This window comes from Miscanthus floridulus, chromosome 14, assembly GCF_019320115.1.
Source record: "Miscanthus floridulus cultivar M001 chromosome 14, ASM1932011v1, whole genome shotgun sequence".
In the NCBI taxonomy this organism is placed as follows: domain Eukaryota; kingdom Viridiplantae; phylum Streptophyta; class Magnoliopsida; order Poales; family Poaceae; genus Miscanthus; species Miscanthus floridulus.
This window is the reverse complement of record NC_089593.1, coordinates 93,776,839-93,843,929: the sequence shown is the minus strand read 5'-3', so window position 1 is coordinate 93,843,929 and position 67,091 is coordinate 93,776,839. Positions and strand designations below refer to the sequence as shown.

General features: G+C 43.2%; 2 protein-coding genes and 1 pseudogene across 2 annotated transcripts; all 3 read right to left on the bottom strand.

The window, feature by feature from the left end:
• Positions 1-20,576: 20,576 nt before the first annotated feature.
• LOC136504784 (uncharacterized) lies at positions 20,577-22,670 on the bottom strand. The gene is made up of 4 exons (XM_066499786.1): positions 22,309-22,670; positions 22,027-22,203; positions 21,109-21,347; positions 20,577-21,023 (listed from the first exon to the last, which is right to left on the bottom strand). Exons 1-4 carry the CDS (start codon positions 22,600-22,602, stop codon positions 20,762-20,764), a joined length of 972 nt encoding a protein of 323 aa, XP_066355883.1. The 5' UTR covers positions 22,603-22,670; the 3' UTR covers positions 20,577-20,761.
• Positions 22,671-32,277: 9,607 nt separating this feature from the next.
• LOC136504033 (uncharacterized) lies at positions 32,278-33,017 on the bottom strand (annotated as a pseudogene).
• Positions 33,018-52,461: 19,444 nt separating this feature from the next.
• Positions 52,462-56,951, bottom strand: LOC136504468 (ubiquitin-conjugating enzyme 15). The gene is made up of 6 exons (XM_066499403.1): positions 56,839-56,951; positions 56,619-56,722; positions 56,240-56,342; positions 55,999-56,062; positions 52,867-52,955; positions 52,462-52,775 (listed from the first exon to the last, which is right to left on the bottom strand). The coding sequence occupies exons 1-6, from the start codon at positions 56,866-56,868 to the stop codon at positions 52,680-52,682; spliced, it is 486 nt and encodes a 161-aa protein (XP_066355500.1). The 5' UTR covers positions 56,869-56,951; the 3' UTR covers positions 52,462-52,679.
• Positions 56,952-67,091: the final 10,140 nt, after the last annotated feature.

The window sequence follows — 67,091 nt, the reverse complement described above, 5'->3', positions numbered from 1 at the left end:
GATCGGGGGCGCCCAACCCTACATGGTTGGTGGGCCCCCATCGCACTGCGCTATATAAAGAGGTGGGGGGCCGGTGGCTCGAGGTACGAGGTTCACCGTGAGCCGCAAGCCCCACCGACAAACCCTAGACCGATCTAAGAGGGCGCGCAGCCAGCAACGAGAAGCTCCGCTGACTTCGCCGTCGTCACTGCTACACCGTCCGTCTACACTGCATCGATGTCCGTGCAACCTCTACTCCACCCGTCGCTGCCCGTGTGCTGTCTCCATCACCGAAGTTGAGATGGCCAGCTCAACCGCTACTCCCCCCGAGGGCTCAGGTTCAACACCAGGGCCCCTCTCCTTCCTCCCACTCTCTGCTTGTTCTAGTTCATCATGTTCAACAGCACATCCGCCTAGATCTACCCTAGTCAATCCACAGAAACTAACAATGGTACCAGAGCCTTTCTAGCGGTAGATCTGGATCGGGGAAAGAAAGAAATCGAACCCTAAATCAGATCAGGTACAGGAAAGGTGGACACGGTTTCAACAAAAAAAGGAAACCCTAACCCTAGCAGTTAGTCAGCCTAGGGTGTAGATCTTGGTTTTACGAATCAAAAGCAATGAAAAATGAATGAAAAGAAAAGTAAATTCGAACTCGATTCGGATTCAATTGAAGCAAACACCTAACCCTAACTCTAGAGAGCTCGGGAAAAGGAAAGAAAGAACCGATTTCAAATCGGGGGAAAAAGAAAAACAGTGGCCATCCCAACCCTAACCCTAACACTAATCGGCAAATCGGGCCAAAATCCGAACAAATGAATCAAAGAAAGGGGAAGAAAGGGAAGCGGGGGGCCTTACCGTGCGTCTGCGCGTGACAACCGCAGTAACGCCGTGTCGCGCGGGGAAAAGAAAGGCCGACGAGGCTCCGCTCACCGGGATCCGGCCATAGGTCGACGCCGCGTTCCAGGGCCGCTCGACGGCGGGAGCGTCACCGTGCGGACGCGCCCTGCTCGGCGAGGGGGAGGCGGCGACGCGCTGCCTCGCTTTCGCCGTGGTCACTCGCTCTTGATGGACTGAGAGAGAAGGGTGAGAGCATGAGGCGAAGAGAGAGAGTGTGCGAATGGAAATGGAGGTTAGGGTTTCAGGGGATCGCCGCTGCTGCCGGTTTTATTCCTCCGAATGTGCGTGCCATCGGATCTCGTTGCTAGATCACGGCCAGAGGGCTCAGCCGCATTGCCCAGGCGGGCGTTGCTGCTCGACCCGAAATCCCGGCCCAGGCCAGGTTGCGGCATGGGCGCGGGGGAGAGCAGACCACGCGGCTGGGCCGCGGGCAGCTGGGCCGGGAGCACTGGCGCGCGCGCGTGAAGCAGGCCATGGGTCGCATTTCGCTGGGCCGCGCGCACTGTTGCTGGATCGGGCCAAAATGGCCAAACAAATAGTACAGTCACAGTTTTTTGATTTTCTTATTTTCCAGAAAATAATTTGATCAATTTGAATTGAATTTTTATGATAATTTGCTGTACAAAATTTATCCAACGATATTTTTTGTTCATTAAATAGTAAAGTTGCTTCTGGAAAATAGGAAAATGATTATTGAATGTTAATGTTTCTGCTGCGTATTTAAAGTAATTATGGACTTTTAATTAAATTTGAACCAACGGGAGAATTTGATTTTAAGAGCCAAGAGATAAATATGAGTTGATTATGATATTGTTATTTTCTGACCAACGTTGTTAATAGCAATATTATAATTTTAATGATTATGCATTATTTCTATTTCTGCCCAACGGTGATGTAGATTTAATGTATAAAATAATTGTATGTTTTAATTTTGACCAACGTTAAACTAAGGCATGCAATTATTGTTGTTATTATTTGTGTTCTCACACTATTTAAATTGTGTTTTCAGGAGGATACAACTTGATGAGTTGTATCAAAGAGATCTCCACTCTAAAAGGTGATAACTATATTGAGTGGAAGAAAAATATAGACCTGGCTTTCATCCTCGCTGAGGTGGACTGGGTTGTCACCACACCGTGCCCTAGAGAACCTGTGGCACCGGTGAGGGAGACAGATGAGACTAATGCTGCATGGCAGAACAGAGAGCGGGATTTTGCTCCTGTAAAGATGTCCTATGACATTGAGCATAGGAAATGGGTCACTGCCAATAAGAAGTGTTTGGCAGTGATAAAGAACACGATTGAGCCTACTATTGTGGGCTCAATTCTAGACTGTGACACGGTCATAGAGTACCTAGAAAGAATAAAGAGTCAGTTCACTGGCTCTTCAAAGACATGCAACCCAGCTGATCAAGCAGCTGGTAATAGAAAGGTACTCTGGTGGCGGCAGTGGCATTAGAGAGCACATACTGAGAATGAGCAATCTGGCATCTAAGCTCAAACCAATGGATTTGGCACTCAAGGATGAGTTTCTTATTCATTTGATTTTTGCTTCTTTGCCCAAAGAATTTGACACCTTTGTTGTTAATTACAACATACAGCCTGAAAAATGGGATTGAAAAAAGCTTATAGCCATGTGTGTGCAGGAGGAGGAAAGAATAAAAGTTTCACAGGGTGGTACTGTCAACTACCTAAAAGATAAGAAAAAGAACTATAATAACAGCTCTTCCTCCAAGTCATCTGGAAAAGGTCCCATGCAACAGTCTCAGAACAAGCAATTCCCAGTGGATAAAGACCAGTGTCTCTACTGCAAGAAGACGGGACATTATAAAAAGAATTGTCCCGATTTCTTAAAGATGATTATGAAAAATAAAGGTGAGAACATCATTACATTTGTAAATGAATCCTTGTATGTAAAGTTTTTAAAATCTACTTGGTGGATTGATTCAGGTGCAACTATTCATGTTGCTAATTCATTACAGAGATTCTGTTCGATGAGAACTTTGCAAAGAAGTGAAAGTTTCATTAAAGTCGCAAATGGAGTACAAGCAGATGTTGAGTCCGTTGGCGATCTTCCGCTAGAGCTTGCTGATGGCTTCATACTTTTTCTTAGAGATGTTCTTTATGTACCTTCTTTGCAAAGAAACTTGATTAGTGTATCAAAGTTGGATAGTGATGGTTATGATTGCCATTTTGGAAATGGCAAATGTCAGATATTGTTTAATAATAAATGTGTTGGTCTTGCCTTCCGACAAGACGAGCTTTATTTGTTATCACTTCGTGAAAATGTGAATTCCGTATGTGATGTGAATGAGAATGTATCCTCATCGAACAATGCAAACAGAAAACGAAAGAGAGCTCACGATGCGTTGTCGAAATTATGGCACTGTCGTTTAGGCCATATTTCGAGGGGGAGAATAGAAAGACTAGTTAAGAATGATATTCTTCCTCCATTAGAGCTCTCAGATTTAGAACAATGTAGAGATTGCATAAAGGGAAAGTATGTAAAGAAAATTAAGAAAGATGCCAAACGAAGCGCAGGAATTCTAAAGATTATTCACACAGACATATGTGGTCCTTTTCCTGTGAAAAGTGTGGATGGTTATGATTCATTCATAACATTCACAGATGATTACTCTCGTTTTGGCTACATTTATCCAATTAAAGAAAGAACAGAAGCGTTGGATAAATTCAAAATATTTAAAGCAGAAGTTGAAAATCAGCATGATTTAAAGATTAAGATAGTCAGGTCTGACCGTGGGGGAGAGTACTACGGTCGGCATACCCCATATGGACAAGTTCCTGGACCTTTTGCAAGGTTCTTACAGGAGAATGGTATAGTCGCCTAGTATTCAACACCGGGCGAACCTCAGCAGAATGGAGTAGCTGAAAGGCATAATTGTACCCTGATGGCTATGGTGCGTAGTATGATAAGTTACTCCACTTTACCGATGAGTCTGTGGATGGAGGCGTTAAAAACTGCCATTCATATTCTCAATAGAGTACCAAGTAAGTCGGTGCCCAAAACACCGTATGAGTTGTGGACAGGAAGAGTACCCTCACTTAACCACTTGCGTGTGTGGGGGAGCCCTGCTGAGGCTAAAGTTTTTAACCCAAATATTGGGAAGCTAGATCCCAAAACAGTGAGTTGCCATTTCATTGGCTACCCAGAAAAGTCAAAAGGTTTTTGTTTCTACTGTCCTAACAGACATACAAAGTTTGTGGAAACGAGACACGCTGTCTTCCTAGAGGATGAAATGATTAGGGGGAGCATGGTAGCTCGAGAAATTGACCTTGAAGAGAAGCGGGTGTATGCACCCACTCCGATCATTCATGAGTCATTTTTCTCACTACCTGCTGTTACTGCATCGACAGTTCAAGACACTGTAGTGCCAGCACCTGTTGTTATCTCACCTGTGGCAACAATGAATGATGATGAGGAACCTGTTCCTCAGGATCCTATAGAAACTATTGCCACACATGAAGGGGAGCAACAACAGCCTCAAACAGAAAATGTGCCAATTGAGGAGGCCCCTAGAAGGTCTCAAAGAGTCAGAAAATCAGCTATTCCTGCTGATTATGAAGTATACAACACTGAAGAATTTCAAATGGAGGATGATCCCACCTCATTTAAAGAAGCCATGAAAAGTGATCATTCATCAAAGTGGCTTGAGGCCATGGAAGATGAGATGAGATCAATAAATGCAAATAAAGTTTGGAATTTGGAGATAATTCCTAAAGGAGCCAAAATAGTAGGCTGTAAATGGGTCTACAAAATAAAACTTGACTCTCAAGGGAATATAGAGAGATATAAAGCCCGACTTGTGGCAAAAGGCTTTACACAAAGCGAAGGGATTGATTACAATGAGACCTTTTCTCCAGTCTCATGTAAGGATTCCTTCAGAATCATAATGGCATTAGTGGCACATTACGATTTAGAATTACATCAGATGGATGTAAAGATGACATTTCTCAACGGAGACTTAGAAGAAAATGTTTACATGGCATAACCGAAAGGTTTTGTCATGGAAGGAAAAGAACATTTGGGATGCCGCCTAAAGAAATCCATTTATAGATTAAAACAAGCTTAAAGACAGTGGTACTTGAAGTTTGATCAGACAATAAAGAATTTTGGGTTTAAAGATAATGTTGAGGACAATTGTGTCTACGCAAAGTTTAAGAATGGGAAGTTTATCTTCCTTGTCCTATATGTGGATGATATCTTACTTGCTAGCAGTGATGTCAGTCTACTACTGGAAACAAAGAAGTTTTTGTCCTCAAAATTTGATATGAAAGATCTTGGTGAAGCTTCGTTCATTCTAGGGATCGAGATTCACCAAGATAGAAGTAAAGGGGTATTAGGACTGTCACAAAAGGCATACATAGAAAAAGTCTTAAAGAAATTTAGTATGCACAAATGTAGTCCCTCACCTGCTCCTATAGTCAAGGGCGACAGATATGGGGATTTTCAATGCCCCAGGAACCAATATGAGATCGATCAAATGAAAGTGGTTCCATATGCTTCAGCTGTCGGAAGCTTGCAATATGCTCAAGTGTGTACGCGCCCTGACTTGGCATTTGTTACCGGGTTACTTGGCAGATTCCAGAGCAATCCTGGAATAGAACACTGGAAATTGGTAAAGAAAGTCTTGTGTTATTTGCAAGGAACGAAAGACCTCATGATGACGTATAGAAGATCTGATTCACTCCATATAGTGGGATATTCAGATTCTGATTATACGGGAGATAATAGAAAATCCACGTCTGGATATGTGTTTACTCTCGCAGGGGGAGCTAATTTATAGAAAAGCTCAAAGCAAACCGTCACTATATCGTCCACAATGTATGCCGAGTTTGTAGCGTGTTATGAGGCAACGGGGCAGGTGAACTGGCTAAAGAAGTTCATACCCGATTTGAAGTTGGTTAACGACATCAATAGACCACTGAAGTTATACTGCGATAATAATCCAGTAGTACAGTATGCTCACAACAATAGATCAAGTGGTGCTGCCAAACACATTGACATAAAGTATTATGTTGTGAAGGATAAAGTCCGGGATCAAATGGTAAGTCTTGAGCATATAAGTACCGAAAAGATGCTCGCGGATCCGCTTACAAAAGGCTTACCACCCAACGTATTCAAAGAACATGTAGCCGGCATGAGTTTAAGAGAAAGCCTATGATTCCTGGACTATAAAGGGCCCAAAAGTTAAAGTAACTATTTCAGATCAAAGACGTGCATTGTAGCTGTTAAATCTATCGGCGATTGACCGTGACGATGAAGCATGCTCTATGCATCATCTGTGAAGAAATGAGTAAGGATAAAAGGATTGAAGTTTAAAGTTTAAAGATAAAAGTAATAGTGAGATCAAGGGGGAGAATGTTAGATTGATCTCTCAACCAATAAGCCCAACGGCCTATTGGGCCTTGGTCACGTGCCCTGATCGGGGGCGTTCAACCCTACATGGTTGGTGGGCCCCCGTCGCACTGCGCTATATAAAGAGGTGGGGGGCCGGCGGCTCGAGGTACGAGGTTCACCGTGAGCCGCAAGCCCCACCGACAAACCCTAGACCGATCTAAGAGGGCGCACAGCCAGCGACGGGAAGCTCCGCTGACTTCGCCATCGTCACTGCTACGCCGTCCGTCTGCACTGCATCGATGTCCGTGCAACCTCTACTCCACCCATCGCTGCCCGTGTGCTGCCTCCATCACCGAAGCTGAGATGGCCAGCTCAACCGCTACTCCCCCTGAGGGCTCAAGTTCAACACCAGCGCCCCTCTCCTTCCTCCCACTCTCTGCTTGTTCTAGTTCATCATGTTCAACAGCACATCCGCCTAGATCTACCCTAGTCGATCCATAGAAACTAACAGACGGACCATGCTGAAAGCATCTAGGCCCCTAGTTGGATTTCGGTGATTAATGTCAATACAAGATTACTATGACTAATGTGTGTTTTGCAGAGACAATTAAGTTAGGTCATGGTAATGGAGATCGATTGGGCAATCGAGGTTGTCATGCCCCTACGATGGAAATCGTTTTGGTTTTCAAAGGATGGACAACAAGGTTAAGGATAACTAGTTTTAAGTGTCAATTGGAGTTGGAGAGACACCTAGAGTAGTTTAGGACTTTGTTTTTCCTTTGGCCGTACTATGAAGGGGGTATGAACGGGTAGCTTGACCTAGTTAAGTCTAGTGAGTTAGGTGTGGTGCACACTTGTTAAAACTAGCTCTAGGTAGCTCCTATGAATGCCTAAGATCTTTTGGAGCAAACTTCATTCACATATGTTCGGAAGATGGAAGTGAATGGAGGGTCAAACACTAACCGGACGCTGGCTCCGGTGCGACCGGACGCTGGCCGCAGGGTCCGGTCAGTTCATTTGACCAAGGGGATCAAGTCTGGTGTGACCAGACGCTAGGAGGTCATGTGACCGGACGCTGAGGGCCAGCGTCCGGTCGACTCCAGTAAGGGTTCAGACTTGGGAAAGAGTGACCGGACGCGTCCGGTCAGTGTGACCGGACCCTGAGTATCTAGCGTCCGGTCGTTTACAGTAAGCATCCAAAAGCGACCGGACGCATCTGGTCAGTACTGACTGGACCCTGATAGCGTCCGGTCATCACTTGAAAACTGGTTCGTGGGTTGAACTGACCGGAGCGTCCGGTCATCACGACCGGAGCGTCCGGTCATCCCGTAGAGGCTCATAACGGTTCATTTTTTAGGCTGGCTTATAAATAGAAGCTCCACTCGTGAGTGGAGTATCTTTTGCTCATTCCAACAGCTGAGAAACACGTTAGTGAGTGCCAATAAGAGCAAGGTCCTAGTGAGGTGTTTGTGATTTGAGAATCCAAGAGAGTAGCCTCACTAGCAAATCAAGAGTAGCAAAGTGTGCATCCATCTTCTCATTAGGCTTCGCGTGGTCAAGTGAGAGTTCGTGCTTGTTACTCTTGGTGATCGCCATCACCTAGATGGCTTGGTGGTGATTGGGAGTTTGGTGTTCACCCAGCGGAGCTTGTGGGTGACCCAACTCAAGTTCTGAGCGGCTTTGGGTGATTCACCGCGACGGAGTGTCGAAGAATCAACCCGTAGAGAGCACTTGATCCTTGCGCGGATCAAGGGGGAGCTACACCCTTGTGTGGGTGCTCCAACGAGGACTAGTGGGGAGTGGCGACTCTCCGATACCTCGGCAAAACATCGCCGCGTTCCTTTCTCTCTCTATTTACTTTGAGCACTTACTTTGAGCATTTACTTTGAGCAATTCAATACTTGTTTTTACATCCATAAGATTGCTTGCTAGAGTAAGTTTGGAACTTAGGTTGCGAGGTTGTTGTGCATTAGTTTGATATAAACACTTTTCTAGGCACAAGGGGATTAATTGGGCTATCCGTAGGATTTGATTATTGCAAGAGAATTTAGAATTAGCCCAATTCACCCCCCCCTCTTGGGCATCTTGATCCTTTCAATTGGTATCAGAGCCTCAGTGCTCACGTTTTTAAGCTTAATCGCTTAGAGCAAGATGTCTCACAGGGGATGGTCCTCCTCCTATCTTTGAGGGAGATGATTTTCCATATTGGAAAATCCGCATGGAGGCTTACTTAGAAGCTCTAGATGTTGGAATTCTTAAAGCCGCCTCTCAAGGGTTCCCAGCACCTAGGAATGCCGCACAACTTCAAGGCGATGAAGTGAATTATGAAAAATGGAATGCAAAGGCTCGCAACACCATCTTTAGAGGCCTTTGCAAAGATGTGTTTAATCGTGTAAGGAACCACAAAGACGCCCATGCACTATGGTCGGACGTTTGTGCACTCCATGAGGGAACCAAGAGTGAGCGTGAGGAACGCTATCATCTTGTGATTAAAAAGCTAAATTCTTTTGAGATGTTTCCCAAAGAAAGTGCTAATGAGATGTATTCTCGATTAAATGTTCTTGTAGAGTAAGTCAATGGGCTTGGACTCACTCAAATGTCACCATCCGACGTTGTGAGAAAAATCTTGAGTGTCCTCCCCATTGACAAATATGGGCACATTGTGACCGTGCTACATCAAGGTGATCTTTCCTGCCGCTACACCGACACAAATCTTGGGAAAGATCAATGCTCATGAGATGTACATGCACATCACACCACAAGATGGCTCATCCTCTACAAAGAAGAAAGAGAAAGACTTAGCATTCAAAGCTAGCCAAGACAAGGGCAAAGCAAGACTTGAGTATGAGAGCTCAAGTGATGAAGATGATGAAGAAAGCCTTGCCCTCATGGTGAAAAAGACCACCAAGATGCTAAAAAGGCTAAACAAGAGTGGCATCAAGTTTGATGGCAAGAAGAAGAAGTTCTTCACTAGCTCAAGAAGAAAGCCAATCTCCGAGATGGATTGCTACAATTGTGGCGAACTTGGTCATCTAGCTCATCAATGCACAAAGCCCTAAGAAAGATAAGTTCAAGAACAAGGGCAAGAAAGATGATTCAAGTGATGAAGATGAAAAGAAGAAGAACAAGCCATACAAGAAGAGAGATGGCAAAAAGAGGGAGTTCTACAAGAAGAAGAAGAGTGGCAAGGTCTATATTGTCGGTGATTGGCTCATGGACATTGATTCATCAAGTGGATCATCCGATGATGATAGTGACGATGAAAAGGTGGCCGCCATTGCTATTGATCTTGCATCTTCACCACCATCATCGCCATCATCCTCTACACACCTATGCCTTATGGCCAAAGGTGAACGCAAGGTAACTAAGAGTGATGATAGTAGTGATGATGAACATGCTAGTGATGATGATAGTGATAGCGATGATGATGACTCACCTACATATGATGATCTTGTCAAAATACTAAGAAAATATACTAAGATCATTAGAAAAAGTAGAGCTACAAATGAAAAACTTGATGCTAAAAATGATTCACTCTTAGCTAAGTGTGATACATTAGAAAAGGCTAATGATGAGCTCAAGGAAACAAATGATTCTATATCATCCAAACTCAAGGAGCTCAAATCTTCTAAGAAAGAGCTTAAAGATAAAAATGATAAACTTGAGTGGGTACACAATGAGCTTATCACTAGTCACAATAAGCTAAAAGATGAATATGCAACTCTAAAGATCAATTATGATACCCTTATTATTGCACAAGAATTCTTACCAAATGAGCCACATGATGCTACTAACCATGTTGTTAAGATTGATATAGCTACCTCATGTGATGATTTAATTGATGAAAGCATTGAGCATGGATCTAGTAGCAAGGGCAAGCAAGTGGTTGAATGCAATGACTATAATGAGTATGTCAAGCTCAAGAGTAACAATGAGAAGCTCATGAAAGATCTTGAAGAGATGAAAAGTCACAACACCATTGTGCTAGAAGCTCTTGATCATGACAAAGAGGTGATCCTTGAGAATGAGAAGTTAAAAGAAGAAATCAAGAAACTCAAGGAGGAGAAGAACAATGATATTCTCAAGGAAGAGAACAAGAAGCTCAAGATGGAGAAAGAGCATCTCAAGGTGGGATTGAGCAAGTTTGCTAGAGGCAAGCATCTCCAAAGTGAGCTACTCATGAATACCGTCATGAAGATGGATAGAAGTGGCATTGGATATATGGCAAGTGTAGAGAAGAAGAAGGCTCAAGCTCAACACCAACAATCAAAGCCAAAGCCAAAGCCAAAGAGATGTTTTGAATGTGGACAAGAAGGCCATTTTGCTCATGAGTGTCAAACTCCACCACCACAACCCTTGCCCAAGCATGCTAGACCCTTTGCTTTCAATGCTCACTACATGCTTAGAAAAGATTCGAGTGGAAAGATGAAAGTCATGTTCTTAGATCCCCCCAATAAGAGTAGGCCTAAGAAAATTTAGGTGGCTAAGTCACTTATTGAGAAGGTGAAGGGCCCTCAATAAGCTTGGATCCCTAAAGCTTGAATCTCTTGTGTGTAGGTGAACTACAAGACCGGTGGAAGTCATTGGGTTATTGATAGTGGTTGCACTCAACATATGACCGGTGATCCTCGTATGTTCACCTCACTAGATGAAGAGGTAGATGGACAAGAGAAAATAACATTTGGAGATAATTCAAAGGGCAAGGTCAAAGGATTGGGCAAAGTGGCAATATCAAATGATCATTCCATCTCAAATGTGCTCTATGTTGCTTCATTGAGTTTCAACTTGCTATCCGTTGGACAATTGTGTGATCTTGGCTTCCAATGCTTGTTCACCGAGAAGGAGGTGGTTGTATCTAAGGTAGATGACAATCAAGTGATATTCAATGGATTTAGATACAACAATTTATATCTAGTTGACTTTACCTCCGAAGATGCAAACTTGAAGACTTGCCTATTCACCAAAACAACACTTGGGTGGCTATGGCATAGAAGGCTTGCTCATGTTGGGATGAGCTCACTCAAGAAGCTTATGAAGAATAATTTGGTGAGAGGATTGAAGGATGTGAAGTTTGAGAAGGACAAACTTTGTAGTGCATGTCAAGCCAGCAAGCAAGTTGCAAACACTCATCCAACCAAAGCTTTCATGTCAACCACAAGAGTGCTAGAACTCCTACACATGGATTTATTTGGACCAACAACATACAAGAGTTTGGGAGGAAATCTCTATTATCTTGTGATTGTGGATGACTATTCAAGATATACATGGGTGTTCTTCCTTCATGACAAATCCGAAGTTGCATCTTGTTTCAAGAAGTTTGCCAAGAGAGCTCAAAATGAATTTGAAGTGAAGCTCAAGAAGATAAGAAGTGACAATGGCAAAGAGTTTGACAACACAAACATAGAAGCTTATTGTGATGAAGTTGGAATCAAACATGAAGTCTCCGCAACCTATACTCCTCAACAAAATGGTGTAGTTGAGAGAAAGAACCGGACTTTGATCACTCTTGCAAGGACAATGCTAGATGAGTACAACACCCCCGAAGCTCTATGGGCGGAAGCAATCAACACCGCATGTTATGCATCCAACCGCCTATTTCTTCAAAAGTTCCTTGTCAAGACACCATATGAGTTGCTCAATGGGAAGAAGCCAGACGTCTCCTTCTTTAGGGTGTTTGGTTGCAAGTGCTACATCTACAAGAAGCGGCAACACCTAGGGAAGTTTCAAAGGCGTTGTGATATAGGTTTTCTTGTTGGTTACTCATTGAAGTCCAAAGCATATAGAGTATTTAATCATGCCACCGGCTTGGTTGAAGAAACATATGATGTGGAATTTGATGAATCTAACGGCTCCCAAGGAGCACATGAGAATCTTGATGATGTAGGTGATGAACCATTGAGGGAGGCTATGAAGAATATTTCGGTGGGAGACATCAAGCCAAAAGATGATGAAGATGATGTACAAGTCATTAACCAACCCTCTTCATCAAATGTACCACAAGATGGTGATAAAGTTGGGAGAGTAGAAAATGAAGATACCCATATCTCCCATGAGCAAATGGTGGTACAAGCACAAGATGTTGATGCTCTACAACCTCCTCCTCAAGTGGTCAATAGAAGAAATACACCTCTCCTACAAGATCATCCACAAGATCTCATCATAGGGAGTCCAACAAAGGGGGTGATGACTAGATCTCAAAAACTTACCTCATTTATTGCTCATCACTCTTTTGTCTCTTGCTATGAGCCTACCAAGGTAGAAGAAGCTCTAAAAGATCCAGATTGGATCAATGCCATGCATGAAGAGTTGAACAACTTCACTCGCAATGAAGTTTGGAATCTTGAAGAGCGACCAAAAGGTGCAAGAGTGATTGGAACAAAGTGGGTGTTCCGCAACAAGCAAGATGATCAAGGTGTTGTTGTGAGGAACAAGGCAAGACTAGTGGCAAAGGGGTTCTCTCAAGTTGAAGGTTTAGATTTTGGAGAAACCTTTGCACCGGTTGCAAGATTAGAAGCCATCCTCTATGTTGATCAACCTCCCGGGTTTGAAGACCCTAGATATCCTAATCATGTTTATAGGTTGTCCAAGGCACTATATGGGCTTAAGCAAGTCCCAAGAGCTTGGTATGAGCGCCTTTGGGATTTCCTTATTGAGAAGGGCTTCACCATTGGGAAGGTCGACACCACACTATTCACCAAGAAGCTTGATGGGCATATCTTCATTTGTCAAGTATATGTTGATGATATTATCTTTGGATCATCAAATGAAGACTCATGCAAAGAATTTGGTGAATTGATGTCTAAGGAGTTCGAGATGTCAATGATTGGTGAGCTTACATTCTTTCTTGGTTTTCAAGTCAAGCAAATGAAAGAAGGCATCTTCATCTCTCAAGAGAAATACACAAAAGATCTTCTCAAGAGATTCAAGATGGATGAATGTAAGCCAATCAAGACCCCAATGCCTACCAATGGACATCTCGACCTAGATAAGGGAGGTAACTCGGTTGATCAAACTCTCTACCATTCTATGATTGGTAGCTTGTTATATTTAACCGCATCTAGGCCCGACATCATGTTTAGTGTGTGTATGTGTGCTAGGTTTCAAGCTAGTCCTAAGGAAACACATTTAATTGCCGTAAAAAGAATCCTTAGGTATCTTAAGCACACGCTAAGCATTGGCCTTTGGTATCCCAAAGGAGCTTTATTTGAATTAATTGGCTATTCCGATTCGGATTACGCCGGATGCAAAGTTGATAGAAAGAGCACATCCGGAGGGTGCCATTTGCTTGGTAGATCACTTGTGTCTTGGTCCTCCAAGAAACAAAATAGTGTGGCTTTGTCCACCGCCGAAGCTGAATACATTGCCGCGGGTGCTTGTTGTGCACAAATATTATACATGAAACAAACTTTACTAGACTATGGAGTAGTTCTAGAGAAAGTACCTCTTTTGTGCGACAATGAAAGTGCGGTAAAACTTGCAAATAATCCGGTTCAACACTCTCACACCAAGCATATAGATATCCGCCATCACTTTCTAAGAGATCATGTAGCTAAAAATGATATATCACTAGAAGGTGTAAGATCCGAAGATCAATTAGCGGATATCTTCACTAAACCGCTAGATGAGGCTACATTTTGTAGATTGCGGAACGAGCTCAATGTACTTGATTTTAGTAACTTCACAAAAAATTGAGCTTGTGTTGTCCCTTGCATTCATTGTAACATACAACATGTTTAATTTGTGGAAATGCATATAGGGCTTGTCTAACATGGTTAAGATAACCGCCGAAAAGCGTGTGAAGAAGCTTAACCTTGGATCAAACTTGACAAGCAACTAGATTTACTTACAAGTATTACATATGCATGAATTTTGTTTTGTCGTTTTGTTCCATTTGCCTTCTTGTTGCCTATTTTCTTAAAAAGAATTATAGCCTAAGGCAAAATATTTTGAAAAATATGAGGGTTTGAGAGAGGTCACTCACATCAGTCCCAATTGGTGTTTATTTGGATCTTATTCAAGTTGGGACTTGATTGGGAACAGGCAGCGCGAAGGAAGTTTGAAGATTTGCTGGAAAAGGTGCACCGGACGCTGCTGTTCAGCGTCCGGTCAGTTCATAGGAGGTGAACTGCTGTTGAAGGAGTGACCGGACGCTGCGTCTGTGCGTCCGGTCAGAAAGGGTTCAGCGTCCGGTCGATCAGAGGAAGATCAAATTGTACTGACCGGACCCTGCCTGCGTCCGGTCATGGACCACCGGACGCGTCCGGTCCCGATTCCAGAGGATTTGGACCTCTCTGGAATAGACCGGACGCTGGGTGGTAGCGTCCGGTCGCTACCACCGGAGCGTCCGGTCAGTGGATCTCGCGCGTCTTAAGGACTCTTTTCCCGTTTCCTTTTCTGTCACGAGTTAGGGGGATTATTTATACGTGCCTTCGAGTTTTTCTTCCCTGACCTAACCGTCGCCGCCGCAGCCCGAGCCGCCGCACTGTCGCGCCGCCGCCTCCTCGCGCCCAAGCTCGCGCCCGCGCCGTCGTGCCTTCGCCTCGCCGCACCGTCGCGCTCCAGCCGAGCCTGCAGCCGAGCCACTCGCCGCCAGCGCTCCAGCCAAGCCCGCAGCCGCGCTACGTGCCCCAGGCTTCGCGCGCCCACGTGCCACTGCGCCTGCTCAGCACCACGTCGGCCACCTCGCGCCCTAGCTCGCCGCTCCACCGTTGCCTCTTGCGCCGATCTGTTGGTCATCAATTTGTGTGCCCCAGCCCTACTATCTCCTTGTTTGGTAAGGAAATTTCTTTCTTTTTCTCTCAATCTTGATCCTAATGGTGACCTAGATCGATTTGCAGTCTCTGATTCTCCATTACATTCAGGACTTTTACCCTAACCCGTGCCCGGTTCCGAGGATCCCCCGCGTGACATCTTATCTCTTCTCGGTTCGCTGATCGTCAGGTAGAAAGCCATTCGATTCAATTTCGCATCTACATTGCTTTCTCTATTAGGATTTCGCATCTATTAGATATATGGTATTTATTTGTATATCCATCTATTCTTTCGTGCAGCGAGTCGGTTCCGTTGTGTTTCGTCTGGCAGTTGGCAGTTAACTCGGAGCCAAGCTCGCGAGTAAGGATCGAGGCCAAGCCTCGAAAGCGACAGTTTGACAGTTGATCTTCATCAGCGGCAGTTCACCATCTTGTCAGTTCAGATGGCTCGCACCAAGAATGTTGGTGGTGGCCTAGGTGATGATGATAGGAGGCCCCCGCCTCGCCAGCCAGCCGGATCTAAAGGCAAGTCAACCAAGCAGGTAACATCCAAGAAGCGGAAGTACCCCAACGCAGAGACAGCGAGAGCAGCAGCTGTTGCAGAGGCCGCAGAGCGTGCCGAGAGAGGTGGTACCCGCAGCGAAGTTGTCATTGCAGATCAGCCAGTTTCACCCACAGTCAGAGCTGCAATTGAGGAGGTTGAGCGTCGTCACGGTAGTCCAGCCGGGACTGCCATGCTTGCAGGACGACGGGTTGCCATTGAGGAGGGTCTGTCAGCACAGCAGCAGCCCCCACCAGCAGAGCCTCAGCCAGCCCAGGAGACTCAAGAGAGTCAGGAGACCGAGTCGGCACCTCAGCTACGCCGCTCGTGTCGTACCAGTGCTATAGTTCCACCGAGGCCAGTTACACAGCGCAGGGGTTCACGCCCTCCGCCCAGACCATAGGGTCCGCCTCCAGTGGTTCACCTCGACTTGAGGGCCGCTACAGCCAGGCAGGTTCAGCAGCTGCGGTTTGTTGAGTTTGAGGTTTGGTTTCCTCCGAGGAGGGATGAGAGAGCAGCTGAGGGGTTCTACACGCCACTGCAGGAGGATTTCTACAATGCATATCTTAACAGTGGGGCAGTGTTCAGATCACAGAGGGTCTGTCAGATAGAGTCCATTGTGGCAGCAACCGGAGAGGGCATTCGGCAATACTTGTCATATTTGCCAGGACTGTCGGATCTGATTGGACGGACAGGAATATATGTACCTTCTTGGGTTCGTCAGTTTTATGCCTCACTCTTCATCGATCCACATCACAGATTCATTCACTTTGCTTTCAACGACAAAGACTATAGAGTGACGAATAGCAGGGCCAGAGAGATACTGAGACTACAGGAGCAGCCTATAAAGATGCATGAGGTTTGCTATGGACATCAGGAGCCTCCCAGGCGTCCTCATGGAGGGCAGGTGCCCCCTACAGATTTAGTGCGGCATTGCTTCAAGGAGCCTTTTAGTGAGGGGTCGAGCAGGAACCCCAGTGACTTGACTCCCACAGCGAGGATACTAGAGGCCATCATCAGGAGGACACTGCTTCCCAGGTTGGGATACAGGGAGGGCCTGACTCGCTTACAGCTCTGGCTTCTCAATGCCATCATGCAGATGACAGTGTTTGACATCTGGGACCTCCTTCTCTCAGAGATGGAGGATACTATAGCTGAGGGATTCAAGGGTCGCAGGCAGCTTCCCTATGCTCACTGGATCATGTTCCTCATCCGCAGAGTTGTGATTGATAAGCCCCCTGGCATGATGGATGAGTATACATGTGCCACTACAGAGTTCCTAGCTTACAACCTGTCATAGAGGATCAGACACGCCACTCCTCAGGCACCCAAACAGCCTAGCCATCATCCCGACGTGCCAGAGTCCGCAGCTCAGCAGGATGAGATCATCAGAGGGATTGCAGCCACTAAGGAGGAGGAGCTAGAGGCACAGCAGGAGGTGAGCGAGTACAGTGACAGCTCTGACGACGACTACCAGCCTATACCTCAGATGCCTCCACGCAGACACGATGCAGAGGCAGGTAGCTCTAGTTCTGCTCCACCTGCTCCACAGACAGACCCCGCTCTCATTGCTATTCTTGAGCAGATGCAGCAGGATCAGACACGACAGGCACATGAGACAGCTACAAACTTCGCACAGTTTCAGGCTCGTCAGGATAAGTTTCAGCGGCAGCAGCAGCTCCTTCAGCACCAGCAGTTACTTATGCAGCAGCAGCTCATGGAATTCATGCAGCATGTAGTGACAGCCATTGGGATCCCACTGCCACAGACTTCGCCCCAGCTTGCACAGCCTCCTACCACTTCGACGACTCCAGCAGTACAGCCCTTCGGGCTTCAGAGTCAGGGACAGCCTCCAGCTCAGTTTCCTTCACCTCCTGTATAGGTGTCCCAATGGTTAGCCTCACCTGGTGTAGCCCCGCAGTTCACTCCTTATCACATGGGTTTCTCACCAGAGCAGACTTCCTCACTATTCGTGCCTGAGTCGTCAGTCTCCAGGAGTCTTGGAGCATCATTCAGTGAGTTGACCGGCATGCCTACTCCGCCTCACATGCATACTGCCGGTCCGTCTACAGCAGCTCCAGCTATCATGACTACTCAGAGGCTCCCCTCGTCTGTCGCCTCAGATCCTACGACAGACATACTTGCAGCTTCACAGGCAGCACCAGCTCAGACCCAGACCGCTTTAGCGACACTTCCTGCTTCAGAGGGTCAGTCAGTTCAGAGCTCAGGGTCAGATGATGATGGCGCCCAGTTCCATCTTGCTCCACGTACTTCAGCGCCAGACTCGTCCGCTGCAGCCCCGCCGTCCGACCCCTAGGTTTTGGTGTTTGACGCCAAAGGGGGAGAGGGTTTGAGTATGTAGACTTAGGGGGAGCGAGTTTTAGGGGGAGCTAGTTATCTAGTATGAGCTTATTATATACATTTGCATTTGGAGTTTTATTTGTGTGATACACTATTACTTATGCATTCGTGTGTTTACTTTCATGCATACTATTATATATATGTGATAGTGCTATCTATGTGATTGTGATATTTGACATGTGTGATTTCTACTTTGCTTTATCTATATGTCATATCACTTGTGGAATGCTCATTTGCTTTTGTTTCCGCGTTTATACTTCGAAGCAAATGAGCTTTGTTATTAGTACTCATGCTTAATTCATATTCTTTGAGTACACTGTGTTGGCTTGGGTCATATAAGCATGACTAACTCTTTTGTTCTTATTGACAAAAGCTTATATGAACCAAGCCCGTCAAAAACCTCACTCCATAACATACTCGAGGTGGTATTGTCATCAATCACCAAAAAGGGGGAGATTGAAAGCATCTAGGCCCCTAGTTGGATTTCGGTGATTAATGTCAATACAAGATTACTATGACTAACGTGTGTTTTGCAGAGATAATTAAGTTAGGTCATGGTAATGGAGATCGATTGGGCAATCGAGGTTGTCATGCCCCTACGATGGAAATCGTTTCGGTTTTCAAAGGATGGATGACAAGGTTAAGGATAACTAGTTCTAAGTGTCAATTGGAGTTGGAGAGACACCTAGAGTAGTTTAGGACTTTGTTTTTCCTTTGGCCGTACTATGAAGGGGGGTATGAACGGGTAGCTTGACCTAGTTAAGTCTAGTGAGTTAGGTGTGGTGCACACTTGTTAAAACTAGCTCTAGGTAGCTCCTATGAATGCCTAAGATCTTTTGGAGCAAACTTCATTCACATATGTTCGGAAGATGGAAGTGAATGGAGGGTCAAACACTGACCGGACGCTGGCTCCGGTGCGACCGGACGCTGGCCGCAGGGTCCGGTCAGTTCATTTGACCAAGGGGATCAAGTCTGGTGTGACCGGACGCTGGGAGGTCATGTGACCGGACGCTGAGGGCCAGCGTCCGGTCGACTCCAGTAAGGGTTCAGACTTGGGAAAGAGTGACCGGACGCGTCCGGTCAGTGTGACCGGACCCTGAGTATCTAGCGTCCGATCGTTTACAGTAAGCATCTAAAAGCGACCGGACGCGTCCGGTCGGTACTGACCGGACCCTGACAGCGTCCGGTCATCACTTGAAAACTGGTTCGCGGGTTGAACTGACCGGAGTGTCCGGTCATCACGACCGGAGCGTCCGGTCATCCCGCAGAGGCTCATAACGGTTCGTTTTTCAGGCTGGCTTATAAATAGAAGCTCCACTCGTGAGTGGAGTATCTTTTGCTCATTCCAACAGCTAAGAAACACGTTAGTGAGTGCCAATAAGAGCAAGGTCCTAGTGAGGTGTTTGTGATTTGAGAATCCAAGAGAGTAGCCTCACTAGCAAATCAAGAGTAGCAAAGTGTGCATCCATCTTCTCATTAGGCTTCGCGTGGTCAAGTGAGAGTTCGTGCTTGTTACTCTTGGTGATCGCCATCACCTAGACGGCTTGGTGGTGATTGGGAGTTTGGTGTTCACCCAGCGGAGCTTGTGGGTGACCCAACTCAAGTTGTGAGCGGCTTTGGGTGATTCGCCGCGACGGAGTGTCAAAGAATCAACCCGTAGAGAGCACTTGATCCTTGCGCAGATCAAGGGGGAGCTACACCCTTGCGCGGGTGCTCCAACGAGGACTAGTGGGGAGTGGCGACTCTCCGATACCTCGGCAAAACATCGCCGCGTTCCTTTCTCTCTCTATTTACTTTGAGCACTTACTTTGAGCATTTACTTTGAGCAATTCAATACTTGTTTTTAAATCCATAAGATTGCTTGCTAGAGTAAGTTTGGAACTTAGGTTGCGAGGTTGTTGTGCATTAGTTTGATATAAACATTTTTCTAGGCACAAGGGGTTAATTGGGCTATCCGTAGGATTTGATTATTGCAAGAGAATTTAGAATTAGTCCAATTCACCCCCCCTCTTGGGCATCTTGATCCTTTCACACGCCATGAACGCTGAGTCCGCACTAAGGTCGTCGTGGACGCCGTCCCGCGACTGGTGTGGATGCTGGAGGCCAAGCCCGCGCCCGAGCGTGGCGCTGCAGCACTCCTCACTGCGTCGAGCGGGTGCCCAAAGGCGTTCCGGAAGGACGAGCGCGGCGTGGTGAACGCGGTGGCGGTTCCCTGCGTCGATGCTGCTCGCTGTGGCGTAGTCCAGGCGGTGCCAGAAGCAAATGGTGGCCGCCGGCGCGTGTGGGTTCCCGCAGAGCTGTCACCTCGCCCAAGCGCCGTCCGAGGCCGCCAACGGAAACCACGCAGCGATGAGCTCCCTGCCCAGCACGATGGAGAAGAAAGACGCCAGAGGCAAGGGCGGTCATTTGACATGGGTCCGCTGACACCGCGCTGGCATGAGGAGCTGACGTGCCACGCGAGCAAACGCGACAAATACGTATCGAATTTCTCTCCGTGCTGTTAAATCCGTATCGTCATTCCTAAGAATGCTATCTCAGGTGGCGCCGTGCCGTCCAGTATAATGATAAAAAGTTAAATATCCCCTGGCGCGTCTTGGATCACATGTTCCATACCCATACGTGCACGCGTTGATTACACCTTCTGCCTACAAGCCTGCAATGGCTACCAGAAGCAACACAACCACGCAAGCTTTCAGCACCAAGTGTTTTTGTCACATGTTCTTTTTATTCATATTCATACAAGCAAGCCAGCAAATGGCTAGCTGACTAGCTCACATTTATTCGGCTCTTCAAGACTTTTTCAGTTCAGAAAGAAATGGAGGCCCATCGTACACCTTTTTTTTTGTGTCAGGCTCAACTGAGCAACAAAACATCAAGATGATGGCTCCTGGCTAGTAAACTTGACGAGGTAGGAAATTATCTCCGAATTCACCATCTCGGCCTGCTCTTGCTGGAGAAAATGGTGACCTTCAATGATAGTGACTTCAAGATCTGGAACAATGGACTTGAATGTCCCGCTCTTGATGTACTTCTCAATCCCAAAGGACTGGACACCGGTGTCCTTATCACCAGCTATGAACTTCACAGGCACTGTAATCTTGGCTTCGTTCCAGGGTGCAAGAAGTCTCCAATTCCTGCAGTTACCACACCTTAATCACATATAGTGTAATAAGGCAATAATTAATAAGACAAAAATAGGAAACAAGGTAAGGAAATTACGTCTCCGCCATGCGGTAGTAGTTGAGGGGTCCAGTGAACCCAGACTTCTGAAACTTTTCAGCATACTGGCCCAGATCTTCCTCACTGATCCAAGGAAGTGGTGATGGAGATGCCTCGAGAAAGTCTATGATCTCTACTCCAGGAGGAGCACTGAGATCATCTATTTGAATGGAATAGAACTTTTTTAGGACAGTCGCAACATCATAACGAGCAAATGCGCTTTCAGCTCTTCCAGGCTCCTGCAAATATGAATCTTGAATTTTCAAACAGAGCACCAGAAGCCAGACTGTAGTTGAAAGGTTTGAAGCTACTGGTGCAGACTGCAGACCAACTTGGTGTTTGAAAAACTTACTATTGAAATACCTGGACCTATTTTATTTCCTAAATAAGAAGGTGAGCTGCTGCTTCAATTTTGAGAATATAAGGTAAAACAAAGATTCAAACTGAAAATGCTAACTGAAATTTTGCAATGCCCCCAATGGCTGAGCTTAGAGAAAAGCTCTCAACCATATGCAGGTCTGATACATAGCACAATCATATCTAAGCAAACACACATGCGCACGTGATCTTACGAGGGTTTGTTAAAATATTCTGCAAAAGAAGTTTGAAGGCATCACACATCAAATATAATCATATGATCAATCAAATCACCGCACTTTGCTAAAAATCAATCTTACAAATCTCTACAGTTACTGTTCAACTGGCATGGGGTAAACTGCTACTCAAATCTTCAGCTGCTTCAAATTGTATGTATTTTCTATGAACTAATGTATTAGAGGAATTCGGTTCTGCGCAATCCAGCAACGACAAAAAGATTACTCCAATTTATTGATGGATGCAAAAATTGCTAATGCTAGTACAAAATTAGGCAAAGTAAATAGCATGGTTGAGCCGGGCAAGAGAAGATCGGATCAGCACCTGGAACTGATTTATGTAAAAGCCATCGCCAAACGCCGCGAAGGCCTCCGTGATCGGGAGAGCGTGACGAGCGAAGTACGGTACCCCCAGAACGACGGCGGCGCGCACCCGGTCCGGCCGGAACAGGCAGAGGTGCCACGCCACCTGCGCGCCCCAGTCGTGACCCACCACGAACACCTGCATCCATCCATGGCAGATGGCGGCGCGCACAGCTCAAGAGGTTCAGTCACTCACGATGGTGAGGTGAGAAACAAGAGCACGGCAGGGAAAAAAAAGCGGCACCTTTGTGAGTTGGAGGTGGTCAAGGAGCGCGATGACGTCGCCGACGATGTGGAAGATGGAGTAGGCGGCGGGGTCGGACGGCGCGGAGGAGTCGCCGTAGCCGCGGAGGTCGGGGGCCAGGGCGCGGAACCCGCGGGCTGCGAGCGCGGCCATCTGGTGGCGCCACGAGAGCCAGAGCTCCGGGAAGCCGTGGAGGAGGAGCACCGCCGGCCCATCCTCGGGGCCCCGCTCAGCGACGTGGATCGAGACGCCGTTGACGTCCGCGTTCCAGTGCCGCACCTCGCCCGCGTCCATGCTCTGCTGCTTGCTGGACTTGCCGGTCGCCGGTCGCCTCTTTGTTTCCTCTGGTTGCTATGTCAGTCAGTCACATGTGCTCACTGGCCACGTTTCATTGTTAAGAAATGGCCTAAGGTCTAAATCCTTTACCAAGCAAATAAATAAAAGTTTTTAGATTATTATGTGAAATTCGTTTTTCTGCACCACGTGATATCATGTCATCCATAGCTTTCTTGTTGGACAAGGTGCGCGTAGACAATTTTTTTTTTTATATATAAACAGGCAGTACTAGTAACAGTCGGCACATATGGAACTGTTGGTGCTAGCAAACAGTCTGAAGACTGACTTCAATCTCCACAGAACTGTAGCACTATTTTTCCTCTAGAAGCAATCTATGAATGAATTAGAATAATTTCATTTACGCGTTGAAAAAACGAGCAGGCCTCAACGACGGCCGCAGCCAGCAATGAATTCTGCAACCAAAACTTCCATTGGCAGCATTCTACATGACCGCAGCCGATGAATTCTGCAACCAAAACTCCCAGCCAGCCATGAATTCTGCTACCAAAACTTCATTGGCAGCATTCTACATGGGAGATCTTGAGAATAGGACACCATTGCAGCTCACTCAGCGTCAGGTTACCTATTTCACTCTGATTTCAGCACGTCCATAAGCAGAGAAAGAAAACTGGAATACCAAATCCATGAGTGTTAAAGTGTGAATGTAAATGAAGATTTGAGAGAACCATCTCTTTCATTGATCTCTGAAATATATTTATACAAGTGAAGGGGTGTCACGAAGGGACACGACTGTTCTCCAAAGGACATGCCCTTTGGAGTAAAACTAACTGTCTAATCCTATCCACTAATCTTGTAATTGATGGATGAGATCACTTCGTGAATAGGTGTCTGTTCATGGCGTCGTTGATAAGATCACCGAAGGGGTGTCTGTTGAGAGACACCGTTTTGTAACACTCCCCCTTGATCGAATCTTCCTTGAGATCAATGTAGCTGTAAGCTAAAATTCCTCAAAAAACCCTATGGGAAAAATCTGAGGAATATATGATATGCCATAAAAACTCCTTTAAACCTTATTGGAAAATAAGGAGAAAATAGCATATTTATTTGTGATTTAAGTAAACCACTATGTCATTGGTATCCCATTAAAAACCCCAATGGGGAAAAATATTGGAGATACGACATAAAGATAACTCCTCCAAAAACCTTTTCAGGAAAAATATGAGGAGCAATATAAAGTGATATGTCGCTAAAACTCCTGTAAAAACCCAGTGGAAAAATTAGGAGAAAATATGACGACATATTATTGGTATTGCCTCTTGGATAACTCACATGAAAAAACCTTCTCAGGGAAAAACCATGAATGAGTTGTGAGGGCAATATGTGTCTTTGATATTTCCCACAAAAACCCCGGTGGAGAAAATAGAAAATATGACACATGCTTATGTTAATATTACCTCATTAAAAACTTTGACAAGAAACCTTGTAAGTAAAACTTGTGAAAGAAAAGAGTATAATATGATGCTGGTATAGGTCAACATATAGGAGATGCCTCCCCCTGATTCTGGCAAATCTCAAAGTCGCCACATGCCAATTCCATGTACCAATTTTTGAAATATAGAAGTTGGTAAGGACTTAGTAAATAGGTCAGCGAGATTATCACATGACTTGATTTGCAAGATGTTTATTTCCCCGCTTTTTTGTAATTTATGGGGATAAAATAGTTTAGGAACAATATGCTTAGTGATATTGCTCTTTATGTAACCTGTTTGCATCTATGTAACACAAGTGGAATTATCTTCATAGATAATTGTCGGTGATTCAATTGAACTAATACCACATGACTATTATATGTGGTTAATCATTCTGCGAAGCCATACACATTCTCGTGATGCCTCGTATAGAGCAATAATTTCAGAATGATTAGTAGAGGTCGTCGTCGGAGTCTGTTTAGAAGACTTCATGAAATAGCTGTACCTCCATGTAAGAATACAAATCCAGTTTGGGATGGGGACCAGATAAGTAACCAGCATCCGTGTATCCAATCATATTGGGATCATGATTTCTCTTAAAGAATAAACCAAGATCCTTTGTGCCACTAAGATATCTGAGGATATGCTTCGCTCACGTCCAATGACAATGAGTTGGATTGGCACTATGTTTAACTAGTATGTTCACTACAAATGCAATATCAGGCCTGGTGCAATTTGCAAGATACATAAGTGCTCCAATGACACTAAGATATGGAACCTTGGTCCCAATATCTTTTCTCCAATATCTCGTGGTCTAAATGGATCTCTCTCTATTTCTAAAGAACGAACAACCATCGAGATTTTGTTATGATATGATTTGTCTATATTGAATTTCTTCAATATTTTCTGGATATAGGCTGATTGATGCACTAAAATCCCTGAAGGACGGTGCTCAAGTTGTAAGACTAGGCAATATTTGGTCTTACCCAAATCCTCCATCTCGAATCCACATGATGGAAATTGTATCTCAAATGATTGCATAATTATTTCTATATCATGATGATATCAAAATAACCAATATACGCAATCATGCTTAATTATACACAATGTATGTTGTGATTTGTATTTGGATTCAGAATATGAAGTCCATTGGGACTTATACGTCCGAATCTATCAAATTCATTTGATCCACCAATTATTGAATTTGGAAAACTTTATTTTCACAGATACCATGGGGTATACTATGCTGGGTCTCTGCGTGAAACCATATGCTACAAGCTCTCATTGTTCACCACCTTGCTTCTGAAAAGAAACTCTGTGAGGGAAGATATTATTGTGGTAATACTTCTCATCATTGAACAAGAGCAATCTCCTTAATTGCCACCTTTTAGTTTGACCAAATTTGAGTGTGAAGACACTCTGCCTAGGACTTTTGGTCTAGATCCAGTAAGGTAAAAAGACAATCTTTGAGGAGTATATGCCGCAACAATTTGTAGTCTTTAAATAATTGATTCAGTTCTTGAAATCAATATAGCATGTGAAAATGTTAACCCTTTTGGACTCCGAGTCATCCCATATGGAGTCAGGGTGTTCCAATGTCCCAGGATCAGAGTTTGGGTGCACCGTTGATCCGGGTGGATTTTGATCCAGGTTTTGGATGCTCATCCATTTTGGGTGTCTACCAACTTGAGGTTGGCTTAGATTTACTGATTTGGAGGATATTGTCCTCAGTATCCTCGGACGCTTACTTGGAGCATTATCCTTAGGAGCGGGCGTACTTCTCCCCCTCTTTTTTGGAAGTGGGAGTTGAATGGTTTTAATTGGTATCTCCATTCTTTCGGGCGTATTATAAGTAGGATAAGAGGATTTTGTGACACCCTTATTATCAGTAAATATTTCTGGCAGATTCTTTGCAATATGATGCAAATATAAGATATTCCAAACGATTAGGTTTAGAATTTTTTGGTACGTTGATGTGAGGATTGCTCTTTTGATTCCTGGCATTCTTGATGTGGTATAAATCTCCCCCTAATGCCTGGAATTATCCTCAAATGTGATCAACATACAGGTAATTTATAAATCCCATGCAGAGTTACCTCTTGGGATCCATAATGCCCATTGGTATGTTGGGGTGGTGATATAGGTATGTGAAAACATACTCGATGCGCAGATGGGAAATGTTTGGCTATGGCCAAAGTTTCACGTACATACTGCAACGGAGGGAGTTGTATAAGTGCAGCTTGATGAATTCGAATTAACGATGCGGTGTGTAAGGCCGCATGAAAACAACTTAGTTCTGGTAAATTACAATTCTATTTTAATATGTCATGCAATTTGATTCTCAATAAAAGACTCGATAAAACCATTATTGGTATGGACATAAGGTACTTGATATATAGTACCCAAAAACCAAACTGTTCCATATAAAATGGATTTGATCCCGCGTCCAGGATAATTTGCTCTAAATTGAAGATTTCGAGCAATGAGTTTAGTATAGTGATGGTTCTCATGACTAAGAGACACACCTGAGACTATATTATGGATGCATAAATGTGCATTACATAGTATCTTTATGATCCATAAAATGGTAAATAGAGTCACATGTATGTTTTTGAATTTTTTCAAGAAATGTAGTGGCTTATATTGATGCTATGACCAATAGAACTGACAATAATTCTCAAGTTATCTCTATAGTTGAATAACCAAGGCAAATGTGCCAAGTCTTATTGACATCAAGAGAGAGAATTATTTGTACGCAACATTGGATATATGTTATGTATGTGTAGTCAAATCCAACTGAGGATGTCTTGTTTAAGTATTGCCATATCCGTTGTTAAGAGAAAAATACTCCTCTTAGTTGTCATCTTGGGGTTTCCATATGAAAACCACATTAACGGATATCTCTATAATTTTAATTGGGTACATTATGGAATCAGAATACAAGAATGGATTCATGATTATTATTTGAGTACCAATAGAGAGTATGATAGTAGCACGACCAAAGCCCACTATCATGACATTATGTCAAGCGATTAACAAAATATTTTCTTGTCTCTATGTAAGAGTTTAGGAATATTTTGCTTCCCTATATATAGAGTTTGTGGTGCAACTATCCACTAGGCAAAATTCCTCTTTGCATTTGGATTTACTCCCGTATAGGTCTATATATAGCATGAAGAATATAATGACATTCTTTGCAGATATATAGATTTCATACAAGTTAATTAATGGAATATCAAATGTGATGGCACATTATTGTGATATTCAATTGAAATTGATGATAACTTTTTATATTACAACATCAAAATGGGACGTAGAAACTAGGTATGTTTGTAAATGGGAGACAAATTTTGGTCCCCAAAATGGATCAAGCGAAGTAAATTTGATGATCGTGCTCTCCATGCTCATAAGACCCACTTATTAATTAAGTATTTGGTTGCTACTTGGTTTCTTCATGAAACTTGTTATGAACAACTGGCCTTCCTGGTGGTGTCAGGTTGAAGATAGAAGCGTGCTTCATATCTTTATAGTTGAGCCGGATATTTATGTCTAATGGATTTGTAATACCGATCAATTAAATGTTTCAAGGCATAACATTTCCAAGTTGTGTGGCTGTAACATACACAATTGGGACAGAATATGGTTCTGTCATATTTGGGAAGTGCCTTGACCCTAAGGAATGCACAAGGCTGCTACTTCTTTTTGCGTTAAATCTTACCATTAAAGTTCTTTGGATGGCATTATTACATGGCATCGAACTTGTATGATTCTGAAAATTCAATGTACTTTAGATGATAGAGCATCACTATAATGCTAATGATGATTCCTCAATAAGAGTTTATCATACACTTAGACCTGAAGTAATATAGGAATTAATCTAGAATACATTTGGTAAGTAGTGTGCTTTCGCGAAAACATAATGTTGGGGGATATTTTGGAACAACATAATTATATTCTCAAGTGGACTTAAGATCCTAGAGATAAAGTTGTGGCCAATCATGGTTGGCATTGGGTAGAATGACTGCCTTGTGTTGTTCGTATCACTCATTGAAAGCTAGCCATATAGTGCTTCCATTTGCACCCATTGAGATACACATACGTGTGACCTGGATGTTTATGGTGCTTTATTTAAATAAAACTCCGTATTTAAATTGATCATAAGTGGTGATGCTCTCTTATGAGGAGCATCAAATATTGCCATGAATCCATAGAACATCTGAAAGTGCATCTAGCCCTTTAGTGGGTTTTGGATGATTGAATGACAACATGATTAAAGGTCTAACCCGTTTACTAAGTGTGAACAGGTAATAGGTTATCTCACAGATACTTAATGAAAAGCCAAAATGATGTGTTGTTGTATAAACAATCTAGTTCAAGCACAAGACAACAATACAAATGAAACTCATACAAAGGCTTATCTATTGTGGGATTCCATGTACTATGTGAAAGCAAGCTCGTTAGGATTAATTAATGAGACATGAGGGATTGCATATGGAATGGTCTCTTAAGTGAAGCTTGCTAAATTGAAATGAAAAAGATGACAATACATGAATGGATGATTCAACACAAGATGTGACTTGATGGCTTGAGATGGTGAAGATAGCAAGGAAAGGCTTCGAGGTACTAAGCAAGGGTGAAGGGCAAGCGACGGCTTGGCGGCCGAAGAACCTAGCTAGGGTGAAGAAGGAAGTACTTGCATTTAGTTGAGGTACTAATCAAGCTGCGATAGTCATATTGATGTGGAGGATCAAACCTATATTAGACAAAGCGTTGGAAGTGACTTGATGCATTTGGAGTTATTCATATTTGATGAATGGAATCAAGTCACGTGCTCAAGATGGCTATGCTCAAGTGAAAAGATCAATATCAACATGATTGGCACCCTCACTTGATGAAGATTGGAAAACACGGCTTCGGTTCAAAGAGATCAACTCAAAAGGTTTAATTTCCTTATACTTTTAAATTTGAGTTAATAGGAATGCCGTACTATTAAGAGGGATGCAAGTTTAGGTGGTCTGAGGAAGATAGAGTGCTCAAGCATAATAACTAAATCAATAATGAGACACTCTAGCACTTCACGAGCACATAGAATAATTTTCTGTGACTGTCGGTGTCGGAAGTCCCGACGTAAGCCGGAACTCCCGACAGTCGGAAGTCATGACTCTTGTCCGAAGTGCTGACTCTCAGTCACAGCCTGGGCGGTGACTGTGGACGTCGGAAGTCCCAACGTGTGTCGGAACTCCCGACAGTCGGAAGTCCCGACGTGTGTCGGAAGTCCCGACAGTCAGAAGTCCCGACCCAAGCCAGCAGTCCCAGCAGCGATGGTTCTTTTGACTGCTCGCTGTCTGTGCACGTCGGAAGTCCCGACGTTCGCCGGGAGTTCCGACCGTCGGAAGTCCCGACGTTCGCCGGGAGTTCCGACACTGACCTGACCCAAGCCAGGAGTTCCGGCCTCAGCGGTGTTGGCTGTTTGTTTAACTGTGCCCGTCGGAAGTCCCGACGTACGTCGGAAGTGATGACCGTCGGAAGTCCCGACGTTTGTCAGAAGTTCCGACACTGACTTGCACACACGGACTTCTGACCTGTTGTGAACAGTGTTTTCTTCATACGTCGGAAGTCCCGGGATCTGCGTCGGAACTTCCGACGTAGATCTGAACGGTTCGATTTTCACTTGGGGTATAAATACCCCTCTCCTCACTTCTAACCGTTGTCCACTCATTTTCATTGCGACAAACACTCGGCCAAACAGCCCCCAAGCATTCTAGGCTCCCCTCTCTTCACTCCCTTACTTCCAACTTCGATTCCCAAAGGGTTTGAGTGATTGGAGAGTGGATTGAGTGAGAAAAACACTTGGAGCAAGCTTGAGCACTTGATTTCTTCGTCAAGCCGGTTTGATTTGCATTTGTTACTCTTGGGGATTTTCCCCTAGCCGGCTAGGCGTCGCCCAAGAGCTTCCATCTTGTGGAAGAGCCTTGGGAAGTTTGTATTACCCTTGTTTTCTAGTGAAGAAACTCAAGTGACCTTTGTGGTATCCTTGAGTGAGGCAAGGAGGTGGAAGAGACTCCGACCTAAGTGGTCACCTCAACAACGAGGACGTAGGAACTCCTTTGTGGGGCTACCGAACCTCGGGATAAATTCTTGTCTCCCGCGTGCTTGTTGTTGTTGTGATTTGCTCGAAATTACTTGTATTTGGTTGTCTCCCTCTCTCTAGCTATTTCTTAGGGTTTGGGACTCGATCTACGGATTGGTGGCTTATCGACGTCAAGAGAGTGACCCAACACCTTACCTTACCACTAGGAAGTGGGTTTGTAAGTTATCGGCATCGCAAAGTTCATTTTAGCACTTGTAGTTCATTTCCCGCAGGGGTCGGAAGTGCTGACAGTTTGCGTTGGAAGTTCTGACTCAAACTGTTGGGACTTCTGACACGTCGGAAGTTCTGACCCAATCGTCGGGACTTCTGACACGTCGGAAGTTCTGACCCAAACGTCGGGACTTCCGACATTAACAGACTAGTGCATTTTGATTCAACTCTTTGGTTGCCGCTGTTTGGCTCCCTAAGTTTATCTAGTATCTTTTATACACTTTGTGGCTAACTTGTGAGGGGTTGTATTACTCTGGTTTGGAGTTTCCATTTTGGAAACTCCTATTACTAATCGTTTCCGCTTTTAAAGGTGTTGATTTTTCAGAAACGCCTATTCACCCCCCCTCTAGGCGACATCCTAGGTCCTTTCAATTGGTATCAGAGCGAGGTTCTCACCCAAAGCTTCACCGCCGTGAGAAAAGGATGTCGACGCCTATCGAGTTGGAGCCAATGCTTCTCCAAAATGATGGTTCAAACTTTCTACCTTGGTCAATTCATGTACTCAATGCTTTTAGAGATATTAGTCCTCTTGTTGAGCATATTGTGTTTGCAAGCATACCTCTTCCTATAGTTGATTGGAGCAACTATAAGAATTTATCAAAAGAGGAAGAGATATGCGTGCAACTCAATGCTCAAGCTATTAATATCATTTTGAGTACATTGAGTGCAGAGGTTCAAGATGAGGCAATATTCAATGGACAACCACCTCCGGAGAGTGCTCATCTCATTTGGAACAAACTCATTGAGTTATATGGAAAATCCAAATGTGATGATGCACTTGAGGTCGATTCAATGGAAAATATGTCCATTATGTCTTCATGCAGCGAAGAAGCCTCACAAGATCTCAAGAGCGCCGAGCCGGAGCAAGAGGTGCAAGCCGAGGTGACTGCGCTGTCTACAAGCGCATGCCGGACGTGCCCGGTATCCCTACCAGACACGTTCGGTATGGCTGAGGCAGCCGGACAGCAGGCAGTCTATGATGATGAGGCTCAAGCCCGGTGGCGGCCAAGTGATGAGTCAACCTCAGTATCTCATGATACTCATCACTTGTGTCTCATGGCCAAGAAAAGCAAGAAGAAGGCTAGCAAGAAAGATCAAGCCAAGGAGATAGCACGAGTAGATGATCAAGAAGAGAGTGATATTGAAATTGAAGATAGCTACACTCTTGATCATCTAAGCAACAAAGACAAGCTCATTCTCATGAAGCTAGTTGAGAAGAATGATGAGCTAGAGGAAGAGAATGAGAAACAAGAGCAATCTCTTCAAAATCAAGAAAAGTTTCTCATCTCCAAATTGCAAGAGCTAAAGGGCATAAATGAGAGGTATGAAAAATTATCAATTGAGCATGCTTTAGTTACTAACTCCTCTTCTAGTGTTTCACAACTAGAGAAGGAAAACTTTGAGCTCAAGGCAAAATTAGATAAACTCTCAAGCAAATATAATGTGCTACAAGCAAACTATGTTCATCTCAAGTGCTCTCATGAAGAATTAGTAGAATCAAGCATCATGCTTGAGGTGGCTCATGAGGTTGTGATTACAACGGTAAAATTATCTCAACCTCCTACTCACACACTCACTTGTACACAATCTCAATTGAATATTTCTTGTGCTAATGAGTGTGCTTCTCAAGCAAGCCAATCTTCGATTGAGCAAAAATTTATAGAAAACATAGAGCTCAAAGAAGAGGTGAAAAGATTAAAGAAAGATGTGATTCGATTCAAATTGTATGTATTTTCTATGAACTAATGTATTAGAGGAATTCGGTTCTGCGCAATCCAGCAACGACAAAAAGATTACTCCAATTTATTGATGGATGCAAAAATTGCTAATGCTAGTACAAAATTAGGCAAAGTAAATAGCAATGTTGAGCCGGGCAAGAGAAGATCGGATCAGCACCTGGAACTGATTTATGTAAAAGCCATCGCCAAACGCCGCGAAGGCCTCCGTGATCGGGAGAGCGTGACGAGCGAAGTACGGTACCCCCAGAACGACGGCGGCGCGCACCCGGTCCGGCCGGAACAGGCAAGGGTGCCACGCCACCTGCGCGCCCCAGTCGTGACCCACCACGAACACCCTGCATCCATCCATGGCAGATGGCGGCGCGCACAGCTCAAGAGGTTCAGTCACTCACGATGGTGAGGTGAGAAACAAGAGCACGGCAGGGAAAAAAAGCGGCACCTTTGTGAGTTGGAGGTGGTCAAGGAGCGCGATGACGTCGCCGACGATGTGGGAAGATGGAGTAGGCGGCGGGGTCGGACGGCGCGGAGGAGTCGCCGTAGCCGCGGAGGTCGGGGGCCAGGGCGCGGAACCCGCGGGCTGCGAGCGCGGCCATCTGGTGGCGCCACGAGAGCCAGAGCTCCGGGAAGCCGTGGAGGAGGAGCACCGCCGGCCCATCCTCGGGGCCCCGCTCAGCGACGTGGATCGAGACGCCGTTGACGTCCGCGTTCCAGTGCCGCACCTCGCCCGCGTCCATGCTCTGCTGCTTGCTGGACTTGCCGGTCGCCGGTCGCCTCTTTGTTTCCTCTGGTTGCTATGTCAGTCAGTCACATGTGCTCACTGGCCACGTTTCATTGTTAAGAAATGGCCTAAGGTCTAAATCCTTTACCAAGCAAATAAATAAAAGTTTTTAGATTATTATGTGAAATTCGTTTTTCTGCACCACGTGATATCATGTCATCCATAGCTTTCTTGTTGGACAAGGTGCGCGTAGACAATTTTTTTTTTTATATATAAACAGGCAGTACTAGTAACAGTCGGCACATATGGAACTGTTGGTGCTAGCAAACAGTCTGAAGACTGACTTCAATCTCCACAGAACTGTAGCACTATTTTTCCTCTAGAAGCAATCTATGAATGAATTAGAATAATTTCATTTACGCGTTGAAAAAACGAGCAGGCCTCAACGACGGCCGCAGCCAGCAATGAATTCTGCAACCAAAACTTCCATTGGCAGCATTCTACATGACCGCAGCCGATGAATTCTGCAACCAAAACTCCCAGCCAGCCATGAATTCTGCTACCAAAACTTCATTGGCAGCATTCTACATGGGAGATCTTGAGAATAGGACACCATTGCAGCTCACTCAGCGTCAGGTTACCTATTTCACTCTGATTTCAGCACGTCCATAAGCAGAGAAAGAAAACTGGAATACCAATCCATGAGTGTTAAAGTGTGAATGTAAATGAAGATTTGAGAGAACCATCTCTTTCATTGATCTCTGAAATATATTTATACAAGTGAAGGGGTGTCACGAAGGGACACGACTGTTCTCCAAAGGACATGCCCTTTGGAGTAAAACTACTGTCTAATCCTATCCACTAATCTTGTAATTGATGGATGAGATCACTTCGTGAATAGGTGTCTGTTCATGGCGTCGTTGATAAGATCACCGAAGGGGTGTCTGTTGAGAGACACCGTTTTGTAACACTCCCCCTTGATCGAATCTTCCTTGAGATCAATGTAGCTGTAAGCTAAAATTCCTCAAAAAACCCTATGGGAAAAATCTGAGGAATATATGATATGCCATAAAAACTCCTTTAAACCTTATTGGAAAATAAGGAGAAAATAGCATATTTATTTGTGATTTAAGTAAACCACTATGTCATTGGTATCCCATTAAAAACCCCAATGGGGAAAAATATTGGAGATACGACATAAAGATAACTCCTCCAAAAACCTTTTCAGGAAAAATATGAGGAGCAATATAAAGTGATATGTCGCTAAAACTCCTGTAAAAACCCAGTGGAAAATTAGGAGAAAATATGACGACATATTATTGGTATTGCCCTCTTGGATAACTCACATGAAAAAACCTTCTCAGGGAAAAACCATGAATGAGTTGTGAGGGCAATATGTGTCTTTGATATTTCCCACAAAAACCCCGGTGGAGAAAATAGAAAATATGACACATGCTTATGTTAATATTACCTCATTAAAAACTTTGACAAGAAACCTTGTAAGTAAAACTTGTGAAAGAAAAGAGTATAATATGATGCTGGTATAGGTCAACATATAGGAGATGCCTCCCCCTGATTCTGGCAAATCTCAAAGTCGCCACATGCCAATTCCATGTACCAATTTTTGAAATATAGAAGTTGGTAAGGACTTAGTAAATAGGTCAGCGAGATTATCACATGACTTGATTTGCAAGATGTTTATTTCCCCGCTTTTTTGTAATTTATGGGGATAAAATAGTTTAGGAACAATATGCTTAGTGATATTGCTCTTTATGTAACCTGTTTGCATCTATGTAACACAAGTGGAATTATCTTCATAGATAATTGTCGGTGATTCAATTGAACTAATACCACATGACTATTATATGTGGTTAATCATTCTGCGAAGCCATACACATTCTCGTGATGCCTCGTATAGAGCAATAATTTCAGAATGATTAGTAGAGGGTCGTCGTCGGAGTCTGTTTAGAAGACTTCATGAAATAGCTGTACCTCCATGTAAGAATACAAATCCAGTTTGGGATGGGGACCAGATAAGTAACCAGCATCCGTGTATCCAATCATATTGGGATCATGATTTCTCTTAAAGAATAAACCAAGATCCTTTGTGCCACTAAGATATCTGAGGATATGCTTCGCTCACGTCCAATGACAATGAGTTGGATTGGCACTATGTTTAACTAGTATGTTCACTACAAATGCAATATCAGGCCTGGTGCAATTTGCAAGATACATAAGTGCTCCAATGACACTAAGATATGGAACCTTGGTCCCAATATCTTTTCTCCAATATCTCGTGGTCTAAATGGATCTCTCTCTATTTCTAAAGAACGAACAACCATCGAGATTTTGTTATGATATGATTTGTCTATATTGAATTTCTTCAATATTTTCTGGATATAGGCTGATTGATGCACTAAAATCCCTGAAGGACGGTGCTCAAGTTGTAAGACTAGGCAATATTTGGTCTTACCCAAATCCTCCATCTCGAATCCACATGATGGAAATTGTATCTCAAATGATTGCATAATTATTTCTATATCATGATGATATCAAAATAACCAATATACGCAATCATGCTTAATTATACACAATGTATGTTGTGATTTGTATTTGGATTCAGAATATGAAGTCCATTGGGACTTATACGTCCGAATCTATCAAATTCATTTGATCCACCAATTATTGAATTTGGAAAACTTTATTTTCACAGATACCATGGGGTATACTATGCTGGGTCTCTGCGTGAAACCATATGCTACAAGCTCTCATTGTTCACCACCTTGCTTCTGAAAAGAAACTCTGTGAGGGAAGATATTATTGTGGTAATACTTCTCATCATTGAACAAGAGCAATCTCCTTAATTGCCACCTTTTAGTTTGACCAAATTTGAGTGTGAAGACACTCTGCCTAGGACTTTTGGTCTAGATCCAGTAAGGTAAAAAGACAATCTTTGAGGAGTATATGCCGCAACAATTTGTAGTCTTTAAATAATTGATTCAGTTCTTGAAATCAATATAGCATGTGAAAATGTTAACCCTTTTGGACTCCGAGTCATCCCATATGGAGTCAGGGTGTTCCAATGTCCCAGGATCAGAGTTTGGGTGCACCGTTGATCCGGGTGGATTTTGATCCAGGTTTTGGATGCTCATCCATTTTGGGTGTCTACCAACTTGAGGTTGGCTTAGATTTACTGATTTGGAGGATATTGTCCTCAGTATCCTCGGACGCTTACTTGGAGCATTATCCTTAGGAGCGGGCGTACTTCTCCCCCTCTTTTTTGGAAGTGGGAGTTGAATGGTTTTAATTGGTATCTCCATTCTTTCGGGCGTATTATAAGTAGGATAAGAGGATTTTGTGACACCCTTATTATCAGTAAATATTTCTGGCAGATTCTTTGCAATATGATGCAAATATAAGATATTCCAAACGATTAGGTTTAGAATTTTTTGGTACGTTGATGTGAGGATTGCTCTTTTGATTCCTGGCATTCTTGATGTGGTATAAATCTCCCCCTAATGCCTGGAATTATCCTCAAATGTGATCAACATACAGGTAATTTATAAATCCCATGCAGAGTTACCTCTTGGGATCCATAATGCCCATTGGTATGTTGGGGTGGTGATATAGGTATGTGAAAACATACTCGATGCGCAGATGGGAAATGTTTGGCTATGGCCAAAGTTTCACGTACATACTGCAACGGAGGGAGTTGTATAAGTGCAGCTTGATGAATTCGAATTAACGATGCGGTGTGTAAGGCCGCATGAAAACAACTTAGTTCTGGTAAATTACAATTCTATTTTAATATGTCATGCAATTTGATTCTCAATAAAAGACTCGATAAAACCATTATTGGTATGGACATAAGGTACTTGATATATAGTACCCAAAAACCAAACTGTTCCATATAAAATGGATTTGATCCCGCGTCCAGGATAATTTGCTCTAAATTGAAGATTTCGAGCAATGAGTTTAGTATAGTGATGGTTCTCATGACTAAGAGACACACCTGAGACTATATTATGGATGCATAAATGTGCATTACATAGTATCTTTATGATCCATAAAATGGTAAATAGAGTCACATGTATGTTTTTGAATTTTTTCAAGAAATGTAGTGGCTTATATTGATGCTATGACCAATAGAACTGACAATAATTCTCAAGTTATCTCTATAGTTGAATAACCAAGGCAAATGTGCCAAGTCTTATTGACATCAAGAGAGAGAATTATTTGTACGCAACATTGGATATATGTTATGTATGTGTAGTCAAATCCAACTGAGGATGTCTTGTTTAAGTATTGCCATATCCGTTGTTAAGAGAAAAATACTCCTCTTAGTTGTCATCTTGGGGTTTCCATATGAAAACCACATTAACGGATATCTCTATAATTTTAATTGGGTACATTATGGAATCAGAATACAAGAATGGATTCATGATTATTATTTGAGTACCAATAGAGAGTATGATAGTAGCACGACCAAAGCCCACTATCATGACATTATGTCAAGCGATTAACAAAATATTTTCTTGTCTCTATGTAAGAGTTTAGGAATATTTTGCTTCCCTATATATAGAGTTTGTGGTGCAACTATCCACTAGGCAAAATTCCTCTTTGCATTTGGATTTACTCCCGTATAGGTCTATATATAGCATGAAGAATATAATGACATTCTTTGCAGATATATAGATTTCATACAAGTTAATTAATGGAATATCAAATGTGATGGCACATTATTGTGATATTCAATTGAAATTGATGATAACTTTTTATATTACAACATCAAAATGGGACGTAGAAACTAGGTATGTTTGTAAATGGGAGACAAATTTTGGTCCCCAAAATGGATCAAGCGAAGTAAATTTGATGATCGTGCTCTCCATGCTCATAAGACCCACTTATTAATTAAGTATTTGGTTGCTACTTGGTTTCTTCATGAAACTTGTTATGAACAACTGGCCTTCCTGGTGGTGTCAGGTTGAAGATAGAAGCGTGCTTCATATCTTTATAGTTGAGCCGGATATTTATGTCTAATGGATTTGTAATACCGATCAATTAAATGTTTCAAGGCATAACATTTCCAAGTTGTGTGGCTGTAACATACACAATTGGGACAGAATATGGTTCTGTCATATTTGGGAAGTGCCTTGACCCTAAGGAATGCACAAGGCTGCTACTTCTTTTTGCGTTAAATCTTACCATTAAAGTTCTTTGGATGGCATTATTACATGGCATCGAACTTGTATGATTCTGAAAATTCAATGTACTTTAGATGATAGAGCATCACTATAATGCTAATGATGATTCCTCAATAAGAGTTTATCATACACTTAGACCTGAAGTAATATAGGAATTAATCTAGAATACATTTGGTAAGTAGTGTGCTTTCGCGAAAACATAATGTTGGGGGATATTTTGGAACAACATAATTATATTCTCAAGTGGACTTAAGATCCTAGAGATAAAGTTGTGGCCAATCATGGTTGGCATTGGGTAGAATGACTGCCTTGTGTTGTTCGTATCACTCATTGAAAGCTAGCCATATAGTGCTTCCATTTGCACCCATTGAGATACACATACGTGTGACCTGGATGTTTATGGTGCTTTATTTAAATAAAACTCCGTATTTAAATTGATCATAAGTGGTGATGCTCTCTTATGAGGAGCATCAAATATTGCCATGAATCCATAGAACATCTGAAAGTGCATCTAGCCCTTTAGTGGGTTTTGGATGATTGAATGACAACATGATTAAAGGTCTAACCCGTTTACTAAGTGTGAACAGGTAATAGGTTATCTCACAGATACTTAATGAAAAGCCAAAATGATGTGTTGTTGTATAAACAATCTAGTTCAAGCACAAGACAACAATACAAATGAAACTCATACAAAGGCTTATCTATTGTGGGATTCCATGTACTATGTGAAAGCAAGCTCGTTAGGATTAATTAATGAGACATGAGGGATTGCATATGGAATGGTCTCTTAAGTGAAGCTTGCTAAATTGAAATGAAAAAGATGACAATACATGAATGGATGATTCAACACAAGATGTGACTTGATGGCTTGAGATGGTGAAGATAGCAAGGAAAGGCTTCGAGGTACTAAGCAAGGGTGAAGGGCAAGCGACGGCTTGGCGGCCGAAGAACCTAGCTAGGGTGAAGAAGGAAGTACTTGCATTTAGTTGAGGTACTAATCAAGCTGCGATAGTCATATTGATGTGGAGGATCAAACCTATATTAGACAAAGCGTTGGAAGTGACTTGATGCATTTGGAGTTATTCATATTTGATGAATGGAATCAAGTCACGTGCTCAAGATGGCTATGCTCAAGTGAAAAGATCAATATCAACATGATTGGCACCCTCACTTGATGAAGATTGGAAAACACGGCTTCGGTTCAAAGAGATCAACTCAAAAGGTTTAATTTCCTTATACTTTTAAATTTGAGTTAATAGGAATGCCGTACTATTAAGAGGGATGCAAGTTTAGGTGGTCTGAGGAAGATAGAGTGCTCAAGCATAATAACTAAATCAATAATGAGACACTCTAGCACTTCACGAGCACATAGAATAATTTTCTGTGACTGTCGGTGTCGGAAGTCCCGACGTAAGCCGGAACTCCCGACAGTCGGAAGTCATGACTCTTGTCCGAAGTGCTGACTCTCAGTCACAGCCTGGGCGGTGACTGTGGACGTCGGAAGTCCCAACGTGTGTCGGAACTCCCGACAGTCGGAAGTCCCGACGTGTGTCGGAAGTCCCGACAGTCAGAAGTCCCGACCCAAGCCAGCAGTCCCAGCAGCGATGGTTCTTTTGACTGCTCGCTGTCTGTGCACGTCGGAAGTCCCGACGTTCGCCGGGAGTTCCGACCGTCGGAAGTCCCGACGTTCGCCGGGAGTTCCGACACTGACCTGACCCAAGCCAGGAGTTCCGGCCTCAGCGGTGTTGGCTGTTTGTTTAACTGTGCCCGTCGGAAGTCCCGACGTACGTCGGAAGTGATGACCGTCGGAAGTCCCGACGTTTGTCAGAAGTTCCGACACTGACTTGCACACACGGACTTCTGACCTGTTGTGAACAGTGTTTTCTTCATACGTCGGAAGTCCCGGGATCTGCGTCGGAACTTCCGACGTAGATCTGAACGGTTCGATTTTCACTTGGGGTATAAATACCCCTCTCCTCACTTCTAACCGTTGTCCACTCATTTTCATTGCGACAAACACTCGGCCAAACAGCCCCCAAGCATTCTAGGCTCCCCTCTCTTCACTCCCTTACTTCCAACTTCGATTCCCAAAGGGTTTGAGTGATTGGAGAGTGGATTGAGTGAGAAAAACACTTGGAGCAAGCTTGAGCACTTGATTTCTTCGTCAAGCCGGTTTGATTTGCATTTGTTACTCTTGGGGATTTTCCCCTAGCCGGCTAGGCGTCGCCCAAGAGCTTCCATCTTGTGGAAGAGCCTTGGGAAGTTTGTATTACCCTTGTTTTCTAGTGAAGAAACTCAAGTGACCTTTGTGGTATCCTTGAGTGAGGCAAGGAGGTGGAAGAGACTCCGACCTAAGTGGTCACCTCAACAACGAGGACGTAGGAACTCCTTTGTGGGGCTACCGAACCTCGGGATAAATTCTTGTCTCCCGCGTGCTTGTTGTTGTTGTGATTTGCTCGAAATTACTTGTATTTGGTTGTCTCCCTCTCTCTAGCTATTTCTTAGGGTTTGGGACTCGATCTACGGATTGGTGGCTTATCGACGTCAAGAGAGTGACCCAACACCTTACCTTACCACTAGGAAGTGGGTTTGTAAGTTATCGGCATCGCAAAGTTCATTTTAGCACTTGTAGTTCATTTCCCGCAGGGGTCGGAAGTGCTGACAGTTTGCGTTGGAAGTTCTGACTCAAACTGTTGGGACTTCTGACACGTCGGAAGTTCTGACCCAATCGTCGGGACTTCTGACACGTCGGAAGTTCTGACCCAAACGTCGGGACTTCCGACATTAACAGACTAGTGCATTTTGATTCAACTCTTTGGTTGCCGCTGTTTGGCTCCCTAAGTTTATCTAGTATCTTTTATACACTTTGTGGCTAACTTGTGAGGGGTTGTATTACTCTGGTTTGGAGTTTCCATTTTGGAAACTCCTATTACTAATCGTTTCCGCTTTTAAAGGTGTTGATTTTTCAGAAACGCCTATTCACCCCCCCTCTAGGCGACATCCTAGGTCCTTTCAATTGGTATCAGAGCGAGGTTCTCACCCAAAGCTTCACCGCCGTGAGAAAAGGATGTCGACGCCTATCGAGTTGGAGCCAATGCTTCTCCAAAATGATGGTTCAAACTTTCTACCTTGGTCAATTCATGTACTCAATGCTTTTAGAGATATTAGTCCTCTTGTTGAGCATATTGTGTTTGCAAGCATACCTCTTCCTATAGTTGATTGGAGCAACTATAAGAATTTATCAAAAGAGGAAGAGATATGCGTGCAACTCAATGCTCAAGCTATTAATATCATTTTGAGTACATTGAGTGCAGAGGTTCAAGATGAGGCAATATTCAATGGACAACCACCTCCGGAGAGTGCTCATCTCATTTGGAACAAACTCATTGAGTTATATGGAAAATCCAAATGTGATGATGCACTTGAGGTCGATTCAATGGAAAATATGTCCATTATGTCTTCATGCAGCGAAGAAGCCTCACAAGATCTCAAGAGCGCCGAGCCGGAGCAAGAGGTGCAAGCCGAGGTGACTGCGCTGTCTACAAGCGCATGCCGGACGTGCCCGGTATCCCTACCAGACACGTTCGGTATGGCTGAGGCAGCCGGACAGCAGGCAGTCTATGATGATGAGGCTCAAGCCCGGTGGCGGCCAAGTGATGAGTCAACCTCAGTATCTCATGATACTCATCACTTGTGTCTCATGGCCAAGAAAAGCAAGAAGAAGGCTAGCAAGAAAGATCAAGCCAAGGAGATAGCACGAGTAGATGATCAAGAAGAGAGTGATATTGAAATTGAAGATAGCTACACTCTTGATCATCTAAGCAACAAAGACAAGCTCATTCTCATGAAGCTAGTTGAGAAGAATGATGAGCTAGAGGAAGAGAATGAGAAACAAGAGCAATCTCTTCAAAATCAAGAAAAGTTTCTCATCTCCAAATTGCAAGAGCTAAAGGGCATAAATGAGAGGTATGAAAAATTATCAATTGAGCATGCTTTAGTTACTAACTCCTCTTCTAGTGTTTCACAACTAGAGAAGGAAAACTTTGAGCTCAAGGCAAAATTAGATAAACTCTCAAGCAAATATAATGTGCTACAAGCAAACTATGTTCATCTCAAGTGCTCTCATGAAGAATTAGTAGAATCAAGCATCATGCTTGAGGTGGCTCATGAGGTTGTGATTACAACGGTAAAATTATCTCAACCTCCTACTCACACACTCACTTGTACACAATCTCAATTGAATATTTCTTGTGCTAATGAGTGTGCTTCTCAAGCAAGCCAATCTTCGATTGAGCAAAAATTTATAGAAAACATAGAGCTCAAAGAAGAGGTGAAAAGATTAAAGAAAGATGTGATTCGATTGAAGGGTAAGGAGAAAGCACAACCTTCTCAAGATAACCGTGATAACATGGTGAAGAAGCTTGAGAAGGGTTCAAACCTTGCTTCCTCCAAAACCCAACAAAAGAATCACATTTCAAGCAAGGCCAACACAACCAAGAGCAAGAAATATGAAAAAAGGATGTGCTATGGTTGTGGATTGTATGGACATGAGTGGGCTACGTGTCCACATAAGAATTGGGCCGACAAGGTTGAAGCCGCCACTCAAAAGGTTTCAATCAAGGAGGCCAAGCAAGTGAAGAGTGATGGACAAAGCGCTTGTCTCATGAGCAAGAAATTGGGGCATCCTACCAAGAAATGCCCTATATATCAAGAGTCAAGAAAGGAAGCCCAAGTTGCAACAAGAAGATGCTATGGATGCAATGAGATGGGCCACAAGGTTGATGGATGTCCATACAAGCAAAACAAGCATAGAGCAAACAAAGGTCGCATATGCTATGCTTGTGGAAGAAAGGGGCATCTAAGCTATGATTGCCCAAAAGGTAACATCCCTAAGCCGAACACATTTGTTTATAATAATATGCTTAGGAAGACCTCAAATGGAGTTAGCACTAGCAAGGTGATGTGTTCACCACAAACTAGTACTAAGGCCATTTGGGTGCCTAAGCACTTGTTGACTAACCCAAAAGGACCCAACAAGAGTTGGGTACCAAAATGTGCTTAGGTTGATAATGTAGGTACTTGGTGGTGAGATGAAAGCTTCGGGGTGGTTGAGCAAACAATTTGACAATATTCACTCAATCTATCAATCAATTCTTATCATAATCTCATATATGGTTGACCCGAAGATAAATCAATGACCATATCATTTACTTCATCTCTACCATTAATAACAAGTACCTAAAAAAAAAAAAAAAAAAAAAAAACCTTATAGGATAGCCACTTTGTGTTTAGTGCTCAATGGCTCACAAATAAGCATATTTGTGAAATAATTGGAAGTGGCTAATTAGTTTCATTTAATAATTATCATGTTTGCCATGTGATGCTTTTAATGGCTCTCTAGTAGAGCAATGCATTTGTTCAGATGCAGGCATACAAGAAGTACTAGAGCTAAAACGAAGAATCACAAGCAGCGCTTCAATTGTTTCTGTCCTGCACCTACCGGACGTGTCCGGTATGTCTACCGGACGTGTCCGGTATGGCAGGAACCAGAGCACTAATTGGGATGCAATTGAGGTTTGATCCATATGATTTCATATATCCTTAATTTGCTCAGAAGCTTGTGATCTATCAAACCTAAGTGGGTTGTGAGTATGTCTCAACGAAATTTAAATATGGCAAATTACTTTGTGTTGGTCAAAATAGAAAATTGACTCCCAAATTCTTAAAAGAATAAAGTGCTTGTTGAAAGTCATTCAAATTACTTGTGGTACTTATTTAGGGGGAGCTCAGTTTCTATTTTGCACCATTGTGGACTAATAAATTTATCTAGCATTATTTGTAGTCCTTTAGATGAAAATTGATTTCATATATGGTATGATTATTTGACAAGTGAGGTCAACATGATGTTGTCATGCCATGTATTATCTCAATGGTGATATTGTGGGCTCAAGGCAAAGGTATGTAGTTACATACGTGCATTGTAAGTGCATCTAAGGCCCTTTATATGCTAGTGTGTGCATTTGTGTGATATAGGATAGATGTTTTACAAAATCCCTAACTAGCATGTGTAGGTGGTGTGGTTTTTGAAAATCATGTGGTTTTTGGGTCTTTGTGACCTAGTCATGTCATATTGTGATTGTTGCTACCCTTGGTTGATTATTTGCCTAATCACATGTGACATGGTTCTCTCAAGTCTACAAATATCCCTATGTCCCACTAAAATCTCTCTCAAGTTTTGAAAAACATAAATTTGACAAATATTCAAAAAAGAGAAAATCAATTCTTGGCTAATTTATGTCCCCTAAGTGAGAATCCTAAGCCTATTTCAATTGATGCAAATATTATGCCTAGGAAGGTTTGTTATTGTACCTTATTGGTTAGTATTGCAAAAATTCCGCTATTCATACTAAGGCTATGCCTAAGTATGTTGCATCTAACATGAGAGGACCCAAACTAGTTTGGGGTACCATCGAAAAGTGGATGATCGTTTGTAGGTACCATGGCATTGGAGACTTGATTCAATGAAATTATTATTGTTCATCTTATGTTGAGTCAAGTATTGAAACCTAGTGCAATTCTATCCCAATGCCAAGTCAAAATTAAGTGAAGTCCATATGCTATCAACATACAAGTGTCATATTCAAGTTGTGGGAATTTATTGATATATTTGAAGGCCTGCAAATAAGTGGAGTTGAAGCTTGCAAAGATGATCATAAGCTATCAAGGTATATCTCTTGTTGATCAAAGTTTATTTGGGTGCATATGAGTTAATTGAATTGGATATATATGCATATGTTGCTTGCTATGAGATGTTTGAATGGATTAAATGCTTAAGTAATCAAGTTTGAAGTTGGTTTGATTGAATATGTTCATAAGATTTCTTCTAGTAAGTGGTTTGAATGGACATATGTCTTGTGAGAGTATTCAAACAAGTTGATTTCAAGTTTGGTTCAATTTGGAGAAAAATGGCTCAATTATTGAAATCTGTCCAATATTGAAAATCTGAGCTAGCAGTGATCATAGACATGTTTGAGTAATCAAATCTATTTGTATTGGCTTGAAATTTGGTCTGCATGCTCTACACTTATGGTATTAGTTGCTGTGCAAATTTCATGAGATTTGGATAAGTGATACTTCGGATTTGGAGTAGATCTGGTCAGCTATAGTGTAGCAGTTTTCAGCATGTACCTGTGTGGAAAGATATGAAATCTAGTAGCAATATAGAAGTCAAAAGAAGCTCAAATTTTTACAGCTACTAGAAGACTTAGTGTGTCACATCTTCATCAAATTTTGTGGTTTTTGGATATGTACTTTGGGAGATATGATTTATTCTTTGAAGAGTACAGAATCTGCCAGGAAAGTGACAATTATTGGATTGATCAAAAGTCACTTAGATTCAAAGGTCCTCAAATTAGAATCATATCTATAAGTGATTGAGGTACCTATGTTTTGGTTTTGGTTTGAGATAGAAGCATGACAAATGATGAGTACAAGACAATTTGTTTGAAGAAGTGTATCTGGTACACATTTGGTACTCAAGCTAGAGATCAAGACCAAGATCAAGATGAAGATGGAGTTTAAGTTCTAGTGATAATAGGAGATCTTTTGATAGAAACAAAAGGACTTAAACAAGTAGAAAGAAAAGGACTTAAAGAAGGATTCAAAGTTGTTCATCAAATTAAGTCCAACAATATGGATCAATCAAACAAAATCTTTCAAGTGGATCAAGTGATTTTCTTTCAAGTTATTTCAAGTGGGTATCAAGGATGGTTCTTTGGAGAGAGGTCACTTCGCCCTAGGTCCTTTCACTTGGATGGCTAAAATCGAAGTGGTAATCTAAAGGGACATTTGAGGTACTTGGTTCAAGAAAATCAAGAGATTGGTCTAGAAAGCAAGCAACACCCAAAAGAGAACAAGTCATGAAATTTCAAGTGGTATTACAAGTGGTGCATCTTTTAGTTCTCTCAAGCAAGCAATGATCAAAGAAGAAGCAAGCCAACCACAACAAGAAGAGTGCACTTGATCATTAGTGATTCTCAATTCATAAGGGTGAAGAATAGGAATTTAAAGAATTGGTATCTATTGGTCTTCACCAAGCTTATAATTGGACTTCATGGTGCTATTGGAGAAATGAATTGAAATCTATATGACTATCTTCCTCTCCAATATAGCAAAGGTATCATTGTATTGTGCATGATCATTTTTCATCCCTTACTAGTATGCGGTTAGTGCATATAGTACATGCTTATAGGATCATGCATTACAAATGAAAATTTTTTAGATTCATAGACTACCACTGTTGCTTGAATGGTTATATAATCTAGTGGTTAGTGTATGAGTTTGTTCATGAGCTAGTAAACCCATGTACTTGATCTATTTTAAATTGCAAACAAGTGTCAAGTACAACCTCTTTAAGATGACAAAGGGGGAGAGGTTAATACAAAGAGGGAGAGATTAGTACAAAGTTTGTACCTTAAACACCCTTTATGCTTTGTGTGACCCTTTTTGGCGATAGATGACAAAGGGGGAGAGATATGATTAAATCTTAAGGAGGAGAGAGAGATGAAAGCTTAAGGGGGAGAGATATGGGAGAGATATGCTTAAAGCTTCAGGATAGTCTCATTTGCTTATCTTTGTACCTGAAGATATGTACTGCAGGCTGTCGTTTCTTGTTTTTGAGCTTCTTTGATGTATCTTGGATTTGAGATAGATTGTATCATGTGAGAGATGAGACTTACTTATGCTTTATCTATATATCTCTTGAGACATGATCTTTATCTATATATATCAGTGGGTTCTGGACCTGAGAAAATTTGTAATGAGTGCTATGTGTGAATTACATGTGTTATATTTATTTTCATAAGGACTATGCATGCTAGAATGAAAATATTTGATGTGATGTCTTTATATTTATTCTTGTGTGATATATCTTGTCATATGCATCACGGTTTTACTTTGTCACACACACATGCACCCCACGGATGCAATGATTTAGGGGGAGTCTCCTATATGTTTTAGTATGTGCAATTGACATTTGAGGTCATTTTGTGAATTCTAATCATAAGCACATATTAAGGGGGAGCCTCTCATAAATCATTGAACCCAAAAGTTTAAATGTTTATATCATTTTGTAAGCTTTAATCAAGTTGTCATCAATCACCAAAAAGGGGGAGATTGAAAGTGCATCTAGCCCTTTAGTGGGTTTTGGATGATTGAATGACAACATGATTAAAGGTCTAACCCGTTTACTAAGTGTGAACAGGTAATAGGTTATCTCACAGATACTTAATGAAAAGCCAAAATGATGTGTTGTTGTATAAACAATCTAGTTCAAGCACAAGACAACAATACAAATGAAACTCATACAAAGGCTTATCTATTGTGGGATTCCATGTACTATGTGAAAGCAAGCTCGTTAGGATTAATTAATGAGACATGAGGGATTGCATATGGAATGGTCTCTTAAGTGAAGCTTGCTAAATTGAAATGAAAAAGATGACAATACATGAATGGATGATTCAACACAAGATGTGACTTGATGGCTTGAGATGGTGAAGATAGCAAGGAAAGGCTTCGAGGTACTAAGCAAGGGTGAAGGGCAAGCGACGGCTTGGCGGCCGAAGAACCTAGCTAGGGTGAAGAAGGAAGTACTTGCATTTAGTTGAGGTACTAATCAAGCTGCGATAGTCATATTGATGTGGAGGATCAAACCTATATTAGACAAAGCGTTGGAAGTGACTTGATGCATTTGGAGTTATTCATATTTGATGAATGGAATCAAGTCACGTGCTCAAGATGGCTATGCTCAAGTGAAAAGATCAATATCAACATGATTGGCACCCTCACTTGATGAAGATTGGAAAACACGGCTTCGGTTCAAAGAGATCAACTCAAAAGGTTTAATTTCCTTATACTTTTAAATTTGAGTTAATAGGAATGCCGTACTATTAAGAGGGATGCAAGTTTAGGTGGTCTGAGGAAGATAGAGTGCTCAAGCATAATAACTAAATCAATAATGAGACACTCTAGCACTTCACGAGCACATAGAATAATTTTCTGTGACTGTCGGTGTCGGAAGTCCCGACGTAAGCCGGAACTCCCGACAGTCGGAAGTCATGACTCTTGTCCGAAGTGCTGACTCTCAGTCACAGCCTGGGCGGTGACTGTGGACGTCGGAAGTCCCAACGTGTGTCGGAACTCCCGACAGTCGGAAGTCCCGACGTGTGTCGGAAGTCCCGACAGTCAGAAGTCCCGACCCAAGCCAGCAGTCCCAGCAGCGATGGTTCTTTTGACTGCTCGCTGTCTGTGCACGTCGGAAGTCCCGACGTTCGCCGGGAGTTCCGACCGTCGGAAGTCCCGACGTTCGCCGGGAGTTCCGACACTGACCTGACCCAAGCCAGGAGTTCCGGCCTCAGCGGTGTTGGCTGTTTGTTTAACTGTGCCCGTCGGAAGTCCCGACGTACGTCGGAAGTGATGACCGTCGGAAGTCCCGACGTTTGTCAGAAGTTCCGACACTGACTTGCACACACGGACTTCTGACCTGTTGTGAACAGTGTTTTCTTCATACGTCGGAAGTCCCGGGATCTGCGTCGGAACTTCCGACGTAGATCTGAACGGTTCGATTTTCACTTGGGGTATAAATACCCCTCTCCTCACTTCTAACCGTTGTCCACTCATTTTCATTGCGACAAACACTCGGCCAAACAGCCCCCAAGCATTCTAGGCTCCCCTCTCTTCACTCCCTTACTTCCAACTTCGATTCCCAAAGGGTTTGAGTGATTGGAGAGTGGATTGAGTGAGAAAAACACTTGGAGCAAGCTTGAGCACTTGATTTCTTCGTCAAGCCGGTTTGATTTGCATTTGTTACTCTTGGGGATTTTCCCCTAGCCGGCTAGGCGTCGCCCAAGAGCTTCCATCTTGTGGAAGAGCCTTGGGAAGTTTGTATTACCCTTGTTTTCTAGTGAAGAAACTCAAGTGACCTTTGTGGTATCCTTGAGTGAGGCAAGGAGGTGGAAGAGACTCCGACCTAAGTGGTCACCTCAACAACGAGGACGTAGGAACTCCTTTGTGGGGCTACCGAACCTCGGGATAAATTCTTGTCTCCCGCGTGCTTGTTGTTGTTGTGATTTGCTCGAAATTACTTGTATTTGGTTGTCTCCCTCTCTCTAGCTATTTCTTAGGGTTTGGGACTCGATCTACGGATTGGTGGCTTATCGACGTCAAGAGAGTGACCCAACACCTTACCTTACCACTAGGAAGTGGGTTTGTAAGTTATCGGCATCGCAAAGTTCATTTTAGCACTTGTAGTTCATTTCCCGCAGGGGTCGGAAGTGCTGACAGTTTGCGTTGGAAGTTCTGACTCAAACTGTTGGGACTTCTGACACGTCGGAAGTTCTGACCCAATCGTCGGGACTTCTGACACGTCGGAAGTTCTGACCCAAACGTCGGGACTTCCGACATTAACAGACTAGTGCATTTTGATTCAACTCTTTGGTTGCCGCTGTTTGGCTCCCTAAGTTTATCTAGTATCTTTTATACACTTTGTGGCTAACTTGTGAGGGGTTGTATTACTCTGGTTTGGAGTTTCCATTTTGGAAACTCCTATTACTAATCGTTTCCGCTTTTAAAGGTGTTGATTTTTCAGAAACGCCTATTCACCCCCCCTCTAGGCGACATCCTAGGTCCTTTCAACATCAAGTTTAACATTACGTCCATTAACCATGTTAGATAATGGTGACCATCAAGAGCAAGAGATCAAACTCTTTGCTGGCTATTATTCTAACAAGATTTAAACCATAGATTATCTGAATTTACGCTAAGGGTAAATTTAAATTGCTATGGTGATGCTGTATTAATTAATGCAAAATAAATAGGAGACAAGATATATCTCACTAATAGTGTAAACCTCATTTATGCTAACACATTAGAGGTAGCCATCATAAAGATATAGACCTTTAATAATATAGACATAGTCTGTTGAACAGTAGATGCCTAGTGATGTATGCAATTTGTATAAACACATTTTAAGGTAATCATCAAAAGATTGATGTAGACTTTAGTTAATCCGCAAACGAATTAGGTACGCACGTTGAGGATAGTCACTAAGTTGTGGACTTAGTGTAGATCCTGCAGCAGCAACTATGGTGCTACCTTGTGTATGGCCAATAGGAATACTGATTAATGGTAGTCATCTTGTGAGAAGATGTAGACCGTATGTTCCAATTTATGATGTTGGGTACGCACATTGAGGATAGTCATTAAGAATTTAATGTAGATCCCACAGTAGCAACTATGGCGCTACCTTGTGTATGGCCAACATACAATGTGGAACATTTGTGTTATACAAATAATGAGGTAATACACTTAATCGATTTTGCATTAAAAATGTAAGCACTATGAGCCTTAAATAAAGCATGAATGGGCTTAACATGAAATGAAAATTGTAAATAACAAAGTAATTACAATGCAAAGGTCGTGATAATAATATTACATGTTTATTGGGTTTGCCAATTTGGACAAACATTTTGAACAATGTAATAATAACACATGTTTATTGGGTTTGTCAATTTGAACAAACACTTTGAACATGTAATGCTAATAGTACATGTTTATTTGAAATGCCATAGGGCGAATTCTTTAAACAGTACCAAACAACAATTTTGTTTGCTTGTAAATTTAAAAATTTACGTTGAACCGATGGCTCAGAAGCAGACAAAACTTATCACTTATGCAATTTTTTTTTTGAAAATCTGAGGATCCAGAATATATATTTGCATGCGGCAAATAAAGCATAGTGAAATATACGGTAGCCGGAAGACTACATTGTAAAGTACAGATAATAAGATCTGCGATTAACGTTTTAACCTGTGGGCTAAAACATTAAAAAGGTATAGTACATAATTATCTAGAAGGATAATTATTTATTTTACAGAAAATGCAAGATCTTTTCTGCAAAAGTACATAACCTTATCCAAAACACGGTTTCTCCACGGGAGAAAACCGTCACTCGGTCCTTGAGGCGGACGCCGTCGGCCCGCCGCCAGGCTGGCCTCCGGCCGTCGGCGTGAGGCCGCAGCGAGGTGCAAGCCAAGTCGATAGGAGCCGCCTGGCCGCTGGCGCAGGGCCGCCTGCCACCGGCACAAGGTCGCGGGCATGGGGGCCACTGGCGCGTGCCGCCTGGCCGCGTGGTCTTGAGAAGGCCGGCCGCCGCCGCCGAGAAGCAGGGCGCCAGCGGCGGGAGCACCGGACGTTGGGGTGCTGTTGTGGGCTGGGGCCCGTCGGCTTGGGCTGGTCGGCCACGGGGGCTTTCGGCGCGAGGTCGCGGGGACCGCCGGCCACAGCGAAAGGCCCGCAGGTACGGGGCCAAGCGGGCGCAGCTTCGCGTGCGTGGATATCGCCGCCGCCTGCCTGGTCATCAGCGATAGCGATCTCCAGCGAAAACTTCGCTCGAGACGCAGCCAATTTGGCACTAACTGCGATATCAACGGCAAGGTGCATACGCTACTGCTACCGCAAGCGTGGCGCGCAGGCAGGGCACCAGTTGGTGGCAAGGGGACGGAGTGTGCCGAACAACAGATTGATTGCAACTTCCTATCGAGGTAAGAATATCATAAATTGAAGAAAAATCATAGCCGGTGGTTACCGTCTTTTGTTCTGAGTGCGTCTTTCATCTTCTTTCTTTCGATGTGGAGGACGACCACGGTGTTGCGATGAAAACGGTCATCGATTTCTTTGTCGATCCATGTTGATGGTGACTGTTCGGCCAGCCATCATCTTGTACGCATCAGTTTCCTATGGATAAGATGAAGAACAGATCTTCGTTTCTTTTCCGGTCTTGGAACGATGAAGGCCTGCGTGCCCTCTGTGCTTGCATCGAACATGGAGGCCGGCACTGTTCCTTCGAGGACGGACGGCTCTGCATCATCGATATCGACTTAGCGTTCTACTCCTTGTTCACGTAGAGCAAAGTGGTGATAACGTGTTAAAGTGTGAATGTAAATGAAGATTTGAGAGAACCATCTCTATCATTGATCTCTGAAATATATTTATATAAGTGAAGGGGTGTCACGAAGGGACACGACTGTTCTCCAAAAGACATGCCCTTTAGAGTAAAACTAACTGTCTAATCCTATCCACTAATCTTGATGAGATCACCGAAGGGGTGTCTGTTGAGAGACACCGTTTTGTAACAATGAGCACACAGATAACGGTGACTGAGTTAGAACTATCACCGTAGCAGCATCGCAGCACTACAATGAACAAATAGGAAAATCCACAAGGACTGCAGACTGATACAAAGGCACATTGAGCAAAGCAAATCATAGTTAAACCTGCATATTCCTTTTGAGCTCGTTTCTGTGATTCAGGCAGGGTACATTCTTGCTTATTCTATATTTTATCATTGATGGTGATAATATATATTCTCAGACTCGACACATGTGTGCAACTCATTTACATACCACCACAAGGTAAGCTTCGCAAATCCAATAGAGGGGTGCTTGTAAATAGGCCTAAATCATCTCATCTCCCCTTGAAGAGATATATCACGGTAAGGAAGGCTGACAGGCGATGCCACGGAGCCCATTACACCGTGTCGTCATGGAACCACCATCTGGTCTCCTTCGGAGACCTCCCGTTGCGGCAGTTCCTAACATAGCGGTCATTGTCCGCTGGGCGTTGCTGCAACCAATACGTTGTAGCTAGTTAGAGTCTGACTGTGGAGTGAGGGCACCGAAGTTTTAATAGATCAAGTAGTATGACTAAGTGTCACCTTTGCTGGAGAACTAGACAACATAGACAGGATACTGATACAGACAGAGCTCACGGTCATCGCTGGTGACCATGAGTCATACAAAATATCTGCAGAAAAGAGTAGCAGCAGGAAGTTGTCAATCACAGACCATACAGTAAACTGTAGTTCATGGCCATCAAGGCTCCACCAACACTGTTTTTTCTCCTTTTTATTCAATATCTCAGAAAACTCATGGAACAAGGGGACAAAGGATTAATGGAAACAGAATAGAGTAAATTCTCAAAATGCAAATGTAGAGGGTCTAAATACTTCCATTTAGGCTTAGCTACAAGGGAATTATAGGCCATGGCCATCAGGGCTCCAAGGTCATTATTTTCATCACATTCACAATCTGAGAAAATTCTAACTAGCGTTGACAAGGACTTCTGAAAACAAGACCAACAGGGTTAATTCCCAAAATATGAATGCAAATATCTAATAATTGGTGCCGCTGTATGAACCAAAATCTACCAGGGGTCGACAAAGAACTGAAAACAAGACCAACAGGGTAATTGCTAAAAATGCGAATGCAAATATCTAATAGTTGGTGCCACTGCATGAACCACTTTCAGCTACATGAATTTCAGATCCATTGGCCACATCAACATAAAATTGGTCTCTGGCAGACTAGATTCATCAATATCATAAATCATGAGATATATGGCAACCAATATATTTAAATCCTGGTGAAACATTATTTTGATGTCTGATGCTCAATATTATCTTAATCAAGTCCCCTCCATAAGTTGTATGTTCATAAAAAACTACTCCCTCTGATCAGAAATATAAGTTCATAGTTTTAGGTTTGTCCTAAGTCAATTTCTTCTAGCTTTAACAATTAATAATAACTAAAAATGTAAAAACAACATAAGGTTAATGCTACTAGATATATCATGAAAATTAATTTCATAACATATATTTTCCTATTTAAAATAAATAATTTTTACAGCAATTAATGGTCAAAGTTTCACCTTGTATGCCTTGCCTATGTCCTAAAGTACTTATATTTGTGATCAGAGGGAGTATTTAAGTTTCTCACCTAGTCACTTCACTTCAGACAGGGTACTAGATTACTAGGTACAGCTTTAACAAACAACTGAACTGGAGCTTTACAGCATTTTGCAAAGTTGCCTACGTTATCAGCAGAGCAGGTAACTAAGGAAAACTGTACAAGAGATCACTTGCAATCACTGCATGAGAGGCACAGATTCCATTCACATCTAGGTATTGGGGTTTAGAGGTGTTATAGAGAGAGATGGCTCCAATGACAAAGCTCATAATTCTCAATTTCTACAATAGCAATGCTACCACATGACTTACATGCATGGCAAGGGAACTACTAATAAGTATGAAAGGTGGAGAAAGTACATGGCTTCATCGCATACTATTGTATTGTGGCGGCAATTAGGGCACGAGAGGGAAAACAGTTATCTAAAGCCATTATGGAGGAGAACTGATATTCAAGATTGTAATTACAATTACCAACAGCTATAGTTAAGATTTAGTAGCTACAATCTTTTTTTTGAAGAATCTGGTAGTAGCTACAATCTTTTTTTTGAAGAATCTGGTAGTAGGTACAATCTGTATAAGAAATGAGACAGTAGATGACACATTTAGCACAGAAACAAATGAATGAGAATCTCCTACCAACAAATAAACAAGTCCATCAATGAGCCACTCCTCTATCTGATCTCACATGCAGCCTAGTCACTTTGCATGTGATGGTTTGAAATAGTATATGCAATTATGCATATAAGATATCTTGTTCCCTTTGACTTGCTATTATTTGAAATAATATATATTTAGAGCAAGAAGCCAAGGACACAACCCATGTGGATACATTATAGTTAAATGTGAAGAATAATGACAAAAACAACCTTTTCACAAAGCTACTTGACAGGTTTTATATGAACAATTGTTGATTTATTCCCCAATGTACTCATCTGCTTTCATAGAATGTAAGTAATGATGAAACCCGAAGAACAAGCATTCAAGCCGTAGAATAGTTAGAAGCAAATTAAAGAAGTGTTCTGCCATTAATTGTCAAACTATATCTTCACATTAACATGTTAGTCTATCACCAACTTTCCAATAGATTAATTTGCTGAAGACATCTGCAATTGCCAACCAACCTAACATGCTTCCCTGCCTAACACATTATTCCCTGCTATATTCTTCCTATATCGGCACGATAAGATAGGCATTCATATCCAGGCTCATAACTCATAGACATAACTGGATGCTCAAATGATTTTTTTTTAAAAAAGGTACCGACAATTCCAACTTTACTTTTTCTTCATGTTTAGAACTCTTCACCGCCATCAAGGAATATGACAAAAAAACATTTGGCGGAAAATAAAAAGGCTGTTTTTATTATGCACACTTGCATAGTACTATAGCACTGTCCAGCAGATAGGATGGAATATCTTCTCCAATAAATAACCAAGAAAAGGGAATAAAAAAGGAGGTTTAGCAATGAGTTTCCTATAATACACAATTGTCACAACTCACAAATCTAACAAACAACAATGCGTGAAGTCATAAACAGGAGTAGCATCTAGACAGCTCAAGTAATCAATTTTAGAGGCAAGAAAGATCACAAGGTCGTTAAAGAAGAAAAGAAGTTATAACATGATGCAAGGATAAATACAAAACAAGACTTAGCCACTATTGTGCTAATGACTAGCTGGTACAGATGCATTGGCGGTACCCTTTAATATGAGCAAGATAAAGGGACAACAAGGAAAGACACCAGCATCCAGGCATTAAGATAACTTTAGAAGGCCAAATACAAAACTCCTGCACATAGCAATTTCACACGCATATGGCAATCCAATCAAGACCCTCTAGTAACAAAAGGGAATGTGTGTTGGGGCATCTCAGTCATGAACCTATTATATAGCACTATAAAAGCACAATTGGTTAAGTTGGCAACTTTCTTCTAACAAATAGAATCTTAGCACCTAACTGACAGCTAGACAGAACATTATTAGGTCAGGCAAAGAACATTCCCATTGGGCTGCAGCCATGAAGATAATGAAAAGCATCATTAAACATGGAGTCACACCCAAATGTTCTCCATCAGACAAGATGCCTAGGGAGCAGTTTTACCTAAGCAGATGTGCCCGTTGCTGTAAATGTGTGGATGCATTGGCGCTGGATTGAGAAAAATGACCTGGAAGCAAAAGATGAGAATATTTATGTATCATCCAATCAAATGAAATGGAAGGAACAGGGGGAATGAGAAGACATATACTATGTATCATCCAATCAAATGAAATGGAGGAACAGGGGGAATGAGAAGACATATACTAATTGACTAAAGGTGTGATCTTTGTCGAGAAAACCAGACCTGAGGTGCCTCCATAGGGTAATGCTCAGGAAAGTCAACCTGCAACTGGTAGGTCTCGCCGGCGTAAAGAGTGCCCGCGGCTCCGGTGACCTCAATTACCCACCTGTTCAGTTATCCAGAGAGAATTATCCTATCAGTCGGGTAGTCCAAATCCACCACAGAGAACGACTGAGATCAAAGAAAAGCCCTAGATATCAAGAGCAAATATCAACAACAGGAGAGGGTTCTTGAACGGTTGAACCCATCCATCTAGAAGACGGCAAGAAGGCGAAAGAAAAAAAAAATCCCCAGCATAAATAAAATATACGGGAAAAAAAAGTGGCAAACACAACAAGTGAGGAATTGCAGGGAGGGATGGATGCGGTGAGAAAGGCGGAACCTTTGGAGGTTATCGGAGACCTTGTGCTTGAATCCGGCGGGAGGGTTGAGCTGCCACTCGGCGAGCTCCTTCTGCAGCCGATTGCAAGCGATCTTGCTCAGCGCCTGCACAGGCGAAAAGGGATCGATCGAATTGTTAGCTGAATCGAGACGGAAAACCCGCCGCCGGGGCGCTCCACGTGCGGCGAATCCGGTGGATTGGGGGGAGGAGAGCCCGGTACCTTTCGGGAAGGAGAGGAGGAGCTCGTCATGTTGCGGGCTAGGTTCTTCGGGAAGGGAATCGAATTCTGGAGGAAGACGGGAGGCGGAGACGAAGGCCAGGGGAGGGGGAGGGGGAGGGAGAGAAACCGCAGCGCAGTCCGCTATTCACCCTTTTTTTATTTCGGTTTCAGACTTGGATGCTTCCGGTTTTTTTCCTTTTCTTTATTGTCCTCTTTTTTTCCCCTATTGATGAAAGAATAACAGCCTAGCATCATAGCCGGTTGGGTTTTTCTCCATCATTATATATTCACTCCAATCTAGAATAACTGCAAATCTCTTTCTGAGAAAAATTAGACTTTTATTTTTTATTGTAGAAATATTATCAACATTTGTATATCTGGTATATTTATAAAAATATATTGTACTATTAATTAATGAAATTTATTACGTGTAATAAGTATATTAGAATATTTCTATACGTTTAGTTAAATTTTAATATGTTTGACTCCTCAGACCTAAAAATATGTAGCTATTTTAGAACAAAGGCAGTATAGAACTTTATCACTTCCTCCTATCGTACATGGAAACATGTACACTGTCGACAACTTATACACCATGTATTTGTAAATCCTTTCATATCATACGAAAGGAAAAAGTCTACTTAACCCCCCACCTATCATACTTGGTCTACTTTACCCTCTCAACTATGAAACCGTCTGTTTTACCCCCTGAACTATCTAAAACCGTCTGTTTTACCCCCTGGGCGGTTTTCAGCGGCGGTTTTGCTACAGTAACATCGGGTTTGCTACAGTGACGGTGGGTTTGCTGCAGTGCCCGTGGTTTTGAATTTTTCTTTTTTCTTTGTTTTCGGTGAATTTTTGAAAAATCATAGTAAATCATAGAAAAATCTAATTTTATTGGACTCCACATGAGCAGATCTACATAGTGAATATATAATACGGTATACTTTAGTACAAAATTTTTTACTGTAGCCTTAGATTAATTGGAAAATCTAATTTTGTCTGTAATTAATTGGAATAATTCATAGCTGCAGCTTCTATGGTCCAATTGTGGTGAAATTTTTATGGTACGCTAGTTATTGTATGCTTGAACTATAGTAAAAATTTCGTACTCATTGGATTATGTATAACTTATTTATAGATAAATTCTAATTAATTACAGACAAAATTGGATTTCTCAATTAATCTAAGGCTACAGTAAAAATTTTGTACTAAAGTATACCGTATTATATATTCACTATGTAGATCTACTCATGTGGAGTCCAATAAAATTAGATTTTTCATTTTATGATTTTTCTATGATTTACTATGATTTTTAAAAAAATCACCGGAAATAAATAAAAAAGAAAAATTCAAAACATGGGCACTGTAGCAAACCCAATGTCACTGTAGCAAACCGCTGTTACTGTAGTAAACCGCCGCTGAAAACCGCCCCAGGGGGTAAAACAGACGTTTTAGATAGTTCAGGGGGTAAAACAGACGGTTTCATAGTTGAGGGGGTGAAGTAGACCAAGTATGATAGGTGGGGGTTAAGTAGACTTTTTCCCATACGAAAAGTGGAGTTGTTCTCCTAGTATAAAGTAGGATAATGATATATGGTCTATTCTACTAATTAAAGTTTATAAGTATGAGTGGAAAGATTTTATTTACTCTTATCTAAAAAATGAGTGGAAAGATTTTATTTACTAATCCTGGCACACGAGATGAATAAACGAGGTAAAGTAGAGATTGTTTTGCTAACATCCAGATCCAGGAGTGTTATTTTGAAATATTATATTTCTCAATCTTGGAACACATCACCTTGGGCATAGGAATACACTGCCCTTAATTATATTATCACCATCCATATGGTTCTAGGTTTTTGTTTATTGATTAAATGAGAGCCCGGTATTACTATTTGTGAACCTATCAACAGCTGTGGAGCAAGCTAGGTTTTAGTCCATATCTTTTTTTTTAAATAAAGGCAGGAGCTCTACCGCTCAATTAAGACGAAAGAATTTACGTACAATAGGGCTAGCCAACGGGATTTCAAAAAGAGCACCCGATAGGCTAACCAACCCACACGACGCAGCTGAGCACTAACACGGCACACTACCATGGGTTATCGTTACCGAGCATGGCTGAAGACGCCAGCAGCTTCGACTTCTCATGGCAGTCCACACACAAGCCACGAGCACCTCCAGCGCTTGCCGACCCCTAGCAGACCCTAGCCTACGATGAAGGTGGGGGCTCGTCGTGTGTCATCGTTGCCGAGCCACGTCCCTGATGCAGCAGCTTCGACTTCTCACAGCAAGACCCGCCTCCACGCGTCATCGAGGCGCCAAGAAGCGAAGAACAATCACCGAGGAGACATCGAGGCCACGATGAAATCCAAACACGACGCCTTCAGGGAGGTAGCGACGCCGATGGCGTCACCGTCGCACGTCCAAAGTGGACCGGACTTTCACCCTTGGATGATAGTGCTAGAGGGGATACACGACGCCCCCAACAGGGAAAGCGGCACCCACAGGTGCCGTCATCGCTAGGCTTTCGCCCAGGAGTCCTCTAGCACGAACGTTGGGCCAAGAAGCAAGGCCCCTTGCCATCCATCACTGCCTTCGCTGTTGTCCTGCCGCTCCACAGTAAACCCTTCAGAGGGGCCTCGACGCGCGGGCTGCACGCAGCAGCCGCACAGCTGCGTCGGCTATCACCCTCTCCGGCCGGGCAACGCGAAGCCAGACCTGACTCCGCTGCTCGTGAAACACCGCCGCACGACCAACGCCTCAGCCGATCGTTGTCGTCGGCTCTTGGCACGTGCTGCCGACGCTGCGACCGGACGTCAGCCACCACCAGACATATGCCCCACCCCCGTGGGCGCCGCCCCTGCCCAGTGGCATCAGAACCGGCAGTAGAGCACCGATGCCGACACCCTTTGCTGTTGTGCCCCGCCTCCGCCTTGGCCAGCCACCGGCCTCGCCAGCCCTTCGAGAGAGTGCCGGATCTAGGCGCTGGAGCTCCAAATCCTACCGCGTGGACACCGGATCCAGCCGCCCAGGACTTTATCCAACAATCCGGGCCAACGCCGCCGCCGCGCGCCAAGTCTGGAGGAAGGAACGGGCGAGGGAGAAGGGGATCCGTGGCCGTCCCCATGCGCCAGTCGGACACCAGCCAGCGCCGCCAACAGCCGCGGCGGACGCCACCGTCGGGCTCCACGCAGCCCGTGTAGGAGGAGAGCCGTCGGCTCGCTGTCACCAGCGCCACCAAATCGCAAGGAGAGGAGGAGCCCCGCCACCGCCATCCCGGCGAGCCGCGTGGCCATGCCGGCGGCCGGCTCCGGCGGCGGTGTGGCAGGGGGAGGGGAGGGAAGGGGCGGCTGCTAGGGTTTGGGAGGGAGCGGCCGCCCATGTCGCCCGCGTGGGGGAGCGACGCGGGGGCGGTGTACCGTGATGATTCTGTTTTAGTCCATATCATACGAAAAGGAGAAGGGAACAAACTGTTAGCCTAAACCTTTATCATGATGCCATGGTATTCAAGGCCCCTCTAAAAGATCTTCAGGAACAGTGCAAAACATTAACAGAGAAATGGGCCATAGAGTCAACGTCAAGTAGGTACTGTGTATTGACGGCCCAATTGCATGCCAAGGGGGCAGAACGGCATCACCTTTCCTCTCAATTATTTTTTGATGATCCGATGCAAATGCCACTTGATATGCATTCTTCTTTGTTCTGTCTATTGGCATGTGCTCTATATATTCAACGACCTACCAATTCAATATGTTTCGATCATGACATATGCAGAATTCGTGGACGATGTGATTGCAGAAAGCGTCAGTTTCCAATCGAACAGTGATGTGACAAAAAAAACATGTGATGGGTGGAAACTGAAACTAAGTATATATGGCTAATCAAATAAACAATGCATCTGAATATGCTTGTGAGTGTTCAGTTCAGAAAAAAAAAACTTATGCTTTTTTTAATTTTCGATTACTAAGAAATAAAAAAATATGAGGAGGACCAGATGTCATGCCCGTTGCTTTCATTAATTTCTTTGCAAAAGCCAATATCTCATATTTTTTTTTAACGAACGGGCATGACCTAGTGCCTATTTCATTGATATAGAAGAGAGTTTGAAGACCCGTTTAAAGTTTGGGGGATAAAAAAGTACTCTCATGCTAATAATATCGATATTATTAGCATGAGAGTAACAATTAACGATATTATTAGCCGTAATATCAGGGTCACCGTTTCAAGGTCTCAGTTCTATGTTACAAGGTCTTACATTGGCCTTTTTCTATTAGTTTTTTCGATTACAATAAAATTGAGGTGGCTTGACTGGTCCTAATAACTACATCAACGAGTCAAGCCACCTCACTTGCTCTAGGTCCTCTTCCTTTTTTATTGATTTTTTATTCACTTTTTGGCATAGGTACCAGAGGGAGATGGGATCCTCAGTATATACGGGGTGGTGGTTGTCTTGCATGCATGATCTTGGTCACGTAGGTATTCTGTTGTTCATTCGCTCTTGTAAACTCTCTTATGCTGACGGTCTACCCGTTCTGTGCAAGGAACATATTATGGGATGTTTAGTTTCCAAAAAATTTTGCGCAGTACCCATCACATCGAATCTTGCGGCACATGCATGGAGTACTAAATATAGACGAAAAAAAACTAATTGCACAGTTGGATGAGAAATCGTGAGACGAAACTTTCGAACCTAATTAGTCTATAATTAGACACTAATTGCCAAATACAAACGAAAGTGCTACAGTAGCGAAAACCCAAAATTTTTTGCATCTAAACGCGCCCTATATTGAAGAGGTGGGTTGCCAATGCAAGTTTCAGTTTCGCGCAGCATCGCCATAAAGCCCGCTGTGATGCTAGCTAGAGCCATGTTTTCAGTTGTCTGTCCGGATAGACGGACCCCGCACTCGCCCCCGCCCGTGTCGCCCGATTGCTTTGCTCGCGGGACGGACCCGCACTCGCCCGCGCCACCCCCGCTTACGCCTTTGTCGCCCGCCCGCGCTACGCACAACGAGCTCGACGCGCTAGGCACTCTCTAGCTCGCTCCTGGACTCGCACCTCCTGTCACGACCGTGCTCCATCCGCCTGCCCCTGCCCCTACCAAGGTCCGTGCCGCCGCCGAGCTCCACACCAGCGACCTCCGCGCCACTCCGCGGCTTCGAGCTCCGCGTTAACAAGCCTCCAAGCAGCAAGCAGCTGAAAGTGCATGTTGCAATAGTATGTTTCAAGTGTTTCATATGTTTCAAAGGTATGTTGCAAGTGTTGTATATCGATGTTGCAAAAGTAGATTGGGATGTTACTCATGTTGTAATGGCTATACACATATGTTTCAAGTGTATGTTGCAAATATTTCATTTGTTTCAGACGAATGTTGTAAGTGTTTTGTCTGGATGTTACAAAAGTAGATCTGGATGTTGCATATACATGCATGTTGCAAGCATATGTTTCAAGTGTTTTCAGGTGTTTCATGCGTATGTTTACAAGTGTTTCATATGAATATTGCATATGTTTACAATGGTTTTTAAATATTTTTCAGACGTTTTCGTAAGTGTTTCAGACATTTGTTTTAAGTGTTTCATATGTCTTCTTTTTGTATGTTGCATCTGGATGCTTTCAAAAATAGATCGGGTGTTGCACATGGAATGTGCGTGGGAAACGGCCGGCTGCGCAGACGACATCCGGAGCAGCGTGGGCCCCCTACTGGTGTGCTCGCTCGTGACCCCGACGCGCTATGAGCTCGTTCGCTCCCTATGTGAGGCAGCATCCTGATACTAGCGTTCGGATCGAACGTCCGGACGCTAGCAAATCCGTTTCAGTTGCGAACTTATTGAGGTCGTCGACGCCGAAGCAGCCACCAAGTTCGACCAGCAGGCTAATATAACATGGTTTATTTCTCCCGGGCTCCAATCCTTCGGGCACTCTAACCAATACCTCCTTCATCACCAAACCTTAGATCGGATAACTACGGGACCTGATTTGTATAAGTGAAAGGTTTTTTTTTTGTTTATCCCAATCGACTGATCAAATAATGATTCAATTTGAAAAAAAAAGTCTTTGCTGTGAAACTTGTTACTAAATTTAAGTCCGGGACTAAGCATGAGGACTTACATATTTTTGGCTAATTGTTTTCCCATGCATGGTTACATGACATGTTTCAAGAAAACGAGGCGTATGTGCTGTCCTTGTCGATCATAAAAAATATACTCTTTCACAGGCTTTCATAGGAATAATTTATCTGTGTAGCTTTCAGTGGGCTAGCTAAAATTTCTCAACATCCGAGATAAGTAGGCCATATGTTACGCGCTAAGCCATAAATCACAAAAGAGGTTCACCCCTTGAAGAAAGGTTTGCCGCTTTTCTTAAAAAAATTACAAAAAACTTAATATGTGGGGTTTTCGAATTAATGGGACTGACTGCCAAATAAAATGTTATTGAGCATATCTCCAAGAGTTCCTAAAATACTTCCAATCTCACCTCCCAACCTCTTATGTTTAGGTGCCCCTAGACGAAATCCATGCCTCCTTGCTGCTGGTGATGGTCTCTAATCCCTTCTCCTTCCCTCCCCCTTGCTCCTCCTTGGTGTGTAAGAGTGTACAGAGGGAGATGGACTAGAGAGAGTGGGAGTGTAAGAGTGAGTGGAGAGTGAAAGAGAGTGTGTGTTCTGGTGCCTGGATTGGCTCTCTCACAAAGTGGCAATAGGTGGCCTGACTTTTGGGGTCAGGAGTGATAGAAATTATGGAACCTCTAGGCGTAGATCAGTGGGGAAAAACTTGACTTAGATGGGGGAACTTGGTGCTGTACCTCACCAAAGGGCAGTCGCGGCTATGGCGCCGCCGACAAGGTAGTATCGACGTGGAGGTGCGGTCCAGTGGCGGCGGCGAAGGCGATGGCGCTTCCCGTCGCTTACAACGCGCCCTTCTAGATCGGACTAGGGCTAGGACGTCGGTGGAGCGCTGGCGGCTGCGGTGAATCTCGTGTCTCGAGCCTCAGCCCCCACCTCATATTTATTGCACTGCGCAACAGGGGCCCATCGGCCAGTAGAAAGGCTGAGCGCCCCCCGATCAGGGCACGGATCAAGGGCGTTGGGCCAATTGGTGGAGATCAACCTAACATTCTCTCTCTTTATCTCACTCTTAATGAAGAGTAGTTTCTTAATTGATCTGAATTCTTACTCTTAATTCATCTCACAATTCTCCCTCTCGAAATATGGCATAAACTATACTGCTATAATTTCGAAAACTATTCAGAAAACCTGTGAACGAGGAGACACTTATAACTTACTTCATTCACATGATTACGTCATGTAAACAAAGTTATTTCTTGATCCGTATAGGAGTACACTTTCTTCATTCCACTTCAAGAACTCATCGAGGTCTTTTATTAACTATAGTTTTGCAAGGCACACTTGCATCCTTTTCTTGTCTTTTGATTAGTATTGACTATGACGGTGCATTTCTATTGTGTCATGGTTAATACTATGATAGCATAAAAACTACCCAAACTTCTCTCGCTATGCGAGATACAAAAATATATGAGTCATCACAAAACTTCTTCCGTCATGCATGATTGACTAGCATAAGTACTATGCCAAACTTCTCTCCATGCGGGATAAATCCATATATAAATTACCGTAACGAAAAATTTAGTCATGATGACTAAAACATTCACTTATACTTCATTTTCCAATTAAATCTTCCTGTTGGTTCTAATTTAATCAGAAAATTAGTAAACTAACAAAAAATTATCCTGAACTGGCTTAACTCAAGTCTTTTCATTCACATACCCTAGCATTGCAGCCCATTGGCATGCAGCCGAGTGATTTCGTCGGTTAAATAAACCAGGTGCTTCTGCATCAATTCTAAATCACCCTTGGGCAGAAAATAGAATTAATGCATAAAACTCATAAATCAACTTGAAATACATATAACTACTCTTCAAAATTAAATTATCCTGTTGGTTCGAATTTAATTAGAAGATAATCAACATCATTGCAGCGAAAACTTGATAATAAAATACATTCTTTTAGTTTAGGAGCATTTTTCGGTCCTTATCTACTCTCTGAAAAATTGATCATGTTAGTGTAAATTTATCAGAGATTTAAACCTCAAAATTGAACTCATTATAATATTGTCGTCATCAACGTTGGTCAAAAAATAACAATACCATAATATGACCTCCTCTAATTTAAATTTTTACGTTGGTTACAATTTAATTAGAGGATAAACATAATCATAATTTACTAAATATAACTACACTTCAAATTAAATTCTCTCGTTGGTTCGAATTTAATTAAAAGATAATCAACATTAAACTTTGCAGCGGAAATATGAAAAAATTCTTTATCTATTTTCAGAAGCATTTTACTTTACTCATCTACTTTCTGAAAAAATTATCCCGTTGGTTCAAATTTTGACAGAGATTCAAAACTTTACAAAATCCATCAAAACTGCTTCTGAAAATAATAAAACAAAAACTCTGTGTTTACTATTCATTCGGCTCGGCCTGGCGATATGGCCTGGCCCAACTATGCGCCCGCACCCGCTGTGCTTACCTAAGGCCGCAACCTGGGCCTGGGCCAGCACAGTGGTCCTCTGCGCGCCCGCCTGGGCTCAATCCAGTCCGATTGCTCTGAGCCGTTGGATGGAGATCGGCGGCAGCGCATTGATCTCGCCGGATCAAAACCCAACGTCGACGATGCTCCCCCAAACCCTAGCTCACTCTTCTCTCCCCATTCTCTCTCTCAGCGGCAGCCACTGAGCGAGTGAGCGCAGAGAGCCACCGAAGATGGCAGAGAGATGGTGGCGCCGTCACCGGCCCCCTCGTCGGCGCGTGCGCTCCCCTACGGGTAAGCGCACCATTGTCGAGTGGCCTAGCGGTGGTGCCCTAGCACGGTTGTGGTGCAAAGGCACGAAGGTCCTTCCCGGAGTGCTTCGGTGAGTGGAGGCCGGCGAGATAAGCCGCCTCCCTAGCCCTTCCCCTTTCCCCCTCTTCTCCTCTCTGTTTGGATCTTCTTTTCTCTTCTTCTCGGAGCAAGTTTGGTCTAGGGTTAGGGTTTGGGTCGAGTCGGGTTAGGGTTAGGGTTCGACACGAACCCTCTGCTGCTGTTTTTCTTCCCCGAATCGATCTACGCGGGTTAGGGTTCGGGTTTGAGTCGATCCGGATCGGGCCAAATCGAACCCTCTTTCTTCTGTTGTTCCTCCCCTCTAGGGTTAGGGTTAGGGACCCACTACTTCGATCCGAATCAGATCTTTCTCATCTCCTTCTAAACTGCTACTACCCCTACCAGATCTACGCCTAGCACGGCTCCGATACCATTGATAGAAATTCTAGAACCTCTAAGCGTAGATCAGTGGAGAAAAAATTGACTTAGATGGGGGAACTTGATGATGTACCTCACCAAAGGGCAGTCGTGGCCATGGCGCCGCCGCCGAGGTAGCATCGACGTGGAGGGCGATCCAGTGGCGACGACGAAGGCGATGGTGCTTCCCGTCGCTTACAGCGCGCCCTTCTAGATAGGACTAGGGCTAGGACGTCGGTGGGACGCTCGCGGCTGCGGTGAACCTCGTGTCTCGAGCCCCAGCCCCCACCTCCTATTTATTACGCTGCGCGACAGGGGCCTATCAGCCAGTAGAAAGGCTGAGCGCCCCCGATCAGGGCACAGATCAATGGTCCAATTGACCGTTGGTGGAGATCAACCTAACAAGGAGAGCTCCACAAGTGACACCTCAAATCTGTGCATGTCATGTTCTGGCGGACGGTCCGCGTGAGCACGGGATGATCCATCAGAGCACGATTAGTCTAACAAACTGTAAGTCTGTGTAGATGTTCCAGCGGGTCGTTTCGTGGGTGCGGCGGATGATCTGCTGGGACATGTGGTGCCTAGAATTGTTCAGTTTCTTCAGCACTTAGTTTTCCAATTAGAATTCAAATGCAAATGATGCTCATGATGATGATGATTATGAACAAGTGATGATCGGGTCATGACAACTCCCACTCAAAATTTCCATATACCCGCCTAATGAAAGAACGTATGTGTTGATGAATAGCTGATGCATTGCTGGTGCGTTGGTTAGTTGATTAACTTCGAAACTGTGTCTCGTTACGGAAGGAAAGATGAAATTGCTAACCGTGAACCAATGCATTGCAAATAAGATACGTCAAGATGTTGTGCCGATGGAAATAAATGAAAATAAAATTAGGAAAGTATCATCAGTGCTTTCTAGTCTAGAAGTGAATACCCAAAGGGTCATGTGT

Excerpts from the sequence above, each read along its gene's own strand:
- LOC136504784 (XM_066499786.1), bottom strand. The coding sequence starts at position 22,602 with ATGGACGCGGGCGAGGTGCGGCACTGGAACGCGGACGTCAACGGCGTC. Across the intron at positions 22,204-22,308 it reads ACCACCTCCAACTCACAAAG|GTGTTCGTGGTGGGTCACGA; the intron begins GTGCCGCTTTTT and ends GGATGGATGCAG. Across the intron at positions 21,024-21,108 it reads TACTACCGCATGGCGGAGAC|GAATTGGAGACTTCTTGCAC; the intron begins GTAATTTCCTTA and ends TGGTAACTGCAG.
- LOC136504468 (XM_066499403.1), bottom strand. The coding sequence starts at position 56,868 with ATGACGAGCTCCTCCTCTCCTTCCCGAAAG. Across the intron at positions 56,723-56,838 it reads CCTCCTCTCCTTCCCGAAAG|GCGCTGAGCAAGATCGCTTG; the intron begins GTACCGGGCTCT and ends TCGCCTGTGCAG. Across the intron at positions 52,956-55,998 it reads CAACGGGCACATCTGCTTAG|ATATTTTGTATGACTCATGG; the intron begins GTAAAACTGCTC and ends TCTTTTCTGCAG.